This window comes from Crocuta crocuta, unplaced genomic scaffold (genome assembly GCF_008692635.1).
Source record: "Crocuta crocuta isolate KB4526 unplaced genomic scaffold, BGI_CrCroc_1.0 scaffold229, whole genome shotgun sequence".
NCBI classification, from domain to species: Eukaryota; Metazoa; Chordata; class Mammalia; order Carnivora; family Hyaenidae; genus Crocuta; species Crocuta crocuta.
The window spans coordinates 6,046,056-6,118,144 of record NW_027536464.1 but is presented as its reverse complement, the minus strand read 5'-3'; positions in this window follow the sequence as shown (position 1 = coordinate 6,118,144).

Here is a 72,089-nt window from a genome sequence, read left to right as displayed (position 1 = left end):
TATTACACTGATGGCATAGGATAGGACAGTTAACCATACTTTTGGGAAGTGTTATAGGACAAGGAAAAAAAATCACAATTTGTATACATTATAGGTTGGCCCCTGAAGAAGAAAACAGATTATAAAATGCATGCATAAAAGGAAGAGAACAGAGCTCAGTTCTTGGTCTTGGCAAATATTGGGGGCTTAGGGATAGACTATAAATTTAAGACCCAAAGAAACATCTGGAAGGAGCTGTTCTATACTCATCGGGTCAAATCTTGGCCCCCTTTCAAAGCTTTTGGCTCCTGTGGCAGCTGGATGGAGAGAACAGGGACTCTGGGAAATCTGGCCTGCTAGATTCTGGGGATGGCTGCCCTCACTATTGACTTTTCCTGGATGGTTCTGCCTGACTTTGTCACTTGATGAGCTGGTCCATGGCATTTTGGAATAGGAAAAAGGTAAAATTTGTTTCCTTGTCCCTTGTCTCCCCACGTTTTCACTATTATTTATTATATAAAAGATTTCCAAAACATTTTCTTCCAAGAACGTTTCAGCAGTGTCATTTCTATTTTTAAATGTATAACATTTTTTCTCTAAACTTTCATCTTTTCTTGTCTCCTATCCTATTATCCTCTTACTCTGTGGGATCTCAAACAGGACCTTACCCACAATGTCACATTTAGATCAATGGAAGCGACCCAGGAAAATGGCAGCTTTCCATTCGTAACAATGCATTGGCAGAAGGACACCTGGATGGTTCTGTTGGTTAAGCGTCCGACTCTTAATGTCGGCTCAAGTCATGATCTCACAGTTTGTGAGATCGAGCCTTGTATTGGGCTCTGTGCTGGCAATGCAGAGTCTGCTTGGGATTCTCCCTTCGTCTCTGCCCCTTGCTCACTTACATTCTCTCTTTGTCTCTCAAAAGCAAGCAAGCAAATAAACAACAACAACAAAAACAAAGTATTGGTTTCACAGGTGGACACACAGATACACAAACTCTAGTACATCCCTATATGCACCTAACCTATATATTAGCATAAAATGTCTATCAACTGCTTTATCTCTATTCCTCTTTGTTCCTTAATTTCTGATACTTTTACTAACACTTCCAAAATGAAGATACCTATAACTGTATTAGCAGCAATCTTAATATAATCCAGTGACGATACAATGGTCTAAAAGAATAAATCTACACCCCATCCTAGGCTTTCAGGCAATTAGAGGATAAGGGGTGTTTCTTTACTATATTCAAGTGTCCAAAACGGCTATGCATTTGACCATAGATTCGATGGCAACGTTTGGCAGCTCAGGATTTAGGCGTTCCCTAGACTGTGCAGCCTGGTTGTGGAGAGCAACCAGCTTGGAAGACCCACAAGCTACTCATCTTCCTCTCTTTTGTATGGCCTTAAAGTAAGCATATCTTACTGGAAGATTAAATTAAAAAGATACCATGGTTTTGCCAGCTAAATTACTGGGGAGAGAGGAGGAAGAGATGCAAAAGAAGACGTGGGGGTAGAGAAAGAGGGAAAAGAGGAGACAGAGAAAGGAACAAAGTCCCAGCATCCTATCCTCAGAAGGGTGCACAATTGTGCCTTTTTTGTTTTTGTTTTTGTTTTTGTAAAAAGGGAGACAATGGAGAAGGAAACAAAGGGGAAACAAATACCTTGAAGAAAAGAGTGACTTCGCAACCGTGTAAGTTACCTAACAGGATGTTGTATTTTTACCCTTTCTATTAAATATCACAGATGTGTGTATGTCTGCGTGGAATAACATACGGGATTCGTTTAGTGAAATCATTTGTTCTCCCTTTTAAAAAGTCTATAGTAATTCTATATTTCATCTGAAAGCCTAGCTGCCTATTGATTTCAAGACTAGCTTCTAGGGGAGCCCCCAGTGTGATTTGAGGGCTGATGAAGAATCCATATGTTATGACAGTTCAGACACCAGCGGGAAGAAAAGGAAAAGAAAGAGGCTGACTGTAATTCATTCTCTGCTATAATTATCGGTGAGTTTACAGTTAGCACCCTAGACCAAGTGATATAATTTGTAAACGCAGTGAGTTATGGTTCTGAACCCATGCCCTGGGGCCAACCCAGTTTGTATTACAAGTTGACATTTCCAAATCCTTTAGAATTTAGCCTTTGATTGCCCCATAGAAGTCAAAAAATTGTAAACCTTTTGGAATTCATCGATTGGTCACACTGAGATAAACACACAACTTTATGAAACAGAGGAAACTGTTTATTCAAAGGCACTTGATTATTTCCATTAGGAAGAATGGAGAACATTTACAATTTCAGAGCATTTAAAAAGAGTACACGGTACTGAGCGTTGCAGCGATTTGTTCGGCCTGCGTCAGATTCCTAGCTTTCAGACTCTTCTCTCCCACCCAAAGTGAGATAGCCTATTAGGGCTTCAAAGGGGACACAGCCCTGTGATGCTGTCCAAGAGGGGGACACACCCTTATCTAGTTACATATTGATTCCATGTTCTAGCTACATAGTGAAATGGAGCCCTAGCCCAGGCAAGGAAGTCTTGTCCTCAGAGGGCCCCGGCTAGAACAAATATGGGGAATAGGGTGTTGCTAAATCTAGAAGGTAGATTGCAAAAATCAACAGCTTGACTACTTTAATATGCATAAGGACCACCTAAGAGCTTGCTAAAATGTGGATTCTAAACCCAATTCCTGAGATTCTGATGCAGCAGGATTTGGATGGAGCCCATGGATACACATTTGTTACGAGCTTTGTTAGTGAATCTGAAGCTGGTGATTCATGAATCACACTTCGAAAAATACTCGGAAAGACCATTTTGTTATGCACTGTTCAAAAACACACATATATGGAAGTTTCTATATGAAGGTTTAATTTAATCATTTATTTATTTCTCACCTACTAGGAGCCTACTCATATGCAAATTCGACAAAAATCTTGTGCAAATGACAGGGAATCATCTTTTTCTTAAAATAAACTTTAAAATATTTTATAATGTTCAGATACAATTGAGCTAACCAAGCAAACAGAAACTAATACAGTTAAGAGAAATGTCACTATTACGTTAATAAAGTTTTGCCTGCCTAATTTTTTTTCATTTTATTTTTTCAGCTTGGTTTTTAAAAACATTTTTTTAGTTTATTTATGTTGTGAGAAAGAGAGAGTGGGTGAGCAGGGGAGGTGCAGAGAGAGAGAGGGAGAAAGAGAATCCCAAGCAGGCTCCATGCTGTCAGCCCAGAGCCTGATATGGGGCTTGATCTCACAAAGCATGAGATCATGAACTGAGTCAAAATCAAGAGTTGGACGCTTAACCAAATGAGCCACCCAAGTATCCCTAGCCTGATATATACTTTCAAATAAACTAGTAAATGATATTGGCTTAAACATAGATTCTTTACAGGCTCAAATCAAGTTTTTAAAAATTGTTTTGCATATGAGAACATCTCACACGCTAAGTTGCAGGTGAATAGATCTACTTGACTATTAGCTTATTCCTGTACATTGGGTATCAGTGCATATGTGTCCTTAGGTTTGTGGATAATATATGGCTGATAGTGATTACAGTGTCCGCATTTCTTAATGAGAAAGAAGGAAGAGGAAGAAGAGGAAAAGAAAATGTGTGCAAAAGTAATCTCCATACTTTGAATTCATCCTTCAAGTTTGCGGTGCCCAGCCTTCACGATGATACCCAACGATCCCCACCTCCTGACGCTCATGTTCCTGTTTCTTCCCAGGTCTTGTCAGGGTCAGTCTTGGTGACCAACAACATGGCAGAGGTGATGAGGTGGTACTTCTAAACTATGGCCTCCTCCTTGCTCTCTTTCTGAATCAGAGGGGAGAAGTCAGCTGCAATGTCTTGAGGATACTTTGGCTTCCTTATGGAGAAGGCTGTGGGACAAAAACAGAGGCCTCCAGACAGCTGCCATGTAAGTTAATCTTCTTGATAATAAGTGCCCCCGACCTGGTCAGCCCTTCAAATGACTAAGCCCTGGCTAACTTCACTGCAACGCTATGAGAAATCTCCAGCTAGAACCAACCAACTAAGCTGTATTCAGTTTTCTGAACTTTAACAACTGGGTCATGCACTAGATGTTTCCTATTTTAACCTGAATTGGGGAGGTAATTTTTATGTAGCAATAGAAAACTAACACAATTTCATCCACAGTTGCTCTCAAACTGTCTGCCACTTGACGTTGTGATGCTCTGTGTCTAGAAAAGAGAAATGAGAAGGAAACTTACCTTCACATAGTTGACCATATTCATTCATCGCTAGTAGTTAGTAGTCTTTGAAGTGCTAAGAACAGAGATAATTAATAAATAAATTCTCTTTTGTACCATATTACATAGAAAGGGTCAAGATTTTCCTATTAAATGAGTATACTTTGTTATTTGAAATTGGAGGCAAACCCATAATCTTTGAGGCTATTTTGTCTTAATCACAAATTTAACTATATGGAGTCTAAAAATCAATTATATATATATTGGTTCGAATTTCAGTCCTGGTCTTAATCATATAATATTAAATAAGGAGAAAAGAAAGCAAATAAAAGTTATCCCCTCACAATTCAGTCTTAGAATTATATGCAAATTAATCACCAATAAGTTCACTTTAAAAAACAGCTAACATATATATTTCTTAGAGAGACAGAGAGAGCTCATACCCAGCTGAAGAGAGGATCTTAAGCAGGCTCCATGCCCAGCACAGAGCCCAGTTCAGGGCTTGATCTCGTCAACCATGAGATCATGACCTGAGCGGAAATCAAGAGTCGGATGCTCAACGGACTGAGCATCCAGGTGCCCCAAGAAATAGCTAACACTTTTTATATTGTTTTAGAATCTAATTTGAAAATAAAGAAGAGGTTACATCCCAAAACAAAAAAGATTAGAAGCTTTTGTTCTAATAACTTTCAGTTTCCAAGCCCAAATACTGAATCATATCTCTAAATAAACTTAACTATTCTTACTATTATGTCTAAAAACATTTTTGATTTACAAAACAGATGGGAAAGTTTGCTATGATCTTGATTACTTTCACTGAATCTTCAAAATTAGTTTGAGGTGTCACCAACTGTAACTCATGAAAAAATATGGTTTTAATTTTGAAACAAGTAGTATGTTGCTGATGGATAGCCATGAAATGAGTGTAAATATGTTTTACAATATACTGAAAACATTGTTAGGAAATAATTGCACCTCATCAAGGCACTTGAATCCATAAAGGTACCTGGTAGCCAAAAAAATTAAATGACCTCTATATACTGTACAAAGCTTAGCCTAGATTTGGCCAAACTGTGAGGTAGGTAGAATCCCCACGTGCCTTCCCTCCTCTCTGATCCACATGTCTTGTGATCTTATTTTCCAAAAGTGTCTCTTGAAAACATAATTTTCCTATTATCTCAGGGTCTTGTGCTATACTAGAGAAGATATCTCAATAACTTAAGTAACCAGTTCTCTAGTCTCACAAATAAACTTTGAGGTGTGTGCTACCTCCCTGATTGGTCCAAATTAAGGTTATTTTGAGGAGCAAGATATCTTTGTGTCTTCACCATTCATAACATATAAGAAGTTGCTAATTCCATCTGAATAAGTATAGGACTTTTCAAATGGGTTTGCCCCATTATATTTTCTATGCTCGTAACATAAAATGAAGCATACAGCATAAGTCCATAAAGACTCACCATCTTATCTGAAATAACATTTAAACGCTTTGACATGGTTTACAATTATCTGCCCTATTTCCCTCATCAACCTCCTCTGGTACTATTCTCTCCCCCTTGCATTATGATCCAGCCACATTGTTCTTTATTTCTGCTCCTACAACACACCAGACACAGTCTCCCCTGAGGGTATTTTGTATTTTCTGTTCTTAACAAGGTGTCATTGCTGCCTTTATTTACTGAATTTGCAATACCTAACAGGGCTTTGCTCAGAACTCCAGGCACCAATCAAGTGGAGACTACTTAAAAAAAAAATTAAAAAAGAACAAAGCTGGTGCTTCTCAATATCTATTGGCAGAAAAGCAAATATCCAGCACAGTTTTGGATTTAAATGATAGTGTACTCTGCTAATGAGTTGCATTATGTATACACATACACACGTACACATACACATGCACATGCACACACAAGTATTCGGTTCCCAGCATAACCTGATATGAAACCAACAAGGATATTAAAACTATAGTAAACACTAACATCCCTCAAAAACAGAGATGCAAAAGGTATAAGATGTTAAAAGGGAGTTTGAAAATTTGAAAGGAGCTTGTGTTCCCCAAAGAGGCAAATGAAATAAATCTAAAATCTTAGGAGGTGGAAACTAAGTAAAATGCTATTCTCATAAAGCTCAGGGTCTAAAATATAGTTTCGACGAAGTTTGCACTACCTAAGTCCATTTCATGGGTGTTACCTTAATTTAATTATATATTTTTCAACATTTAAGTAAGGACTGTCTAAAGACATTATAATGCCTGTATTCAAGAGGGCTTTATATATATTTTTTCCTAAATCTCAAAGAAGATAATACTTTCCTATTTCATAAAGAAGAAAATGTAGGTTCAAAGATAATGAAGCATTTGCCTAAGGGCATTCAACTAGTAGGTTTCAAATTTGGGTCCATCTGACTCAAAACACACATTTTTCCCCCTTGAATGAATAAGTAGAAATTTCAGGAACTATGAAAGCCAAGTTGTGGAGAGATATTTGGGAGTGAATGGGGTACCTCCAAATATGGCAATAAACAACTGTATTATAAAAGATGCAGAGAGTAGTAAGAATGACTTCCAAAGAATAAGGTAAGGCTAATGTTAGATCATAGAAAAATGTTAGTATCACTGGATAATAGAATTAAGTTCCCAGATAAAGAAACTAAGGTCCTCTTTAGGTTTAGCTGTTCTATTTGATGAAACTGATAACTACCCCTTAATATCCAGTCTTCCCTTTTTCCTTTTAGTCAAAGAACCTCCTACTCCCAGCTGGGTATATGGCTGCTCTCCCAGAAACTACATTTCCCAGACTTCCTTGTAGCTTGTATTGCCATATGACTGAGTTCTGGCCAACGGATGAATAGAATTGATGTGTGAAATTTCTGGGTCATGTTTTTGAAAGAAAGATGTTTACTCTTTTCCTCTTTGCTCTGTTTAAATGTGGGTGCATGATGGGTATAGAAATGTGGTCAGAGTGAGCCAGTTTTGACCATTCTTATAAGGACCACACACTAGGAGATGGAAAAGCAAAACTCCAGAAGGAACCCGGGGCCCTGGTGGCTTTATAAAGTGGAGACGCTGAACCTCCATGACCTACCTACCAACTCAGACGTTACCTGAGAAGTAAATCTATTTTGTTCATGCTGCATTCAATTAATCTCTGTTAAAGCAGCCAAAACAATCCTGACATCAATACCTCCTCATTCCCAGTTTAGTGTTCCCACCCTTGTATATTTACTACACTTAAATATTTACTATGATCACAACCTCTATAAATATATTAATTCACTCTTTTTAGTGTGGCTGAATAGGATAAATATTTTGGATAAGTACCAATACAATTTAATTAGGCAATTTTGATTCCAGAATCATAAACTACATTTTATATATTACTATTCTCATAATCGAATTGAAGTATTGAACATTAATTAAAATTAAAGAGAGATTCAATACCAAATTTCTCAGGTAGAGTCTATATATGGAGTAGTACATCACTATGTCGGTTTCCGTTGTTGTTTCCTGTTACGTTGGGTAAGAATCAGTTGAATTTATGTTTGGCTTATTTCAATAGACTTTTCTTTACTCTTTGGATTTGCCAGAGACTGTGTCCATCAGTAAAAACAGTTTATCCAATCAAATCAGTTGAAAAATGTCTGTTAAGTTCCGAAATATCCTATGTCATTTTTCTTGGTACTTTAAAGATTTGCCAAGGCATCTGATGAAATGATTTTAAAAAAGAAAGAAAGAAAGAAAAAAGAAACCTCACTAAAACTGTAACAATTTTTAATTAAAAAAGGTTATGAAATATTCTGAACAGAGATTGGGGGTAAGAAAGAGGTAACAAAGGGGTTTGGAATGGGTTTATTGGACCCAAACTCATGCCATAGTGAGAATACTAGTCACAGCTGCAATTATTGGGTAACTTACTTGGTATAGCCTCGGAACCTGCTTCAAACAAAAGCTTTTCTGTTTTGTTTTGCTTTGCTTTGGTTTTTTTTTTTTTTAGTTTTTTTTTCTTTTTTTTTTGTTTTTCTGGTATTCTGCTAAATCTGACCAGAGCAGTTTATGTACTTCAGGGTCTCTCTATTTATCCCAGGCTGGAGATAAATGGTTTTGCATTTAATTCAAATGTTCCCAAATGGGACATTACTGAAGTTCAATAATGAATATGCTCCCCTTTCCCCAACATGGTTAATAACATTCACATTTATGTAAAGTTTTGATAAGTACTTATAATTCTTTTGAATCATGCACCAAATAGGTCACCAGACTGTAACTGAATTTTCCTCTCATTACTTAATGCACTTTTGAGTTATTTGCAGTCTTATTCCTAGTGTTCTGGTTAATATTAGATATTTCAATTAGGTAGGAGAGATTTTCATGCCGTATTCATGTAACCACTAAATGTGTTTTCTTCAAGTGAAAGAGACAGAGGTCGTTCAAAAAGGTGCATGAAGGTTCTCTAGTTTAGTCTCCTGCTAGTCTGTGAAATGTTTTAAATGTCTGAGAAGTCTGGACTCAGAAGTCAGTTAAAATATTTCATCTTGGATATTTCCCTTCATCTTCCCTATACCCACCCATCTAACCTTTTCTCTATCTAGAATCCCCAGGTCTGGCTCCTTGAAAAGTTTTTTGTGTTTGTTTGTTTGTTTGTTTGTTTGTTTTTGCCTTTTGCAATCCAATCAAATTATTTTCATTTGGTTCCTTCTTTAACTTCAGTTTCATAAGGATTAGATGTGTTCTTTCTGACTCTCAGCTTCCACTACACTAAAATTACTGCAGTGTTTTGATGTGGGGGCATATTGTAAAAACACCATATTTAAAATTCATTACCCTTTCTACATTAAAGTAACTACATTTATACACTTTTAAATTATAGGCATACCAAGATGCTTGTGAGAGGCATTACCATGTAGGGGAAACTGGAACCAGTATTCTGAGCCTCTCTGTGCCTTAGGTTTTGTTTTTAAAATATATTGGGTAGGAGCGTCTGGGTTGCTCAGTCAGTTAAGTGTAGGACTTTGGCTCAGGTCATGATCTCAAGGTTTGTGAGTTCCAGCCCTGCGTCGGGCTCTGTGCTGATAGCTCAGGGCCTGGAGCCTGCCTTGGATTCTATATCTCTCTCTCTGTCTCTTCTCTGCTCATACTCTGTCTCTGTCTCAAAATAAATAAGTAAACATTTAAAAAAATAAAATAGAAAATATTGGGTAGATACAAAATAATATTTATAATAATCAAAAGGCATGAGAATGATGTGACATCCATACATGAACCTTCTCCTGATCTAGAGCAAGAAACAAAAGAACATGATCTACGAAGGCCCTTAAGTCCTTGCCCCAATCCTTTCTTCTCCCTCCTCCAGGAAATTACTTTGTCCTTAATTTATTGAAATCATTACCTTAGTGTCTCAAGTTTTTTGCTTTTTTTTAAATGTGTGAAATGAATATAATAGCAGTGATCACCTAATAGGGTTGTTAATACTAATGAATTAGTAGATACAGACAAAACATGTAGAATACTGCTTGGCAGACAAATCAGTAAGCTTAACCATCTGATAATGATGAAGGTAATGATGGATACACTTAACAATGTCGTGCATACCATTGCTTTCATTCATTCTTCTGTTTAGAAAAACATTAGATTATTTCTTTGTGTCCTTTGAAGCAATATGAAAACACAATAAGCAATATGAAAACACATTACTTAGTCATTTTGTTTAAAGTAAAGAACTTCTATATACTAGATGAAAGATTCCCATAAGTATTGGCATATGGAATATCAAGAACCTTAGAATTTGGGGAAATAACTTCCAGTTAGTATCAGAATATTTGGAAACAACAACAGCAGTTAGATCCTGAAGAAAGTTTTCATTCAACACAAATTTGTTGCAAATATTTCAGAACTCATGAACCAAACTTTCTACCTAAGGCGTTATATAAAAAATTTTTTTAGATGTTTATTTACTTTTGAGAGAAAGAGAGAGAGAGTATGAGCAAGGGGAGGACAGAGAGGGAGGGAGTCACAGAATCCAAAGCAGGTTCCAGGCTCTGAGCTGTCAGCACAGACACAGGGCTTGAACTCACCATCCATGAGATCATGACCTGAGTTGAAGTGAGCCACGTAACCAACTGAGCCACCTAGGCACCCCTATAAGGTGTTATTTTAAATCTGTGAAAAATGTTGGTGTACTTGTGGCTGGGTTTTCCTTGTACTTACTTTTTCTCTGGGCTTAACCAGAAAATAATCCTTTTCAAGAATGAGGCCAAGTCTCATGAACAAGGCCACAGTCCAAATATTCACAATGACCACCTCGTGTATTAATGTGACAAGCTGGGTTGCTTGGGTGGCTCAGCTGGTTAAGCATCTGAATCTTGGTTTTGGCTCGGGTCATGATCTCATGGTTTGTGAGATTGAGCCCTGTGTCCAGTTCTCCATTGACAGCATGGAGTCTGCTTGGGATTCTCTCTTCCCCCTTCTCTCTCTGCCTCTCTCTCTCTCTTTCTCTGTCTCTCTCTCTCAATAAATAAATAAACTTAAAAACATATTTTTAATGTGACAAAGCTGAAGAAAATCATTTCAAGGGGCAATGTAGAGGAATGTAAGACAATCCAGATGAGAGCACAATTTTGTTCAATAACAAATCTTTGGGTTGGAAAAAGTCTATACTATGGGCATGAGTCAGAAAAATTACAGTAGAGGAGGCATCAAAATGGCCTTGTGATTAATTTTATTGCCTCTGGATAAAAATCACATAGACACATCTTAGAATATACTGATTAAAAAAATAAACAACTTGTTAAACATCTCAGCATAACATACACTCATAAAACCTGCACATCTCAGACGTATAAAGTGCAAGGAATTTTCAGAAGGTGAATATGCTCAAGATACCATCCACCCAGATCAAGAAACAGACATCTTCACCATTACACTGACTGCTTTTTAATATGTTTCTGATCGTGCGTCCCTCACTGAGGGAAGAGGTGAAAATAAAAACTGATGATGTCTGTAAAGCTGGGGCAAAGAAAGAAGATTTAGGCAACCAATCTCTTAGCCTACCAGTTGATCAAATTTATCAGTGGAATACGTTTTGTTGTAGGACCTTTTGCTAGACCACTTAACGTCAACATATCGAGCTGGATCTCATCATACACAGTAGTTTTTTTATTTTGCCTGATTTATGTCCACATGGGGCCGGCTGGCAAATGGCACAGAATACTATCCTCACCAGTGACTTTCCCTCTCTCTGTTCCTACCAATGAAAAGATTAGTTTTAATGAGCGAAGATATTTGAAGAATCATCACATCCTCTTTTTCATCAAATTTAGGTGCTAAAAAAGTGGTAATACCAACCCTACCAAGAATTTTAGTATTTTGAACGTGTTTACTCTTAGAGAGAACTTTCAAAAATTCATTTAAAATATTTTTTTAATGTGGCTTATGTTTTGTGTAGTATATGAAATCTTTGGAAAATCAACTTTGAGAAATTCTTTTGTTGTGCCATCTTGAGCAGATAAAGTATTTAGATGTGATGTAGTAGGCATGCATCAGCAGAAAAAGGAACTAGTTGAGAAGACACCCATGTGTAAATGAAAGTTGTATTTAAATTTCTATATATTCTAGGTCCACTTTTGGAAAGCATAGACAGTTCATCTAACTCTGCTCAAGAGAAGAATAATGATTAGTCCATTTTGACTGAGAATGGATTTCACATTCAGTAGTATCCATGGAAATACAACTTTTTCTGTGCCTATTGAATTCTAAAAAGACAGCAAAGGTAAGATCAGGAAACAAAAGGAAGCTTTTTAAAAAAAGAATTATTTAGAGTATTATATTGGGTAGGCAGGGATAGCATTACAGAGAGATAGAGAAATTTAAGACCAGTTAAAATGAATGTATTTCTTTGTAATCTGTCTCCAGTCTTATTAAACAGCAGACCATTTGTCTATTATTAAACACATAACGTGTGTTAATAAACTTTCCTTCCCCTGACAGACATTAAAAGCTCAACAATTAGTACAGAATTCAAGTTTGTTGTGTGGTAATTTAATGCAAACCTTTAAAAAAGAGATTAGCTATTTTAAACATTAAAATACTAATGTATATATATGTTTATGTCATGTGACATATAAGCATGAGTATTCTATGATATATAAACATTAGTATATGGAGGTCTTCATTCTCAGTTTTTTATTTAGCACTAACACATGTACTCAGTTTGACTAAATTGAACACTTCAAAAATTCTGCCAGTGAACAGTGAGCCCTACCCCACACTAGATCCCATGCCACTTCTCAGAGATAATTATTATCAAAAGTTTCAGACATGTTTTATAGAAACTTCACATCAAATTATACAGCACATACATATGAATCAACACGGTGGGTGTAGGTTTCAGTCCATAACTGACATAAGTAAAAAATAGTTTGTTTTTTTCCTGGAATGAACTAAATTTCAACTTGCTTCTAGCCTGCTATAAAATTCAGTTTCATTCTCAAGCACTAAGAACTGCCCTCCCCACCGACCAGCTACACACAAACCATTTTGGCTTTTAGTGGTGCCATGATCTTTCCCAGGCACTCAAGAGCATCCTCTTTCAGTAAGCCGTGGGTCTCCTCTGGCTACCACCAAAGTAACCATTGTTGCAGTTAGTAAGGCTGTCGGTCCAACTTCTCTGATATACTTTGAGGCACGCGTGTATTTGATAAGGTTAATCATGTTTCTGATAATTTTCCACCTCCCGACCTTCACTGTTTGGGATCACCGTATGGATGGCCCATACTTAAGGACCCATAAGCCTCTCCTCTTTCATAAGCATCTTTAAAAATTGTTTTCAGTGTTGGGTGATGGGCATGGAGGAGGGCACTTGTTGGGATGAGCACTGGGTGTTATATGGAATCCAACTTGACAATAAACTATGAAAGAAAAAAAATTTTTCAATGTTTATTTTAGTTTTGAGAGAGTGACAGAGTGGGGGAGGGGCAGAAAGAGAGGGAGACACAGACTCTGAAGCAGGCTCCAGGCTCCGATCTGTCAGCACAGAGCCTGACTTGGGGCTCGAATCCACAAACCATGAGGTCATGACCTGAACCGGTCAGTCGACGCTTAACCAACTGAGCCACCCAGGCGCCCTCATAGGAGTCTTTTTTAAAATGTATGCATATTTTCTTACTGTTCTTACATTTTATTAACAATTTTCAAGATCCGTTATAGCACTGAGAAAATATTCTGTAGCCTTAGAATTTACTCATTCTGCTGCTAATTGTCAACCTACTGTCTGGATACATTTCTGGAGTTTCACATTTTCTCTCTTTTTGAGAAACAATAACACACAGCACAAATTCAGTGTAAAAGCAGCCATTAGAGGGAAAAGTTATTTACCCGTTTTTTAGAGCATTCACATATACATGAAATGATTCTTTTTTTTTTTTTTTTTACGTTTTCTTAGTCTTGAAAATATGAGTAGTCTTACCCATCAATGCTATTTGTGGTGATGCTGTGGCTATTTACCCCCGTCCAGATAGTGCCATCCTCAGTGTCCTGATTCCCTCTGGAGACAGCTAATGAACACTTTTTGGCATGTCTCCAGAAGCCTGAGCACCATTATAATTTATTTCTATCTAAATTACTCCAGTTTGGGCAAGGATACTGAATTATGCTGATTTCCCATAAACTAGCTCATTTTGATGAATACTGGTTTATCTCTTGATGCAGGATATTAGAGTAACAGAAAATAAACATATATACACACAGATAAATTTCTCCAACCTTGTAGTTTGAATCAAACAATTGCTTTTATGTTCTTCTCATTGATTCAGTTAGTAATTAACACTATGCTGTACAATGAATGTCACTTGCATAATTTGAACATTCAACAATATTAATATTCCCTTTTTTAGATATAAAAATGAACCACAGAACCCTTTAGAAGTTGCCTGAAGCTAATTTTGTAATCAGATTGGGCATTTGTGCTTGTAAACAATGAAATGGTGAATTATTCTTTAAATCTGCAGCTCCAGTCAGTATTTCACAATCTGATCACTTATATTAGAAGAAAGCAAGCTACATCATAAACTGATTTCCTGAAGAATTTACCTTAATATAGAACTCCACCAAATATTTCTTTTCTCAAACTCTTCCCCTGTTAATTATTATTGTATCTGAAGTCTATAACTTAAGATAACTGTAAATAAGACTGATGGATGCCATTTGGAAAAATAACAACCTTCCAAGCAAATAGCCACCTAGACTTATTATTTGCCAGCTATGAATGTAAATAAAAATATTAAGTTGAATTTATTTATCACGGGAAAGTGGAGGAAATGTTGAAACTTTACTTACGCATTGAAAAACTATTTGGTGGGCATCTACTGAAAGGGGGCAAGATGTGGAGGAAATGCTGAGAGGCACAATACAAAAATCTGTCACATACTTTATGCTCTAGGTTGAATAATAAGACCTAAAAAATCAAACAGTTACAAAATAATTTTTAAAATACAAGAAGAATGCGATATAAATATGGAAACTCATCTAAGACAAAGATACTGTTAAATGTCAAATGAATGGCACAGATAATAAATTCTAAAAAGTTAGAGAAGCGTCAAGATGCTACAAATTAGAATAATTCATAAAGGGCTCATGAAGCATCTATTTTCAAGGATCATAACAGTGCAGCTATGGCTTGATGTGCTGGGGCCACACTGGCTTGGGAGAGCCCATAACCAGCCTTCTTTCTCACTCTGCATTCAGCGATGTTATATACATAACATGAAATTGTCCATGTTAAGAGTATTTGCACCAGATACAGAAATTGGTAGCCTCTACAAATTAGGACTTTTGTTTTCAGAAAAACAATCAATAAACATGAACCAGCATACCATGATATGTAAAAGACCTTATCAAAACCTAATTTATGAATCTATTTGATTTCTATTTAAACACTTTTTTTTTTTCCGGATGACGAACTTGAGGCTTAGCAGTTGAAATGACTTGAGCTTGAAGTCACATTGTAAGCAAAGGGCAGAGTCTGATCTTCCGGTTTGTATCAAATGATTCCTTCTACTTTGTAGAACTGTTCGAGCATTGGCAAAATTCACTTTTACTGATGATGAATCCCCTGAACTGACAAGAGTTGATTGAAAGTTGAATGGCCAAGGTATTGGAAGCCCATAGTCCAATAAAAATCCTTAATGATGGAAAAAGCCCAGTGAAATCTATTTCAGTTATCTATTCCTACATAACAAATACCTCAAGAGTTAGTGACATAACCATTTATTTGTTCCCAATTTTGTGGGTCAGGAATTTGGGAGGGTGAAGTGGGAAGTGGCCTCTCATATGACTCCAGTCAGACTTTAGCGTGGTGACAGCCATTGGGACTGTCGACTTTCTGGTTTTGCCTAGGAAGCTTAGCTTTCCTGGCAGTTGATGTTGGCTGTCTGCCAAGAGACTGCTGGCGATAGCCATCAAAGCTTCTGGTCATGGCTTTTTCAATGTAGTCGTTTCAGGTGAGTCAGACTTCCTCCATGGCTGGTGAGTACTCCACGAACAAGTGTTCCAGTGAACAAGGCAAAAGTTACGGTGGCCTTTCCTGACCTTGGCTTGTAAGTCACATAAGGCTACTTCTGCTGTCCTCTCTAGTGTTTGAAAGAGTTGTAAGCCCAGGCAGGTTCTCGGGAAAGGAAATCTGATATCACCTCTTGACTGAAGACATCTCAATGAACTTTGTGGCCTTTTTTTTTTTTTTTTTTTTTGTAAATCTGACTCAGAAGCCAAATTGATTTCCTCCCAAATACTCTAATAAATAAACCCTTGGTTTCTACAGAGTATTATTCTATTTTATTCCTCTACCCATTGGGAGAGAAAAAGGAGAACAAAAATTTTAAATCTTAGTACAACTTAATAAAAACTCTGGGTGTGATTCTGGTTTCCTCATTCTCTCATGCTCTATAAGAGCCATTTTGTTAATATTAAACAGTATTTAAGGAAAGCATTCAATGTAACATACCATTCTTGATCTTTAGAAACTTAAAATATTGTTGGGGAGATAAAATACTCATTCATACATTCGCTCTGTCATTCAGGAATCAGTTATTAAGCACCTCCCCTGAGCCACACTCAGACCAGGCACTTGAAAAACAAAGAAAACCAGATACTGCCCCTGGCTTTAGTAAGTTCACACAGGTGCATGATGCAGTGGGATAATCAATAGAATTATAAAGAAATCTCTATAAAGGCCAAGAGAAGAGAGCTATGAGTTCTTCATGATAACAGGGCATAGAATTTCTAAGCTGTTGGAAATTAAAAGTATGAATAATTAAGTAATATATTTCAAGGTGTCTTTCCCTAGGTTTTCATATTTGTATTTAATACACACATACCTGCAGCAGAGGCATTAACAGCACACAGAATAATCAAGTGTGTATCATTTGCCTGATTTAGGAGATGTAACTCTACAGCCTCTGAATTATATCTACTCAATCAACTTCGTTTTGATTTTGTGAGTTTTTCCTAGACCATGGGAAAGTCTAGAAATGCTTTTAGAACCAAGAAAGAATATAAATAGATGGTTTAAAAGCAATTCCTCCAAAGGCTGAAGCCAAATTTAAGAACAAAAACATTAAAAAGTAATTAAGACAAAGCGGATGTCAAAAAGAGAGGGAGAGTGAAAGGGGGGGAAATATTGCTATTTAGGAATGACTGATAGTTCTAATATGATAACTAGGATCTGAATAAAATGGATGTGTCTTAAGCATACGCCAGATCATCTTAATTAGCATTAAGATAAGACACACAACCAAAGAATATAGGTAATTCAATGACGATAAGAGTAACTACAGCAATAAAGCAGAGATTCAACACAAAGGTATGATTTTAGTGGGGTTTCTCCGTATTTGAGGCTACCAGGGTTAGGTTGGCTACTATCCAGGAAGTTTAACAGAAGTGACTTTGTGAAGAATTCACAGAACATGACCTTATAATTACACAGTCTGTCCAGGTGTGGTTCCTTTGTTCATGAAATTTGATTCTTTGCTGCTCTTATAGTTTTACTTTATAATAGATTCTCAACATGCAGAAATACGAACTTACTGAATTTTTAAACCTTGGAACTGATTTAGGAATCCTTACAATTCCCTTTATAAAACTGCTTGGTTCCTTCTAACATGTATTCCAGTAAACCTGACCCCTCCTTCCATTTAGTCTCTCACATTGAATGACTGGGTTTGATTGTCTTCCCCCACGGACCCCAGATCAATCTGTTTAATGTTAAGACTTGGGAGGGTCCACAAAGTGCTAGGAAAGAGTTTCCGTCACTAGAGAGATTCGCACTGGCCTGATCGTAAAGTACTGAGCCGAGGTTATGTTAAAGTTAAGTGATCTTCAATCCGATATTCTCTCCGGCTATGTTGCCACTATTAGTTTTGCATCATACAACTCTGCGACTGCCCAAATATCTGTCGGAAGGGGCTCTGAGATGCTGCAGTAACAGACAGTTCAAGAATCTGAGTGACTCACAAACAGCAAAAATGTATTTCTCCGTCTTGCTATATCAGTCTCTTGGCCTGGCAGTGGCTCTGTCCCATGCCCCTCTCACTCAGGGACTCAAGGTGTCAGACCTGCACATCTATCATGTCCCTGTGGCATGAAGGAAAGAACGTGACTGAGTGCATCCTGTCTCACCAGGGCTTTGTCCTGGAAGGGAACAGCATATCCCGCTCATTTTCTGCTTCAGGGTACAGTGGCCAAAGCAAGTCACTCTCCAGAAGGGAGAATCCCGTCAGGAGAATTGAAACGCTGGTAACAGCCTTAAAAATGGCCATACCTTGGGGTTGCCTGGGCGGCTCAGTTGGTTGAGCATCCAACTTCGGCTCAGGTCATAATCTCATGGTTTGTGGGTTGGAACCCCATGTCCAGCTCTGTGGTGACAGCTCAGATCCTGGAGCCTGCTTCAGATTCTGTGTCCTTCCCTCTCTCTGCCCCTCCCTTGCTCACGCTGTCTCTTTCAATCTCCCAAAAATAAATTAAAATGTTTATTTTATTTGCCATACCTTACATATTTACCTTTAATTGTCATATCTTACATTCCTATCATCAATAATTAAGGAACTCCTAACCCTAAGACAAAAAAAGGTTAGCTAAAATTTGCATCCTAAAAAGGATCCATAACTGATGTAATTATCACATGGCTTATATGTCTCCGTGAAATAGCATCCATATTTACCATAAAATTAGTACAAAAATATTTTTTTAAACATCAGGAATATGATCCTTTCAGAAGTGAGGTACATCTAAACTGTATCTCTAGGAGAAAGCTTATCCTCATTCATTTTACAGTTTAAATTATCTTTCAGGCTCACTTGATTGTTACTGAACCCAGGGTGATATGCAGCCCATCGCAAACCGAGCTGGCTAGGCGCTTTCTAAAGCTAATTTCTGCCTGGGGGCTTTGCGGTTTAATCATCTCACTTTCTCTCTTTTTGAGTTTCTATTCGTGTTGGATTCCTGGGGTATTGTACAGTAGTGACTCCAAGGTGGCCTACCCCGAGTTATTTTAATTTTTTTCCCCCTGTCTCAGAAACTGCTGGGGAAGGTCAACCTAATCTCAACCTTTCCTCAACATGACAGATTCTCTACAAATTGAGATGTGTAGACTTCAATGGATTACGTTCTCCATCTCCTTCCAACTGAAATGCATTCCCTTTAGTGTGGATCAAGTAAGAGCAGAGAAGGACCTAACTGGGGTGAGGGGAAATTAGAACCATAAGTCTAAGAAAAATGTCCATGTTGCCTGACTCCCAATACTCAGAGGTTTTCCTTTCATTGGCCCTGTTCAGCCACAACTTTTTTTCAGTTTTGTTTGTTTTCTGTTTTGCTTGTTTCTTGTTTGTTTGTTTGTCTGTCTAAGCTAGATGTTGTTGGGGTGACTAAGGCACATTCACAAACAAGTTACATGATGGTGCTGAGTCCGTCAAAAATCTCATGTTTTCCTAATGATAGAAATATGGACTATGCATTAATTCTATGTACATGCTGTTTGTAAGTATAATCATACAACTTGAAAATATGATTTTCCTGGGGCGCCTGGGTGGCTTAGTCGGTTAAGCGTCCGACTTTCGCTTGGGTCATGATCTCGCGGTTCGTGGGTTCGAGCCCCGCGTCGGGCTCTGTGCTGACTGCCAGCTCAGAGCCTGGAGCCTGTTTCAGTCTGTGACTCCCTCTCTCTCTGACCCTCCCCTGCTCATGCTGTCTCTCTCTCTCTCTCTCCTAGAAATAAATTAAAAAAAAAATTTTTTTTTAGAAAATATGATTTTCCTTATTATTTATATAGGAAATCATTTTAAAGATTTCTTTGGGGAAATGTTTTAATGGGTGGTGTCTTTTCTTACTTACATGTTAATTTTCTATTACTATTTAGATGTGTTTTCTTAATGTTTTTGGACTCAAAGAAGAGGCCCACATATTTTGAAAACTGAGAAACTGAGTTCAGTTCATTCTTTTATTTTACCACTGGGAACATTAAGGTTCTGAAAGGTTTTTTTATGCTAAGGGAAGAAGAATTTCTGAGAAATCTTTGTAAACTAAAAACATGCTTTCAATAGCCATAAAAAAGGAAAATCAAACCATTAATAACATGTAATATTAATCAGCTTTTAGTTCAGGTTTGAAATTTCATGTGTCTGCTATTTTCAAGATATATAGAATAGCTAAAGTATAGATTAGTTGAATGTGTTTTGTGTTTACATGCATGATTCCTGGTTAGTGACTACCTAGAGTCTGTGTTAAAGATTTTTCATTGGGGCACCTGAGTGGCTCCATTGGTTAAATGCCCAACTTTGGCTCAGGTCATGATCTCACGGTTCATGGCTTCAAGACCTGCATTGGGCTCTGAGCTGTCAGCTCAGAGCCTGGAGCCTGATTCAGATTCTGTGTCTCCCTCTCTGTCTGCTCCTCCCCCACTCACTCCCTGTCTCGTTCAAAAATAAATAAATGTTAAAAATTTTTTTAAAAATTCTCAGGCTTCACAGTGGGGTTCTATGATTGATTTTTAATGTCTTCCCTGGTTGGGAAAATGACAGAAATGGCACACAATGCGCTTCTTTGTGGAGCCTTATAGAACACAAAAGAAAAGCAAGCAAAAGTGACTGGTAATGAACATTGTAGTTTAATTTTGATCATGGCACTACATAAAGAATATAAAACACTTTGATTAGCTTTGTGGGCTCCATTTTTCCTGTCAATAGAGTGGATGGTTTGCTTTAAGGGTAATTTTGAAGTCAGAATAAAAGAAGTAAAATGTATGTGACCACTTTGTTTAGATGAGGGGAATATAGTGAAGTGGCTGTTATCTAATGATTTCCTGCAATCTTTGGGGCCTGCCAAAGAAATATATTGGTCAGTAACAGTTCTAAGCAGGTTTCTGAGAGGAGCTAGCCAGAGAAGACCTCTTTGCAGTTTGTTCTTGGAAGGTCTGCATTTCAAGTTACATACCAAATAAAATGAACATTGTAATTTACAATGGAAGGAGACCCAAGGGATGGTCTTTGACAATGGCTGTGAAGTGTGGTTATTTTTTTTGCCTACTCCGTAAGTCACGAGGGCACTGAAAATTATTGTAGAGGAAAAAAAAAAGAATTTACAAAGTATGTGTTGTAAAATTGCCCTGAACATAGAAACAGTGATAAGATAATGAATTCTTAACAATTAAGGACACAGAAATTAACAAAGAACTCAGCCAAAATTATCATAGAATGTACTGTAGGCAATTGCTACCAGAAACATTTTCTTCTACTCGGGAAAAATGAAAGAAATTTGAGTATATCATATATTTTAAACATCACTTATAGATAAACTTTAAAGCAACTATTTGTCTCAAAGCTTACATTTTCATGGCATGAAGATCAACCAAGTAGTTTAGACTTAGAATAGAAGTCAGGAATCCCAAGCCTGATTTCTAGATTTGTCGCTGACTAGATTGGTGATTTGGAACAAGTCATGTACTGTATTTGTACTTTCTGTCTTAAAATGTTGTTTTTGGATGGAATACTCTCTAAAATATATTTTGATTCTAAAATCCATTATGACACGATGTATGGAAGGTGAACACCACCTCAGTACCGACACAACCGGTCAGGGACAGCAGCAGGTGGGACAGGAGGCAACTTGATGACAAAACGAAGGCAGATGTAAGCTTGCTGCTCTCCACTTTCATGGATTGGAAGGTTGGAGAAGACAAGGAAATCGCTTAGTTTTTGTCTTGACCCAGCCTGACAGGTCTCAGGCATGCTCCTGGTTGGCATTGTGGAGAGGAGAGAACTGAATCAGGAAGAGCATGAGGAGCCAGGGAAGTAGACCCACAGGTTCTTTTTAAGTTCTTCCCATGCACAGTCAATTCTCTAGAAGAGACACACCAATATGGCATCTTAGACTTGGAATGTAAGTCCGGAATCCCTGCGCAAATAAGAGGTGCTGCTCTTCACTGTGAGGGAGTCACTAAAGTATGACTATTCCTTAGAGTCACCTGTGGGACTTCTAACCCTGACCTTTGTCTTCAGACCCTATTACTCAATCACTGGGGAAACTGTTAAAATTTCCAAGGTCGGGGGACAGGGGTTGCTGTATTGCATCCACCCAAGCTATTGGGGCAGAAAATAATTAAAAAGTCCTTTCATTGTTGTGAGAATCTTAACCTATGTGGGGAACCTGATAACTTACTATGGATTGCTCTCCACATGGGTGTCTCTACAGGGTGGTTTGGGTGCCCTCATAGCGGGCTCTCCAGGTTCCAGGAGCCAAGTGTTCCAAGGGGAAACAAAACAAGTGAAACCAGTATAACCTGTGTGTCCCAGCCATGGAGATCACACAGTGTCGCTACCACCATACTTATCAGTCTGGCCAGAGTCAAGGGTAGGCAATAGTGATCCTACCTCTCTGAGGAACATCAAAGCAACATTCCAAGAGCTTGTGGAAGGGGAGACATTGTTTTATATATATTTTTTGTAAAATACTATCTACCATGTCAACCTAAAATTCCACACTCAAAGGAACTATTAGTTAAGTCCAAGAGTTGAATGGAGACTGTTTGCCGACATGTTAGATGTCAGACAACTTACCTCCCACGTACTCATTCCTAGGATTCTATAGAAGAATGTGCTTTCCCAAGACATGAGAGAAATCCAACAAAGACACTAATGGAAATGTGAGAAAGGAGAGACCTGACACACTGGAGAGATGCAGAACTCACCAGGATGGTGAAGAATGATTTCAGAATGTCATCTGTGTACCACCCACAAAGTCCAACCTGCCTAGATCAGAGCAGGTCAGAAGGCTCTGCAAGTGATGTCTCCAAGACGAAACTTTACAATGTGTTTGATATATTTTAAGGGAGATTCAATCAATTAGGAGAGAATTTGAACCTAAAGTAGAGGAGCACACAGAAAACTAAGAAAACAAAAAATAGGACAGTTGACTTCAAGGGAAACAAAGAATTTTACAAGAAAAGAAAAGTTGTTAGAGTGTACTACGTGATGTATTTGAGAATAATATTTCTTATAATGTCATGAAATGTCAATGTTAAATAATTATATAATTCAAACTGTGCTGTAATTCTATTGGGAGAATGAGGCATGCAGTCAGTACACATAGATCCATCTGAGTAGGCAGCGGGTGGGGGTGTAGATTAAAGAGAACTAAATCTTTAACTTCTACAGTAGGAAATTAATAGGTATGTCTAAAATTTTAAAAAAAATCAAGAGGTTGTATGTATGCTTTTTAAAGATATTGATACATGATGCTCAGTCGGTTGAGCATCTGACTCTTGATTTGAGCTCAGGATATGATCTCATGGTTCATGAGATTGAGTCCCGCATTGGGCTCGGCACTGGCAGCATAAAGCCTGCCTGGGATTCTTGCTCTTCATCTCTCTCCATCCCTCCCCTTCTGCTTTCCTTCTCTCTCAAAATAAATAAGCTTAAAAAAAAGATATCGATACATAAATTTATAAAAAGAGCTTGAAGTGGTTACCTCTGGGAAATAGGAAGAGGCATGGAGAGGGGGGACAGGGGAGTGAAAAAGGACATTATTTTCACAAATCTTATAAACCTATTTAATTCATGAGAATAAATAATAGGGAAGCCCACTTTTTGCTTTGGGCAGCACAGTGTGAACTTTATTGCCTGTGATCACTTCGATCTATGTTTCCAAGGTCCTCTGCAAGGGAAGGGTGGAGAGACAGTGGCACCACTCTCTGTCTCCCAGTCAGCAGCCAGGGCCTCTCCCTGACATCGCAGGTGCTCTGTCCACCTTCTCTGTGCACCCAGGGCTCATAGAGGGGGGAGAGGCATATATCAAAGTATCCTCATTGGCTTCCTCCTGGCTCCAAGACCTTGGAGGAGAGACTTTCCTCTTTAAAAACAGCCTTTGATAAATGGGAGAGAAATAACTATCACATCCAGAAAACTAATCAAGCTTCCCAGGAAATATGAATGTAAATAAAATATTGATTAAAAGCTAAAAGGATTTTAATTAGGTTACTTAGTTTAATAGTTTAATTTGGCAGAAACAGACAACTTGGACAAGGTTCTTTGTGTAAGCACATTTTAAATCACTTATTAAAATTTCAGACGGCAATCTGAGATTAGCAAAAGGAGCTTCAAAGGCAAGCAAGATGCCCATTTATTTTATTTTAAAACTCAAAGCAATACTAAGACATTACTTTGAGTCCTCAATCTTAGAAAAACATGAAACCTTGAATATATTATAACCCACTTTGACCCATACACCGTCTGTAATTAACTTACATTGAACAAAAAAACACAATTTGATAGGAAAACATCACATACATTTTTATTGAAGATCATTTGTGTTTTTTAGAGAACAGATATTTCTTTCAGAGATACAATGTTATAATGTAGGAAAAATGGATCCCTGAAAATGTAAGGCAGAGTAAAGTATTATTTATTCAGTCCATTTCAGCTAGTATATAAACTATTTTGAAGTAAGAGACCAAGAGAAGCTCTATTTGAGTCCTTACTAGTAATTATATATATATCAATATACTAAATGGCACACTTCAAGGTCGAAGCTAACTCTGTGCTGATGTTCAAGGTGGTAAGGCATATGGACTATATAAATTGAAAATAATCACTGTAAGGACAGACTCTGAAGACACATTGCCTGAGGTCAAATTCTGGTTTGCCACTTGCTAATCACAAGACCTGGAGCAATTTAGATAGCATCCCTATGCCTCAGTTTCCACACTGATAACAGAAATTGTAATAATCATACCTACTTTTCAGGGTTGTTATGAGAATTATAAAAAGAATGAATTTCAAGCACTTAGCACATGAACCTATGGACTGTAGTCTGATAACAGTAAATACTGCTTTCTATAAATATAAAAAGCAGATGCATTTAAGGTGTTGGATTGCAGAAATTTAAAATCTGTATTTTTAAAGGGAGATGAAGAAGGATAAATATCGTGGGCTCTGCTTTAAGATAGATTTGGATTCAAATTCTAAATCTCACATTCACTAGCTGTGAATTAAGTTTCTTAACCTCTCTGTGCTTCATTTTCCCCTTGTATAAATGAGGAAAACCAAGGTCAGAGTGTTGTTGAAGAGTCAATGATAAGATGATACTAAAGCCATTTACAAAGCCTGACCCCTAAGAATTGTTCATATGTTAAGTCACTATCCCTTCTCTTCTGAAATAAATACAAAAGTAGAGGATACAAAGCTAATGGCATTCCCTGTAGAAATATATTGAAGCGATGACGTACAAGGTGGTTGTGTCCATGAATTTAAATTCTCTAAGAAGGACCTCAGTGGTGCATTGATGTTATAATAGCTACCCAAACACAGGCAGGCCTGAGTATGTCCTAATACAATATGAGTCCGTCTCTTACCCATTGCAGGAAAGAAGGCATTTCCACTCAGGCACAGACTAATCTTACATATCAAAGATGTTGCCATTTACATAAAAGGCACCACAGCTCTTTGTAAAAGTTATGAAGCAGTGAGTGTGACATTCCATCTCCCTTTGACAGCTTCACAAAAAGTGCTGAGGACACCATCCTCACTTCTTGGGTGCTCATGACCTCAGTCCAGACATTTGACTGGCACCACATTAAGATATCAGTTTCAAATTTTTATGGGATGCTGACTTCCAGACAAACTCTCCAGTGTATTTCATTGATATCAACAAGTAAATGGGGGTGAGAACATAGGTTCCAGAAGACCAGTTAACATATTTTCTATGACTAATGAAAGTAAATGAGGCAAACATACACCATCATTAATTTTTTATATAAATCTTTATAGATAGGCCAACAATGATGGTGATTGAAAACACCATCAGAGCAAGGGGGGAAATGTGTCTATAAATGTTTCAAACAACTGAATCTGGTCCTACATTATCTTGATCCATAATAGGTTGAATATGGTTCAAAGACTGTATCTATTTTCGTATAGCTAAAGATTTCTCTCTTTCATTCAAAACTATCCATTTCTGCTTTGAAGCTCCTGATTCAACAGTGTTGGGGCAAGCTACATTCTCAGACTTTTATTTTTCCCTTCCATTAAGTCACTTTCTAAGCACGTCACCATTTAATCCTTTGAAAGTTCAGTTTCTGTTGGAATCTTGTGATCTTTCTTCCAATCATTTCCTGCATCCACTCTCTTTGCCACTCTCTCAATCAACATGTATTTTTGAACCTATGATATGTGCCCAGTTTTCTGTTAGAGTCAACACAGAGGAAGAGAAGTATTAGACAGACCTATGATCTCATGGACTAGATATTATAGCTGTGGAGGCAGGACCAATGTATCATAAATAGTGAGAGAAAAATACTAGGCATAACATCTTAATATATATGTTAACATACACTAGCTTTCCTTCCATACAACATGGAAAGCTTAATTGTGTGATTCAGGACATATGTGAACAAGATGTCCCATTAAAATACACTTATATGAATCCAGGTGGGGTTTCAGACTCCCTTTACTGGAATATGATTCAGGGTCACTGCATTCTGCCTCCTACATGTACAATACATTCTACAGGAATGAAACAGAAATCACTCATCCATACACACAAATCTTTGTCATTATTGCATAAACATGTACATACTTCAAATTCCAGCTTCTTTTTTTGAGATTAAAAAAATATATATCTGATTATTATTTTTTCCATGGTTTGGTAAAGTAGATCCTGTGGGGCGAAACAATTGGTGGCCAGGCCTAATGACTCAAGGCAATCATTGGCCACAAAGGCTTCTCAGACAAAGCTGTGTCCTATTAGTATTCAGTAAATCCTTGAAAAAGGCACCAGGCAGCTCTTTATCTGTCATTATCGGCTGTTCTTTGATGAAACCACTATCTTGGAAAATGCATCTATCTTCCTTGGGAGATTGTTAAGCACTGGAGAGTAAACGAACCTGCATTTTTTGGGCTTTGTGGTTTTGCTCTGAACAGCAACCGATGTTGAAAGGTATGTATACCATCCCTGTTCAGCCCGTTCCCAAAATAAGAAGGTTATATAACCAATATCAAAGCCAGTTTTTGTTCACTGGTAAAAATGTACTAGATCCCATATATTTTCCAATGGATGCTACTCATTTTTCAAATTTTCTATAAAACTACAAAAAAATAATCCAAAAGAAACCCTTAATTTCAGATGATAATGGAATGTTAACTCATGCTTCATTTTAGATCAACTAATTGTAATAGTCTCGATGATAAAATGGTGGTTTAGCGGTCCCTGGAAACTAAAGTTATTTTTCAGTGCTCTAGTACACATTTTTTAATATCATCGTTTCCATCCACTCTAAACTTCTTTTCTGGGGTTTCCTCTTGCTAGTGTTCCATGGTGTTGTTTTATAGATCTATGTTTCCCCTATAAGCTTCTGTGAAATTATCGAAGTCTTATCGAAAAGAACAAATAGCCCTTTCCCATCTCCCCCAACCACACCTTTACTTAATTTTAACCCATCATAGAATCTGACATATGAACAATCTCAGGACTACCATTTCCATGCCTGGATGGAAACATGACTGATGTCCCTTACATGGTGTGCACTTCAATGGTAATGTCAGATCAAGAAAACAAGATTGACTCAAACATTGTTGAGAACTGCACAAGAAAACTCCTTCTTCCAAGAGCCACCTACTCTAATAACAGTCACAGATACTCACTGAGCACCTACTATGTGCCAGCAATTCCTCCAAGGACTTTGCTTTTAGTGAATTCAGTTAACCTCTAGACACCTTTACGACATGGGTGTCATTGCTCCCATCGTATGAGAGATGAAAAAAATCAAAGCAAAAAAAAAAAAATTAAGTAATTTACCCAAGGTTACACTACTCGTAAATGACGGCAGAAGGATTGGCAGTGAGGTGTGTGGCACTGAAATTTATTAACCGCTGCTCAGCTCTCAGAGACTCCAACTCTCTAGGGTCATGGCAGGACATAGAAATGAGCCAAAGGGACAATCCCAGCTTATTGTTGCCGTGGAAGAAATGGACCAGGTGTTGTCGTATCTTCTCATATTGCAAGAGAAGCATGAAACCTGACTTATTTATGGGAAATCTCTTGCTTTTCAAATGTTGAGTATTAATTTTAAAATGTTTTTAAACACTATTTTGGAAAACGCATGTCACAAATTTTGCCACCTCTGCTTTAAACATGTAGGTGGCCTATTGGAGTACAATATCAATTGCTGGAAAATCTGTTCATTTAAGGACAAAATCGCAGAATTGCTGAGCTGAGGCCCACGTAGCTCATTTTGGCCAGGGGCCCATCCCAAGTGAGAATTTCCTGTAGTATAGCAGCTCATCATTGCATAACCACTAAAATTGTCTTTAAAAAAATCTTCCTTCTATTTTATCAAAATAGCGTTTTTTGATACTTTGGTGTTTGATTCCAGGGATCTTAGTTTTGCGCTCTGGAAATATGCTGCTAAGACAAATCTTTCTTCTGCAAAATACTCTTAGATTTTTGAGGACAGCTCACATAATTCCATTATCTTCTGTTTCGATTCCTGTGATCAGATCCTTCAATAATTTCTGTGACATGGTTTCAAAAACTTGAACCAATCTTTAAATAAAGGGAAACAATATCCTTTATCAAGCCTCCATTATGTGCTATTCTGACGGTGTCCAAAGTCTTTTTTTATTCACAATCCATTATCATAGAAGTATTTTGAGGATATACTGCCATCATATATATTACTATGTATACATATGTAACATAATGTTACTTTATATATATTACAGATGTAGCTCTATTATTTGCTAATGTCTTAAATAAAACACATTTAATCAGGGTTTCTCAACGTAAGGCACTATGGACATCTGGGACCAGAGAATTCTATGTTGTAGGGGGCTGTCCTATACACGGTAGGTTTTAAAGCATCATCCCTGACCTCTGCCCATTAGAGGCTGATGGTATCTTCCATTTTTGACAAACACAAATGTCTCCAGACATTCCAAATTTTCCCTCAGGGATAAAGTTGCCCCATGTTAAGAACTGCTGATTTAGGGCAAGGTTTATCATCCAACGTTGTAGATATCCAATGTTCAGATATTCTTGACAATTGTGAATTTGTTGGCCAGCTTCTTGAGGATTTATTTAGATCATTATTGCTCTTATATTTTAATGGGGCTAATGAGGAATTTGTGCCAGGAACATAAGTACATGCTCTTCCATTTGGGTATGCTTGTTCCATCATTATTACTGCTACTTCTTGGAGTTTTTTTTAGTTATTTACTTATTTGGTTTTAAATTTTTTTAATCTTAATTAATTTTTGAGAGAGACAGAGACAGAGTGTGGGTGGGTTAGGGGCAGGGAGAGAAGGAGACACAGAATCCAAAGAAGGTGCCAGGCTCTGAGCTGCCATCACAGAGCCTGACGTGGGGCTTGAACTCACAAACCATGAGATCATGAAGTGAGCTGAATTCGGATGCTAAACTGACTGAGCCACCCAGGTGCCCCTTAAGTATTTTATTTTTATTTTTGAGAGAGACAGAGAGAGAGAGAGAAGAGCATGATCGGAGGTGGGGCAGAGAGACAGGGAGCCACAGAATCTGAAGCAGGCTCCAGGCTCTGAGCTGTCGGCACAGAGCCTGATGTGAGGATCAAACCCACAAACCGTAAGATCATGACCTGAGCCCAAGTCGGACACTTAACCGGTTGAGCCACTCACATGCCCCTATTAGTGCTACTTCTAATCTGGCACTCCATTGAGAAAACCTTCTCATGTTGCTTCCCAAACCCATCGAACCGGATCCATTTAAATTGAAGTAGGAGCCTATCAAAAGGATGTGAGACTGTGGGCACCAGAATAGAATTCGTGCTCTAACCCCACGCACGGTGCCTGGTGTGTGACACACGACCACCTAAACTCTGATCTTGAGAGCACACCAGTGGCAGTGCAAATTGTAGAATAAATACCACTTAAGTTTAGTGAACTTACTTCTCTATGTGAAATGTAAATAATAGCAGCTTAAATAGTTTACCTTCACCCAAAACTGTCATTTTGCTGCTTCCTGGTATGCACAGATTCCATTTTGGAGATCGTGGGACAGTTATGGGACTTCTAGGAACCTGCCTTACTTATTCCAGACTGGAAAGTCCCACTACAATAAAGAACCACACTGGAACACATAGGCCTTTTAGCCAAGTGCTGACATCAGGAGAAGCTTTACCCGCGGATGTCCCCTCCAGCCTCCCCATATTGTGGTATTTAGGCAGCTCATGGCAAATTGGATCACATTATGCTTGCAGCTAGTTAGAACCTCTTTGCTTATTATTTATTCCTTTATAAGGCAAACTTAACCTTGAAGCCAGACTTGATATCATTAGAATTCTTCCCTAGATTATTAAGATCTTTCCAAGACTGTGTTTATGGCCACATTGGATTTCTGTCCCCTGCCCAGCGTCTATGCCCCTTTCTTGTCGTTATAGCTTCCTTCCTGCTCTCTGCTCACGTGCTGGCATCCAGGGGGACCACATCACTCAGGGTGGACTAATGACTTGTTCATACTCCTTGTTCCAAGGAGCCTTGGAGGGGCCCAGAGATGAAAACGACTGTAGGCTACACATCCCTGAGCTGCAAGCCACTTGGACTCGCCATTCTTTCCTGCCACCTCGATCCCGAAAGTTCCCCTGACCCCATCCTTTCCAAGGCCCATTATTCTGTGTTTCCTTTGATTTTGTAACCTTCTCCAAAGCTACAGTTGGTGTCTTTTACCCAGTGGATAAAAGCTGTAAATATATCGGCTCTCTCCTNACCCCATCCTTTCCAAGGCCCATTATTCTGTGTTTCCTTTGATTTTGTAACCTTCTCCAAAGCTACAGTTGGTGTCTTTTCCCTTAAAGAAACCCAGTGGATAAAAGCTGTAAATATATCGGCTCTCTCCCGGGCTCTATTCCCAAACCTGGTACTTACATCTTCTAAATGTTCACTCAAGAGATATTTCTTGAATCAGGGTTAGTCTGCCTATATTAGAACCCTTACCTTTCTACATAGAGACTATAAAGAAACAAAATTTTATAACATTATAATAGCTCACATTTACTATTTATTTCACAATGAGGCTTACAAGAGTGATTTTTTTCAAATACGCTTTATTTCAGAATAATGTTAGATTGATTGGAAAGGGACAAAGATAGGATTTCATACATCCTTCACCTAGATCCCCCTAATGTTAAGTCCTATGTAACCATGTGCATTTGTCAAGCTCAGAAAATAACATTCAGGCATTGCTATTAACTGAACTATAGACTTTATTTGAAATTCACTAGTTTTCCACCAATGTCCTTTTTCTGTTCCAGACCAGTTTCTATACTGCGTTTAGAAGTGCCTGAGTGGGGCGCCTGGGTGGCTCAGTTAGTTAAGCGTCCAACTCTTGATTTCTGCTCCAGTCATGATCTCAAGGTTCATGGGATCGAGCCCCACTTTGGACTCTGTACTGACAGCGCAGAGCCTACTTGAGACTCTCTCTCTCTCCCCTTCTCTCTTTTCTCTCTGCCCCTCCCCCCAGTGTACTCTCTCCCTTTCCCTCCCTCAAAAATAAATAAAAAGATAATAATAAATTCAGAAGTACTTGACTGAAGTACTATATACTGAAGGAGTGCCTATGAAACAGACACTATCATTTTCCCCGTTTTACAGATGAGGAACTGGGACACAGAGAAGTTAAGCAATCAGTTAAAGGCACACAGTAAGTGGCAAAACTAGGATCTGAAACCGGTATCCAGGCACCAGAAACTTTGTTCTTAACCCGTATACTGCACTGTTGCTTACCTAAACAAAACAAACAAACAAACAAACCAAAAAAAAGAGAGAGAGAGAGAGAAAGTACACATCTTTGTCTGCTATTCCACCCCAGATTTAGGTCTTAAATGGGTTAAGTTATCCTGCTTCGTTCTTAAGGGATGCCTGCCAGTCCTAGAGTTTCCTATAAGCCTTGCAGTGCCTGCATCAACCGTCTCTTGAAGAATCCCTTCTCCAGTTCTGCTGAGATTAGTGTCAAAACTCACAACATTTTAGTTTACAGAACTGACATGTGTTGATATGTGCCCATCTTCATTTTTCTAGAACTGGGCTTTCAAACATTAATCTGTATGGAGATCGCAGGAAATCTGGTTAAAATGCAGCTTCCACACGTTGGAGGTGGAGCCTGTGAATCTGTATTCCCATCAAGGTCCCAGGTGCTGTCCAGGCCGTAGGTCTGTAGAGCAGACTTCGGACAGTGAAGCCCCTAAACCTCTTCTCTTCTACCTTTCCTCGGACTGGCCATGTCTCTCTTCCCATGTAGGTTTCTGCCTGGGCTCAGGGAAGGAACCAAGTTCTGGCTCATCTGTCAGACACTTTTTATCTAGCTCAGACACCAATTTCATTTAAATACGATTCGTTAGCTCTTTAACTTTTGGATGCCTTTTTCCTTATAGGAATTCTTGAGGCAACACATCTGTTTATTAATCCTGTCATTTTGTTCTCTGTCATTTGCTAATGATCCTTCTTAATGGGTCTTCCCTAACCTTCATGATCCAGATTCATTCAAAGGCATTTTAATTGTTCCGAGCATTTCTGCAAGCCCGAATTTACACAAAAACATTAACTTCCTTGCCACTATACTTGCTCAGTGGTTTTTTTTTTTGTTTGGTTGGTTGGTTTAGCACACACTCTCTTCCTCCTGTCTTCCATGTGTGGTGTTTGCAGATCCGAGTGGGTCCAGAGTTTCATGCAGCTACATGAATTTCTTACTCTCCCACCTTCCACTCCAGGTCCCCCCAGATTTCTTCCTCTTTGGAAACATTTGCCGTTGCTGTTATGTGTCCTTTTCTGTTCCTTTGTTCTCAGCTTGGTTCTTTTAAGAATTTTCATCTGCCGTTACTTTAGACTCTCTAGCCAAGTGAGATGTATATATAATCAAAATATTAAATACATTTTCTTGGAAACTTTTGAAATCTGCTTTTGTAGAGCCCGGGTTTGAATCTGATATGCTCATTATATTCTTATTCAGTAATTAACAACTCTAAGATAAGGTCATTTCTTTCTTCTAAGTTTCCTGTTATCGGAGTCCCCGACACCCTAACCCGCACACTGTCCTTCCGTATAGGTTAGAATTAAATCCTGACTAGCAGCTCTTACCACTGTTTCCTTTAAGTTCCAGAAGATGAAAGTGCCTGCTCTTCCTCTGGGCTAAGCATTTGCATACTTTAGATTTTTTTTTTTTCATGGAAATGTCTCAGGCCACATTCTGCAGAGCTGACCGGAGCACAAATCAGTGTGTTACAAAGCACTGTCGCCCTACAGGTGGGACTGAAGGGGACCAGGGCCAGTGCTCTGGGAGTGTAAGGCTCTCAGCAAATCCCACAGCGCCCCTGGCCAGCCGCTGTCACCTTCCCATTGTTGCAGAGCCTACCTGCTGTGTTATCTGTTCCCGTTACACTGCTCGGTTAACAGTTGTTCACATGAATCTGCCACCGGGAGTTTTGGGTCCAAGAATATACTGTTCATAAATAACCAAGCAACTTCTGAGGATGGAGCTTTCTGGAAAGGAGTGGGTTTCAAACCAGGATGATAATGTGAAAAGAAGTGACAGATGAATGGTTTGGGGGGAGCAGCTAATATCATTAACTCTTACTCTCCTGCTGTACATACAGACTNGGGGGTGCTGTGGGCAAGTGAGCAGATGTCTGGGTCCCAGCATCACCTGCTACCTGGAAGAGGAGCGTCTATCTGTAGAAGAAGCTGGAAGACAAAGGGCAATTGGGGAAAAAATAATCAGAAGTAGAGTCATGCATTGGTTGTGCTCTTTGGTTTCCACCTGATACTCAAGTGAGGGTGATCGATCTGCTCGCTGACGGCATGGTGGTGAAGAGTCAGGATATAGTGTGGAGAGGGAGATGGAGAAGTAAAGAAAGAAAGGTGACAAAGAGAGGTAGATGAGGGGTACCTGGGTGGCTCAGTCGGTTGGGCCTCCGACTTCGGCTCGGGTCATGATCTCAGGGTTCGTGGGTTCGAGCCCCGAGTTGGGCTCTGTGCTGACAGCTAGCTCAGAGCCTGGAGCCTGTTTCAGATTCTGTGTCTACCTCTCTTTCTGACCCTCCCCTCCTCACGCTGTCTCTCTCTCTCTCAGACATAAATAAAACATTAAAAAAAGAGAGAGAGATCGAGAGGTAGATGAAAGGAAGAAGCAAGCCACAAATGCACTGCTCTGTGTGCTGTGGGCAGATAGCTGGGAGTCTCGGGCACCTGAGCCCTGCATCCTTCTGTCGAACTTCTTGCCCGTGTCTTCCACAAACACAGATAAATCCAGTCTTTTCCCCTTCCCATTTCCATCACCGTTTCCACCCATCAATTTGGCCATACGTATGCAAATAATCTAATTTCTTCCCAATGCATAAAGAAACACATCCTAAAGTAGTCTCAGACTCCGTCTGTCATTCGTGTTAATTTACATTAATTATATTAGCACCGTTTAAAATGATTTAGTGCAAGGGCGTCTGAGTGGCTCAGTCGGTTAAGCATCTGACTTTGGCTCAGGTCATGATCTCACGGTTCGTGGGTTTGAGCCCCGCATCAGGCTCTGTGCTGACAGCTAGCTCAGAGCCTGGAACCTGTCTTCGGATCCTGTGTGTGTGTGTGTCTCTCTCTCTCTGACCCTCCCCTGCTCATATTGTCTCTTTCTCTCTCTCAAGAATAAATAAAACATTTAAAAAAAGAGAAGATTTAGCTGTAAATACATATACCTAATTCTAAATAGCCTGTTTTGGTTATCTCATGGTGCAATTAAAATACCCCAAAACATTATGGTTTAAAGCAACAACCATTTATTTTGTCATGATTTTGGGTGTCAGGAACTAAGGTAGAGCCACAATGGGCCAGTACCTCTGCTCCATGTGGATAACAGCTGAGGTCATCTTCACTCAGCTGGAGGCTAAGCCAGTCTGGAGAGTCCAAAAAGACTTTACTTGCATAGCTGCCTTTTTGTGTTTCTGCACATGGGCGCTTTCTCGCTCTACGTGGTTAGCTTGGGTTTCCTCATTGCATGAAAGTCTCAGAGTAGTGAAACTTGATTCCAGCTTTCCTTTGCTGTGAAAAAGGACAATAATTTATTATTATTTCTCATGGTATTGGGGTCTGTCATGGAGTAGACATCAAATATCAGATTGGGGTAGTGATCCTTAAATTTGACTGGGCTGGATGCCCAAAAACTCAGGCCTGTGACTGGCAGTTGGTGCTGGTTGCTGCTAGAGGCTTGGCTGTGACTGTCCACCAGAGTGAGCGCTCTGTGTGCCCTTACCACATGACCTTAGTTTCTCACAACTTGGCAGCTAGGTTTTCACAAGGGTCATTCCAGGAGTGGGAGTTTCGCTAGGCTACTTATGACCGTACCTCAAAGTTTTTTTTTTTAATGTCTTATTTATTTCTAGGAGAGAGAGAGAGAGAGAGAGACAGCGTGAGCAGGGGAGGGTCAGAGAGAGAGGGAGTCATAGACTCCGAAACAGCCTCCAGGCTATGAGCTGGCAGTCAGCACAGAGCCCGACGCGGGGCTCGAACCCACGAACCGCGAGATTATGACCTAAGCGAAAGTCGGACACTTAACCGTCTAAGCCACCCAGGCGCCCCGGCCGTACCTCAAAGTTATAGAGCAGTATTTTGGCCACTTTCCATTGGTCAAGAGCAAATCGTTGGGCCAGCCCAAATTCTAGCAAAGGGCACTCCATTAGGGCATGCATGTTGAAAGTCAAGGCCCGTAGCATAAAGGAACACCGTCGGTGACCACACCACACACTTCTGACACGGTTGGTCACATTCGAGAACAGCATTCTGAGAAGAGTGAAAGCAGAAGCTGCAGATGCCACAAGGTCGAGTTCCAAGGTTACAGAGCATACAGCCACTTTGATAGCCCATATTTGAGACAGGGAACATAGAGCTCCCCACACCATGGGAGGAGCAGCAAAGCCTTTACTCCCCCACACTCTGCTAAAAGCCATTAGATACAGGGTTAGGCAAAGTCATAAAAATCTTATATTAGTTCTTTAACTGAAATAAAAATGGATATGTTATAAAAGTATGTAATTTTTATATCCCAAAACCCAAGTATTGACCTAAGCCCCTGGACTTTCTTTGTCAAAGATTCAAGAATACTAGACATTTTCTGAACTTGAGGATTTGATGACAGTTTCATACCCTATGATAAGCATAATTTTGTTGCCTATTCAACATTAAGTGAATTTTCCAAGTTTTGATTTTGAGGCATTTTTAAGTCTTTGCTAATGGAATCATTTTATCTACCAAATGCCCCAAATTGTCAGGTAAAAAGTAACTCTAAAAAACTTAGAGCACCAAAAGGTAAATCAAGTGTATCATTTTCATAAAGATAAACATGAGGGGGAGTGGCCATTAGGCCAACTATGAAAATCATTAAAAGGATTAAGGGGTGTCAGATTAAAAGTCTCACTAAGAATGTGGTATTCATTAAATCCATTAAGTTGATGAAAATGGCTCCGAAAAAAGACACAAAGTTTGGTTTTCTTCTACCAAAGCTTGATGGGCTCAAGGCAGCTAAAATCAAATACGGAAAGGCATGGGGATGAGCAAGTCAAGACATATGAGCACACAAGAAAATTTAGCTTCAAAAGATTTGTCGGTATGGCTCTTAGAAAATAGAACTCACACAGAAGTGGATAAAAAAAAACCAGCTAATTTTACAAGGAAGTAGTACTGTCCAAAGGACCATCAAACTGGATTGAAAGGGAGAGACTATTTAAAACTTTCAATGGCCTGTGGACCCTCTGGTTGTCTGGGGAAGGACATGAGCTGAAGAAGGCTGCTCAGTCATTAGGGAGAACATATTCTTTGGATGCCTACTTCACATGTGAAGAATGGTGGAAGAGGACGAATCTTCCAGAGGTATGAACCTGAGGCCACAGAGGAAAAAAAGACAGGAAGCTGCTCCCAGGAAGTGAAACCAGTGCCTAATCAAAGTGAGCCCTCAAAATAGTTGAGTAGTAAGACTTTAGAACTGCTATAACCAACCACCCCCACATCTGCTGGGTGTCTCCCATTCTTCTGTCTGAATGCAGCTGTTCACTGGACTTGTCTTTGAGTTACCCTTGGGTCCTGGGTGTGTGTGGAGCACAAGATGCTCAGGCACACAGACTCTTGGGTATCATCTCCTCTTGTGAAGACTTTTGCTCTGGCTTGTCACCCAGAGATCCAACACTTTGAACGTGATGCCATGACTGAAAGACAGTTTGGGGCTATCTCATGTGGAAAGGGATTGAGCATATTTTACACATGGAATAGATATTTAAGGACGAGCTGAGCTCTTAGTGCTCTTCCCTGTTACATCCAGGTTCCCTACATCCAGGCAACATACCTCCCCACTTCTTTGAGGTCAGGCTTGTTCTTGGCTCTTAGGATGTGAACAAAAGTGATTGTCACTTAGGGTAGGAGCCTTTAAGGACTAGCGTGTTCTCCCTTTGTCACCACTGTCTATAGTATGTCAGAGTGTCCAGTCTTGGGCAGGATGAGTCCCTAAGTGAGGACAATGAAGAACAAGGCCTCCTCAGGATGGACGTGTAGTGAGAGGGAGAAATAAACATTTGTCATTTTGAGTCCCCGTGACCTGAGAGTTGTTAGTTACTACATGTTAATAATGATCCATCCTGACTAAAATATGCACTAACATTCACTGCAGTGGGTATTGGCACTAGGCATTAAAAGTTGCATTAATAAAAGGGAGTAAATAACAAAAAGGGAATACTGAATTTATAGATATAATTATCCATAATCATTCCTAGGGTGGGGTCTACCTTTGAACTATTCAGATAATGCAAGTAGATATTATTAGAATAATGACATACTTATATGGTAATAACTTTCTGAAGTCTCAAATATTTGCAAACTTAGACATTTTAGGATATATGAGGTTCTTTAGAATTTCTTTCTAATAAAAGAATATCGTTAAGATAACAAGAATATTTCAATTGCTTCCCTAAAGAAAATTAATAAAGTTCAAAAGCTTTAGATCTAGTTAATCTGTTTAAACATGGTTAAATACATACACAAGAAAAAAATGTCAACTTCATCTGCAATATTATACAATTATTTTAACTCTTCAGAGATCTTTAGTAATGTGCTTGCTGATAGTGATCTAAAACATAATGTGGGTTCTGAGGACAAACCAAAACACTACTTTGGCAAGATCACATATTACAGAGTTGATGTCCTGTTGCTCAGGAGATCCTCTGAATTGCTGAAAATAGGCTGTCGTGTCTAAGATTCGGCACTTATCTGTGAAAAAGGTAAAAGATTGTTGAATTTGGGGAAGAAGTATCCCAATCAGAGCCTGGAGAATTGGCTGTTTAAACTGAGTGCTTTTTTATGAAGTCATGGGTATTTAGCAGAATATATCATATACAGATAGCTTTTTATATTCGTTTTTATTATACAGAAATTCTTTCTCCATGGGGGAATTGAAAATGGGATATTGATAAATTGTGGAAATAGTAATGAAGAATCCCTTACAGCATTTGGGGGGGTAGTGAGGGCTAAGGAACAATCTCTGGCTTGTTATCTTGAAAAGTGGGTCAAAGCACAGGTTGAATCTATGATTCTTTTCACATTCTTTAGATCCCATGCCTTCTAGGAGGTTTAAGAAATTTTTCTTTACATTCCAACTTTCCTATTTTAAGAGAGAAATGCTGAAGAAAAATGCTTATTTATATAACATTGCTCAAAAGCTTCATTCTCTGCTTCATAAGATCTCATGTGCCTTTGTGTTTTATTGTGAATCCACTTTTTAAACTCCCAATTTACCTGGAATATGTGGAGGACTGGCCTCTAACTTCCTCTGTGGTGCTGTGGTATTGTGTTCAGAGCTAAAATTTTATTTATTTTGAGAGGAGGGGGCACACGTATGAGCAGGGGAGGAATAGAGGAAGAGGGAGACAGAGGATCCCAAGTAGGCTCCGTTCTTTCAGCTCAGCGCCCGAAGAGGGGCTCAATCTCAGGAACCATGAGGTCATGACGAGCCAAAACCAAGTGTTGGAAGCCTAATGGACTGAGCCACCCAGGTAACCCCCACCCCCGAGCTAAAATTTTTAAGTGTAAAACACATGTGCTTGGCACATTGGAAGTGTCCAGTAAAATATTATCTGTTTATAGCAATTACTATTCTAGCACAGAGTTCATGTATGTTAATATTCAATGTGATAATGAGGCTTTGAAACATGGCTACTAAAACGCTCCATCCCCAAATCCTGCTCAGTCACATACACTTCAGGGAACTTAATGGATGGAATAATTAGGACCAAATGCTTGATTAGTTAATGAGTTCAGTCCATAATGCTCTGGACATGCAAGTAAAACAGGGGACAGTTTTCAAATATGAAGCAGCAGCTTACCAGGTAGAAAGAAGAATACATGGGGCTTTGGTCTAGGAGAAGACGAGGACTCTATCTCAAGCAATTAAAAGCATGACACCACATGGAAGAGTTCAAGGTGAGAAGAGGTCACCACTAAGGCCAGGGTCAGGTTACTTTTGAGCTAATATGGGCATCAGACACACAAGCAGCACATAATAAAAGACGCCAGAGACTGGTCAGATCTGTTTGGAACCCTGGATTTTTCTAAGCTATTGGAGAAAGCGGCAACTGCAAAGTCGGTATAAATTCAAGGAGATAAATTATTGGATTCATATAAGAAAGTCGTTTCCATTCCAGGAGGATTCTCTCAGCCTGGGAAGAAGAATTAACTCAAATCTAACAGCTGGTACCCCACAGACGTCTATAACATAGCCACAAATGTTTTTTGTTTGTTTTTTAATTTTGGTTTTCCCTTCAATTTCCATGACTTTTGGTGAGGCAGGCTTCTAAGATTTCAGAATAATGATATAATATTTATGTCAGGAGAAACCAAAGCCTTTCCACACCCCTTGCTAGTCGCTTCTGGTCCCTTGCTCTGCCTCCTTCTGACTTTCCACTCTACTTTTATTTTGGAAGAGACAATACATCCGGTTCTAGTTGACTCACCATTCCCTTCAAATCGAGATGTCATTGAACACGTGGTGTCCTTCAGGGAGCCAGGACTATTGACGCTAATATGCTCATGGGATAATTCCTGGACACATGCTCGTGTTTTAAAGACAATGTCAGTGGACAATGCATTCCCCAATGAGAAGAATCTGATGGTAGGTGTTAGATACCTTGGGCCATTTATTTCTTTTAATGTGCCTTAAATTTAAATGCGCAGCCATCTACCTGCTCTATCCACATGTAGGACCACAGAGATATGCTTTATGGCTTTGTCCTACAATTCCAGAATCGATCCTCCAGCCCTGCTCTGGACATTGACCTGTTTGGAGACCTAATAGCCAGTGCTTAGTGCGGGTCTCTTGGAAGCTACCACTCAGAGTAACCTCGTGAATCTGCATTATAGTCTTGTGTTCAGACTGTTCTCCACAACTGTGCAATTCTGGTGTTCTAGCAGCTCTTAGGTATGTAGGTGATGTAAGTGAAGCCAACCGAAATGTTGATTTTAACTGACAGGTGCAAAGACAGGAAACACTCTTACAGGTCTAAATTAGTATTTTAATACCATGTAACATTTCATTTTATTGGGATAAAATCCAAATGCCTTGGCATAGCCTATGAAAAGCTCATTCAAATACTGCCCACCTATTTCCCCCTGCATCATTCACAACTGGCCTCTCCAGTGCAGGTGTTCTCAACTTTGCACCATTTCTTAGACATGAATGTCTCTTCACAAGCCACTCAGTGCATTAGTCATGCTATTCCCTGAGCCTAAAGTAGACTTTTCTCTCTTATTTTCTGGACAATTCCTATTTCTTCTCTAAATTCAAGGCTAATGTCTCCTTCTCTTTAGAGACTTTTCTTCCTCTATTGCGAGTTGCCTGATTACCTGAGTTTGCACCTTTTTTCCTAACTCAATTACATTATTTATAAAAATGTAACACAGGTATCTACCTCCATGAATGTGTATCCCCCCACACCATATGCTCCCGGTGGGGAGGAGCAATGTTTCATTCAGATCTGTATCCTTAGCACCCAACACAGGCTTGGCTACCCTAGAAAAGAAGCACAATAAATGTTTGTGGAATGAATGACTAGAGAAAGATCATAAAAAACTAAAGTAGTCTTGATGATAGGAAACATTTGTCTTGACATGTGGCATAGGATACAAGACAGGGAACGAGATATGGTTCTGTCATAAAATCTCCCTGTTAAAAAAGTTACAGGGTATTAAAAACCATGAAACATCGGGAACATTTCATTTGAAAAATCACCTTTGCTACAAACTACTGCTCACCTCTTGAATAAGAGACACAATCTCTAAAAGATGATTATCAGTTATTGAGCAATCAGAATTTCAAATTACACTCAGCCCACAAGTCGGGAGATGCCTAAGTAGGTGGAAACTGTTGGGCTCTGAATAAAATTGGCATTTCCTTCTTTTCTGACATTAAGGTGCTGAAATATGCTGTCAGGCATTAACATGTTTGCTGATGGTAACTTGGCTTTGGCAGAACAGAAACTCCGGTGTGAGTTACACTTTTACGATTACATTTTCATTACTAAACACAGATCTCTATCTAAGGCAGTTTATTGCTTGGAGTTATTAGTCATATGCTGGTACGATGCATGAGTGCTGTTACCCTTGTTCAGTTCTAACAGTGAAGTTTTGCTTGAAAATCCTTTGGTAAACAGTGTAGTCTATGTCCACAATCCCAAAATGATGAGTGAACACATGTAACAGAGTTAGTGAAACCAGATGTTGAGTATTGTAGAATTAAAAAGCCATTTAAATACAGTACACTTTTTTGAAAGTGTTTTAAGAGTATACATGATATATATATACTAACTACAACATACAATATAGTATATATCCAAGTAAAAAGTATGATTTTGTTAGCCTTTATATATTCAATTTACTAATCTTGTTCTTGCTAATGTCTTACAAAACTTTTTTTTAATCAATTATAATAAAAACTTAGGTCAATCCTGCAAATTTTGTGTAATAATTTTGGCTAAAAGAGTATTTCAGTCACCTTGAACTTAATGAAAATACTTTGATCAGTAATAAAAAGGTTGGAAAAGGTGATAAGTTCTCTCCTTACCCCAACCCCCTGAAAAAATTTAAGAAACAGAATGACCCTTGAATCACATTTGCAAATTATGGCAATGAAGTTTTAAAAACTGTAGTAGAGGGGTGTCTGGGTGGCTCAGTAGGTTCAGCATCTGAACTTCATTTCGGCTCACGACACGATCTCAAGGTTTGTGAGTTCCAGCCCTGTGTCATACTCTGAGATGCCAGCACAGAGACTGCTTGGGATTCTCTGTCTCCTTCTCTCTCTGCCCATACCCTGCTCATGCTTTCTCTCTCTCTCTCTCTCTCTCTCAAAAACAAGCATTAAAAACATACAAATTGTAGTAGATTTCTTAAAATCTTTTAGTGTCACTAACAAATGCCTACACATATTCCTACCAACTGGCTTTTGAAGTGGTTTATCAGGAATACCACTCTTCCATTTCTTGGAATGCATTTTAACAAAAGGATGCATTCATCTTTCTCTGCTGGGATCAATGCACTATTTTCTGCTTGACGTCCAACGAGATCATGAAGCCCATTGGATTTTTACATCAAAACTGTGACATCAGAATGGCTCAGAAGATTGGCATGAATAATTTCCCATCCAGATTATTTTCCTTCAAAGAGCAAAAATGTACTTCTGTAAAAAAAAAAAAAAGATAAGTTCAATCAAACAGTTTCTAATATAGAATTTCTCCTTACTGTCTTGCTCTTCAATTTGAAAAGAATCACTACATAGACCAAGGTTATCTGTTTATAGAAAGGAGAGGGAGAAGAAGAGAAAAAAGAAGTCCCTTCTTTTAGGCCAAAATTGAGTTGTAACCACCAATTAGGGGCCAAGTACATAGAGCAGTCCTCTGGGTCTGTTCGTGTCTCCCGACCACTGTTTGTTGCAATAGATTGTAATAATTAGTGCCGTAAGCATAAATAAGAAAATGAGGGGGTTGCACTCGATGATCTCTAAGGTCTCTTCCAGCATTAGAATTCCAGAAGTTGGTGAGCCTGAAATTGCTAATTTGTTTCTGAATGTACTAAATTTGTGCCTAGGGACAATTTGTTCACTTGAAAGATTGGTGCGTTTTTTGTTAATTCGGATCAGAAATATAAACTTAAATGAAAAGTAAGCACTAGTGAAACATTGATAATAATATGTGATTTTACAGCATTTGACTTTTTACAAAAAGCTGGTGCCTAGACATTGTCACATGAAATATGCAATAACCTTGTGAAAAAGTTTTGTGACAAGATTGTTTCACGCCTTGGGCAAATTTGTAGAAAACTTAGTCTTACTGCATCAACCTTGGTTTTCTCAGTTTGTCAAAGATGTGAAGAACTGTCTACTGGGAGAACTAAATTCACGGAGTCCGGCAGCCCCCCCCGAGGCAAGGACCGTGTCTCTATTTACTGGTGTATCCTTAACACCTGACCCGGTGTCTTATTAAGGTTATGCTCCAGTGAAGGAAAATGAACTATACACAGGTAAGTAATATGGCAGGCAGGGGTGAGCACTCTGAAGAGAAATCAAGAAGATTAAGAGAGACGCAGTGGCCGGATATTTTAGGTAAAGAAGGAATCGTCGAGGAGGTACCATTTGGGAGAGCAAAGTTGGGAGGGGTATTAAGGAAGAGTTTTCCAGATGCAAAGAAAAGATGGCACAGGGGCCCTGAGGTGAGCGTGTTGTGTATATTGGAAGGACAGCAGGGACTCCGGTGATTGGAGTAGAGAGAGAGGCCAAGGGCCTTGAGTGGCAGTTGCACAGCAGGCATGTTTGCAAGGGTAGATATAGTACTCAGGGCATTGGTTCAGCAACACAGCGTCGTTAAATCCACCTTCACATCTAACTGCAAAGAAGTGAAAATGGAGAAAGCAGGTATGATCGGATGTCTTGCCACTAGGTCAGCTCAGGAACTCTGCTCTAAATCTTTCTGCATTTTTCCCCCTGCTATGAACTTGAGCTCAACCCATTTCCTAGTTCTCTAAAAAAAAACAACCCATCTTTTTCCAAAACCCATATTACTTACTCAGAGGATGAGATTTCAAAATCTCACAACCCAAGTTTCTGCTTTCTTCCTTTTTTCTCATAAATGGCTTTCTAACTTCCCTTTAAATGTGCACCAAAGTCCCTTGGATGTAAGCTAGCATTTTCCAAAGCATGTTTCACTGAATGCCTTTTTCAGAAAAGATACTAGGTGTTCCCTAATTGACTGATATACATAGTCAAATGATATACATTCTATTCTTCCCCAAAATTTCACAATGCACATACACAAAGTATGGGCTCTGAGCCCTTCAGTTTATAAAAAACACAACTGCAAATCCCCTAAACATAGTTTGTTCTGGAGCTATTTATTTATTTATTCACTGAAATCTCTTAATAATCTACGCTACAGGTACCTCTGGATCCAAGCTAATAGTGCCTTTAACCTCTTCTACATGCACTCTCTTAGTGTCCCATCTCCACCCACTCATCTATCTGACTCCATTCATTCATTCATTTTTTTGAGTTTATTTATTTATTTTGCAAGAGACAGAGACAGTGGGAGAAGGGCAAAAAGAGAAAGAGACAGAGAATCCCAAGCAGGCTCCCTGCTGTCATCACAGAACCCAATGTGGGGCTTGAACTCACAAAATTGCAAGATCATGACTTCAGCTGAAACCAAGAGTCTGATGCTAAACCAACAGCGCCACCCAGGTGCCCCTCATTCATTCGTTTTTATAGTTGGGCTAGATATTGGGAATAAAAATAATATAGTAATATTAGCCCTTAGTTCATGGTTCTACACTCTAATGGAGGAGATAGTCACATAAAGAGATGATTCAAATTCAACGTGATAAATGCAATGACAGATAGATGTATGATTATAGAAACTCAAATAAGAAGGTACTTAATAATGCACATGATTATCTAAATGGCCCTTTATTTTGGAATTATATAACCAGATAAAGATTTAAAAGTGTTCTAAAACAAAATACAGCAACAGGTTTTTCTATAATCATATTGGACTTTTACTTTAAAAAGAATTAACTCTAGAAAAATGGAGTTTTAGTACTTTCTAGGAATTGCCTTTCATTGGTAATTCTACTCAAAGTCAAAAGGAAAAATATAGTGCCAGTGTACCCTTATAGAAATTCCAAAGTGACATTTAAAAGTAGTTTTAAATACAACTTAGATAAAGGAGCTCTGGGGGCTTCTGGGTGGCTCAGTCGTTTAAGCAACCAACTTCAGCTCAGGTCATGATCTCACAGTTCATGAGTTTGAGCTTCATGTCAAGCTCTGTGCTGACAGCAAGGAGCCTGGAGCCTGCTTCGAGTTCTGTGTCTCCCTCTCTCTCTGCCCCTCCCCAACTTGTGCACACTCCTTCTCTCTCTAACTCTCAAAACTTAATAACACAGTAAAAGATAAGTTTTAAAAAAAGGAAAAGAATTTCTGGTCAATATCCTGATTGCAACACGACATACATCTGTAGGTTGCCTATGGTGACTGATTGGTCTCCATGTTAATTCCAAGAAGTTGGCTTATTTCAGTGTAAAATTCCAAGAAGTTGGCCTAACTCAGAGAATCCCTTTTTTAACCATTTGTTTAAATTATTGAATTCATAAATATGCTTAAATATCTGACTTGTTTACGTATGTTTTGTCAATGATAAACACAGTGTTTTGTTTGAATTTTGCTTTTGAACATCATAAATAATAACTGGAAAAAAATGAAAGTCAGAATGAGACAAAAATGAAGTGCAGTTTTGCTAAGAAGATAGATCATCTTTCTATATAAACTGAGTACATTTTTAGTTAATTCTGAGATGTGTGAATTGTCTCCTACCTTATAAAGGCATAGATCTGTTGCCTTCTGCCAGAATTTGTTCTTTCCCAAAAATATCTTAGAGGAGAGAGTTGTAACATACAATCTTTTCCTCAGCAAATAAAAGGGAGTGAAGAGAATATTTTGGGGAGGAGCTGTTGAATAGGGCTATTTCTCAAGGTAGTCAGTGTCCTATACTTGCTGCCTACATCTCAATGGACAAGGATAAAAGTTCGTACATTTGCTTTTTGGATTCTATTCCAACAGAGAATATTTATCCTTTGTTATTCATCAGAGCTTGAATATATAGTCAAAAATTTCACAGGTCGCTTGAAAATATTTTTGGTTGAAATCTGATAAGATGACCTACCTGCATATTTTCATTTTTGTTTTATCTATCCATGGCCCAAGATGCAACTACAGTGATTTTAGCTCATATAGGCATGTTTTGAACTGTTTAAAAAAATTAGGGTAGTGCTTCATAATTGAGTAAAAATTCTTTTAGACTTTTGAACAATTTATTCAGTTTTCCATTTCGCTTTATAGTAGATGCATACATGGCTGGAAATAGATAACCCGAAAAGTACACTTTTATAATAGGTAGTCAGAAAAAGCAACAACAACAACCTTCTCCTTAAGAAAATAATACCCCAATCCTGTAAGCAGAATTTCCCCCTGCCATACTACTAACTTCTGGAGACAGATAATTCTTTCTTTTAGACACTGTCAAATGTCCCCCAAGTGGAAGAAACTGGCCTTGGGTGAGAACCAGTGTCTTAGGTACAGGTCATCTGTTTGAAACCATGATGAGAGAAGGAAGGAGAGTGTAGCATCCTACATTTCTGCTGTGAGGAATGGGGAAAGAGAGAATCTATCTCTGCTATGTGCTGTAGGACTCCAGGCGGTGCCAGTCATGGGGCCCAGATATAAGTGCATCCCTGGAGCTGAGGAAAGCTCTGGCTCTCAAACCACAATCCTTTCTCAAGACTAGAGGTGGGGCCCTGCGGAAGTAGAAAATAGAAACATTGTCCTGTCAAAGGCTAAGGATGATCATATAAAGTCACTACAGTTTGTAGCCACCTTCTGAGCTCACTCAGACAAGCAGTTGGTTGCTCACGCTGGTGGCTATTTTAGGAACACCAGGATCCTGCCAAAAAGGAACATTCTATCAAAGACAGATAACAAAATCACTGAGTGCAGTCATGGGTTTGGTGCCCACTTCGCATATCCTCTTGAAGGTTCTCGTTCTCTCTGGCCAGGATTTCACCAGCCTCTTGACTGATCTCCCTTCATAGGCTGGCTCTCATCCAATCTTTTTCTACACAGCTGCCAGAATGTTCTTTCTAAAACACAACCTTGAAATTATCTCTGTCCTGCCTAAAGTGCTTTGATGTCGCCTTTGAGATAAAGTTCAAGCTCCTTAGCATGCCTTGGATGCTGACTGCATCTTTTGACACCTTCTTTCACACACATCAAGTCCCAAATCCAAATATGATTGTGTTCCTTGTAGTCTCTCTCTCCTTGCTCATGCAGCCCTTTTCTGTCATTGTCACTTCAACATATGCAACCAGACTGCATTTTTCATCGAAAAAAGTCAACAAAGAAGAAAGTCTGTTTTTGCTGTTTCCTCTCTCTCTCTCTGACTTTTCTTTCTCTCTTTCCATTTAAGGTTTCCCCTGTGTCATTACAACTCAGATTTAACAATTTTAGAGCTTCCAAACTCATTTCTGACTCTTTTATAATTCCCTTCTCTTTCCCCAATTTAATTTTCCTTCCATATCACGTACTATTCCTTCTCCATTTCTTCTGGCGATAATTCTCTTCCCCCCTTAAATGTCTGCATTTGACACTGTTCCAACATTGGCCCTCTTCACTTTTCACCCTTCAAATGCTTGCTGGGTAACAACTTTCATGCAATAACTTGACACTTTGGTGCTGGTAATGTCCACATTTGTGTCTCTGGTCTAAGCCCATCTCCTGAGCACCAGATCCCTGTAATCAAGTGTTTACAAAACAATTCCTTGGGACATCTCACTCATACCCTTAATTCAACATGCCCTCAGCTTAGCTCATGTTTTCCCACGAAATTGATCATCTTGTTGTGTTCCCTGTCTCACTGAAAGCCAACCATCCTCATCAGAAACCTGGAAATTCCCCTGGACTGCTTCTCCATCCTCCACATTCAATTGGTGACAAAATCGGTAAATTTTATTTATTTAATATCTCACATAGCTTTCTTGTTACTGACTATATTCAGCCTGTGTTGGACAGGATGTTTTAAGCATTTAAAATCGATGCTCTGTGCCTTCAGTCTCACTCTATCCAATCTATTGTCCACCTTGCTGTTGATAAAGAAATTTTGGTTACATCCCTTCTCTGTTTAAAGTCCTACGAGGGATTCCCATGCATTGCCCATGAGAAGCTCAAACTCTTTGCCCTGGTAGGCCAGGAAAACAAGAACATCATTATATCTTACCAACCAAAAACATACCCAGCAGAACAACCATCATCAAATGGACATAGCTAGGGTTGAGCAACAGCCATAGATAAATCCAGAGAAAACAACACCCATGTATCATATATGGTCACTAACTTCTTTCCAGCTACATCAGTTGCCATAAGCCTTTTCTGTGAGCCTCATATTCCAAGTATGTGAATTCCTTGAAGATCCTTGAGTGTCCAATACTGTCCCATGCTGCTGTGGCTTTTCTACACCTAGAACATCCTTTACTCCCTCATCCTTCCAACGCCTTTTGCCGTGAATGTTCCCTCCCTCGCTTCTCTGGTACACACATATACTTCCTTTAACATTTTGCTTAAATACAACTTCCTTCATAAAGCCTTGCTGACTTGTTTCATCAGGTACACTAGATTCCTCTCTCTCTTTTTCTTCTGCACTGAATCCTGTAAAGACAGTACCATTGCATTATAATTCTTTACTGCCATTACATTATTTAATTTACTTCCTTATTCACTAGATTGTTAGGGTAAATCACTTCCGGGAAGAACTAGATCTTATTGATTCCTAACACCTATGATAGCACGCAGAGCATACGGACATTCAAGTGTATTTTTTAAAAGAATGAAAACAAATGAATAAATGAATTATAAGAATGTACCAGACATTTTTAAGATTTGTTATAGTTCTTCATTTGCTGATTTGAAATCGGTATTCAAAGCCTCTCTCTTAGTATTTATAGGTAAGGAACAAAATTCAAGTCTCCCAAGAGAGGTGATACATTAACGTTGATTTAAAATAAACTCAGTGGAAAAAGAGAGAGCTCCAGTTTGAGGAGCATCTTAAGAACAAACTTTCATAGGGTTGTAGTACATAATGAATATGGCATTACCAAGGGGCAAAGGGGAACAAATGTAGAAGAAAAGGGACACAATGTGGAAAAACACTGGGGTCACGTACTGTTCAACTACTGCATAATTTTGTCAAGGGAGGGCTAAATGTGGTTGTGGTTCACTTCTCCATCTCTCCATAATTACAGTCAATGGAATAAGGAACCTGTACATCTTACCCAGACTTGCTGTCCAAAATGACAGACTTAAGTGGGAAATGTCAAACGACCACTTTTCTTTAAGTTTTGTGCTTTGAGCTTTTGCAAAGGAGCAAAGTGATGAAATTAACAAAAGAAAAACACAGGCTAATTCTTGCTGCCAGGACAGTGCCACTAAAACAATATAAATTAAAGTTTCTACTCATACCTCCATTGCAAGGATCACCATAAAGTTTGCTTCCATGAACTGCCGTGCCTTGATTATAGGTAGGAAGGTGTCAACAGCTGAAATTAAGACAGAGACTTTATTTGAAGCAAATCAATGTTTAGGGCTGATAATAGGAGTTTTATCATGCCCCTAAAATTTCAGCTCTTAGAATGATTGGCATCACAGGAGTCAACCACTCAGATGAATCAATGAATTTTTATACAGCTTAATAATTACCTATCATGCAGACATAAAAGAAAATTCTCAGATCATCAATTGGCAAAAATGATCAGTGAGCAGAATTTTAGACTACCATTCTGGAAAAAAAAAAATCTTTAAGCCATAATATTGAGGTGCTGGCAGGGACTTCTGCTCTGACTTGTAGAGGAACAATGCCATGGTGGTTCATCCCAGGCCTGGATTCTGCAATTTGGGCCACGCACACATGCCTGTATTGGCAGAGTGTAAGTGACAGCATGGTGACTGAGACAGGCATGGTTCCCACGCAGAAGGCGGGGAAAAGATGGCGAAACAGAAGGACAGGGTCCAACTTTATTTGGGGCCAAATATTGCAAGGCTTTGGCAGAGTAGTGTCTGCTTCGTTCTGCTTTTTGAGAACATGGGAGGCGAGGTCTCCCACCCTTCTGTACCACCATCTGCCTCCACTCTGCTATGGGAGCCATACGTGACAGTAATCTCTAAAAACTGTAGTATTTTGACTTCTGATATCTGCTATGTAATGGTATGGGGAAAATATTGCCAAAAATGTAACTGTTTGTATATTATTTTTTAAAGCCAGCTGGGGAATGAGCTTATAATGGGAATGTCATTAGTATAAATTGCAAGATTAAAAACAAAACACCACAAGAATCCATCCATTAACTGGAAAGAGTTGAAATGGGTAGAGTTAAGTGGGGATGAGCAGTATCTACCAGATAAACCATATTCCTGTATTGCTTCATAGAAAACAATATGCCCCAACTAATAGTTGCTGATTGCTTCTCTATCGTAAGCCATGTTCAGGAGCTGACTAAGTGATTGGTTTTTAACCATTCCTTCAAACAAAAATGCTCACGGAATTCAGATGACCTTTTAGGCATTAACTGCTATTGTATGCTTTTGTGTATACGTAGTGTCATCCTACTGCAATGATTTAACCCTCAGGCCTTTTAAGATGATCATGGTGTCTGTTGTTAAGCAAAAAATGTATGGCTCGTATTAGTGCTCAGGACCAGGAAATCCTGGCTGTAGGGTTTGGAATAATAAGGACACTGCTATTACAAGGTTAGCATTTATTAGTGCTGAATATTCTAACCGTATGTTTGTAACCTTCACATTCTGGTTGTCAGAAGAATGCACCTGTGTTTCATTACCTGACCCCAGAAACCCCACGGTAAGGTTTGGAAATCAGGCTACGTGAGGAATACAGAAAGTCTTTGGGTCTTTTCTATAGAAATCTTAAGTCTTTGATGGAAGATACAAAAAATAAAGAATCCTTGCCCAGTCCTACAAGGTTCCATAAATGACTGCCTCTGGACACAGACACTCAGTGGTGGTAAATTGGGATTTGAAGACCCAACCCCATAAAGGTCAGGAACAGGGTATTGCTCTTCCTGTTACTACCGCAGGTACCTCAACAGCACAAATTCTTAGGTTTAGAAGAAAAAAATCCTACCTCTTTCTTCCTGGAAAAGTTGGATAGATACAAAACACAAGTTTTTACATTTTTGAATTTAATTAAATGTGGGTTCAAGTTTTATTCCTTCCACTTATAGGTTATATGCTCTCCATGTCTCAGAATCTTTGAAGCCTGATCTCAAATGAAAGTAGTGATATGTCCCACTTTGGTACTGTGAGAATTTATGTGATGACATAAATTAAAAATATTTACTTGTGGGTAAAAATATCTATCTATCGATCAATCGATCGATCGATCGATCGATCTATCCATCCAGTTTAAATGCTAGTTTTCATCAGTATCCACTCTACCGTTAAGATGAAGTCCAGACACCAGTAGGCTTCATAATGATTAGTAAATGAGTATCTTACCTTACAGTCCCAGTCAACATAACTGATTTCCACCATCAAGATAACTGAGTAATCTATAGGGTAAGTGGTAGAATCAGGGGACACCTAGCCCAAATGGAGCACTTTTTTTTTTTTTTTGGTGGTACACCCTTATAGGCAAAATCAGATGGTCAAGCTTACCCTCTACAACCACTATACTCCAAGCTCTGTTCCCAGGAAAGGAACATCTACATCCATGATACTACACTGTAATGACTCTGTTGTATTATCTGAATTTCTCTTCTCCCGGGGAGGATAGGAAGAGAATGGAGGACAAGCAATAGGAGAGGGAGAGAGGGCACTAAAAGAGCTCATTTTAGTCACAAACACTCCTTATAAGAGCTAGGCACGAGATGAGCTTTTGAATGGCTTCATTTAGACACTATTCAAAATGTTGGCAGACACAGGAACAACAGCTCCGACCTCAGTTCCTCTCCTGGAGCCCGGATACCTTTCCCAGACATTGAACCACTAATGGGAAATTAAAGGCAATAAAACAACAGCTGGAATCCTGTAACTGACAAGGTTCATATTGTACTCGGAGCAATTCACACTTCAAGAATTTCCTTTCCAATCATCAGGCATGTTTCTTTCTCTTCAGCGTTCAAGTTGATGGACCTTCTCCTGACCTAGTTTTCTCTTTGTGTGACTGAACAAAGCTGATTTCATCATAACCTCCATACATAGTTCTGCCTCGGGAAGTCTGAAGAGCTCTGCCCTCTCTGTGACCCCTGGCTGGCAGGTTTGGCCGGGGGAAGAGAGGGAGTATTTGAGTGCCTACTGTATGAAGTGTATGTGTTTGATGCTCCAAGTAATGCTACTTTTCTGTATTGCCTACTGTCATGGGCATAATTTTTCCTATTTCATGAGTATGCAAAGTTCAGAGAAGTCTCGGGAATAATTATTTCTGCCTCTTCACAAAAGCAGTCATGTGAAGCCAGAGTCTGGACTAGGAACACAAGAGTTAGTGTGGTCTACTAAAGGAGTAATTGATCAACTCATATCAAATGGTAATAATAATAGTAACAATAATAATAATAACAACTAAGATTTACTGGGAACGCTTCATGGACCCACTACCATACATGAATTAGTTCATTTAACTTGTCTTTTTTTTTTTTTAATCTATTCATGTCATTTATGCTGTTATAATCATTGCTTCACAGAGAAAGAAACTGGGGCTTATCAAGGTTAAATAATTCATTTTGGGTTTTGGGCAGTAAGTGAAGAAACCGGGATTTCAATCTGGGCAGTCTGACTCCAGAGTGAGAGCTCTAAATGACTTTTGAAACATAAATAAATTCATATGTATGTGTTCACGGACAGATCCAAGGTCATTATCGTCTTTTACTCTCACTCCTATTATAATATGCTTTCCTGAGTGGGAGGAAGAAAAAAAAATGATGGAGTTATAGCCACCTCATGGGGAATACCGGTGGAAATGTGTTGCACTATTGAATGTCATCTCTGAAATGTGTCACATCTGAAAAAAATGGTAAGATCGCTGCCTAATGGGAAAAACGGGTGGGTAAACAGATGGTCACAATGCCGTCTGTCTGGTAAATGCTATGATAGGAGCATGTGCACAAGATCATGAGACAGCCAAGATAAGAGTTACCCACAGGAAAGTTTTCTTAGAAGAGGAAGTATTGAGTTGTGTTTTAGAGGAAGAAAGAGAATTCGTGAGGCAGCGAATGGGGGGATAAAGCAAAATGACAGAAAGAGAAATGCAAGGCAAGAAATGTGCTGTAGCAGCGGTCGGGAGGGGTGGGAGGTAGTAATGTGTATATAAGATGGGCTTGAGGGAAATTAGAGATGTGAGGCTGTTGTTTGTCTTTGCCCAGCTGAGCAGTTGGTTTGGAATTTAACCTACAGAGTGACTGGGAACCATTTAAACATTTAAATCTGGGAGTGATGTGATTCTAATTGCATTTCTGTGAAACCGCTGTGGACCAAAGGATGAATGGAGGCAGGGAAAGGCAGAAGACAGAAAAATCGTGAAGGACGCAGTGATGCTGAGTGAGCTGCAGAAATTAGTGCAGGTGAGAGAAAACACAAGTCTGAGCTAAAATGCTGGCAGGGAAATAAAGAGGAGATCTATTTAGGGAGAAAGCCTTAGAATGTGAAGTTGACAGAACTTGGTGGCCACTTTGGTCTGATGGGTGGAAGAGAATGAGGCATCAAAGATGAACACAAGTTGCTTACTTAGGCAGCTATGTAGAGGATAGAGCTATTTCTGCTGGGAAATGAATAAGAAAGGGAAGAATCTGGCTCGAGAAAATATTTTCTCTTTAAGAAGACAATGAAGTGCCCATGTAGGGAATCTGAGAGGGGGGAAGAAGAATGGGACAGAAGAGAGCAGAGGAGGAGGTAGGGGCAAAAAATGAGAGTTCACTGTGTCACTGCTCTGTGACCCATGACTCACACTTAGGAAGAGCTAAATTCTAAGACAGCCTGTGGGCTGACGGTGGAAGACAGCTGATAAGGAATCCAGGATGCATGAAAACATATGGGCTGGTGTGAGGGAAAGAAGCCAATGAGAGACTAGAAATGAGTAGTTTGAGAAAGCCACCAAAGAAAACCAGAGAATGAGGAATAACCTCTGGTCGGGGAAGAGAAGAGAAATTTTCATGTTGAAATGGTCAGTTGTGCCAGAGTCTTGAAAAGCCAACTGACACAGAGAGTAGAAGGGACATATTGGAACTGAGCAGAGGGGAGGTCCATATACCTCTGAGGAAAATAACTTCACCGAGGTCTATGGAGATAATGGGAAATGGTGGCAACTTAGCACTGAGGGAAGGGAAGGAATGGGGAGGGTAAATACATGGAGAAAACTGAAAATAGTCTCATATGCCTCCATTCACACAAGCTTTGCATTTCAAAGATTTCTTATGTGTCTGTCATAGGTAAGTGGACTACATTATTTATGTTGTGTTTCAATAATTTCATCTTGTTAGGGGCGCCTGGGTGGCTTAGTCGGTTGAGCGTCCGACTTTCGCTTAGGTCATGATCTCGCGGTTCGTGGGTTCGAGCCCCGCGTCAGGCTCTGTGCTGACTGCCAGCTCAGAGCCTGGAGCCTGTTTCAGTCTGTGACTCCCTCTCTCTCTGACCCTCCCCTGCTCACGCTGTCTCTCTCTCTCTCTCCTAGAAATAAATAAAACATTAAAAAATTTTTTTAAATAATTTCATCTTGTTAATAGATCTTCACTGCAATCAATTAACTTCTATTCAACTTTCAGTGCATCTGCTTTGAAATTACCAACCTCCAAAACTAAATATATAGGTAACTTAGGCAACACTTAAATTTACTCTTTCAGTTCTCTCACGGTAATCAATCTCTGGATATTTATGTGACCTTGGTAGCCAGTTCTCTGTATTTAAGACTCTAAAAACTTTTAGGGTTCTAACTGGTTTGTGAAATGGTATCGTTGCCATTGTCCAATCTTGCTTGATGCCCCTGACCCCTGGGCTTGTTCTGGGCCCCAGTTTTAAAACAATCCACAGAACAATCCATCCGAGACTTTGGATAACTTCTAATCAGGATTTCCTGTTTCTGAACATTTTTTTTTAGGACACTATAATACACTAGTACATTATATATAATCAGCTTATTTATGTCACTTGGGAAAAATAATGTCTCCAAAATAAAAAAAGAAAACCACTTATGTGTTGACATGTAGAAACAGACAGCATTTTATTATTGTAAGTTTTCAATTTTAACCATGAACAGGATAGGCGTGAAATGGCCTGTATTGGGACTAGTCAGTTGCCCTTACCCGGTCAGGGTACTGGCAGAGCAAGACAATATTATTTGCACCTATCTGCTTCAGACTCCATTCTCATAATAACTTTGGAGTTCATTATCTTGAAACCTCATCAGAACAATCAAAGTATTATTTGAAAAGAATAGCTTCACACTATGTCGTAAGCTGTGCACATACAACTAAGTCAACCTAAACATAAATGGGTTTAGTAGCTTACACAGAATAGTCACAAGTGAACGTGCCTGACAGCACCGTTTACATTAGTGATTTAAGGTTGTTGTGAAAACTCATAAGCAAGAGGGTTTGGGGTACCTTCTGGAGCTGCCCCTAGACTTTGCTTTCTTGATATACCTGATCTCCAGTGTCCCAGGCAAGTGCAAGCCATACTAATTGCATTTGGCATTTAATGTGATATTCTCATCATAGAGAGATCTCATGATTTCCATATGCAAGCTTCCGAATTTAAGTCTTGTTATATCAGCTACACAGAGGCCTTCATACATATAATTAAAGAATTTGCTCTAATTCTTTTCCAAATCACTAGTTCATGAATCCACCCAGAATATCTACTACTGCCTGACATCCTTTAAATCCCTGTAAATGTCTTCTGCATTTCCGCTATGGAAACGGTTTTTATATCTCTATGATTTCAAGTTAGAAAGAAAATGTTCTGAGCTTATCAGTGCGGAGATTGTTTTCTATTACTCAAAAGTCCTTTTCTCTGTGGCTATTTCCTGCCTCATACTTCAAACGCATCCTATGACAAGTTAAACAATTTGCTCATTCATTCTTTCAACAAACATTTACTAAGAAAGATTTGGGGGCATGGAGTCAAGTAAAATAACTTTCCCTTCCTTTAAGGAGCTACCTTCTAGCTGGGGAGAAAGACAAGGAGATCAATAATTACAGGACAAGTGTAAATGTTACTAATCAGGATTGTACAAGTTGAAATGCAAGCCCGCAGATGCACCTTTATTTTAGAGAGGGGTTTCTCAGAGCAGCCAGTGCTCTATTTGAGTATGGGAGAATGAGATGGAGTTTTCGAGAAGATATGGAAGGACAGCCTCAGACGGAGAGAAGAGAGTATGTGCAGATGCAGTGGCAGTGGGAAAAGGCGATGGAATAGAAAGGTATAAGATTTTGCATATCGTGCTTTGTACAGTTTAGGATGCTTGGATCTTGTATGATGAGAATGCATTCATATGTAAGTTGTGTAAGTAAGACAAGGAAAAATAAAACACAATCACACAAACATCAATTGCATGACACATTTGAGGAAGTTTGTTATTACTGGGGTGACAAACATCTGTCAGGGAGGTGTGGGGCTGAGTCTGGAACACCAGGCCAGGGCCACCTCATGCGAGGAGATCTTACATGCCAACAAAGGAGCCTAAATTGTCCCTGAAAGAATAAACAAGACAGTAAAAGACTTTAAAGAGGAAGTGGCATGGCTTAATGTAATTTTTAGCAAAATCACTTTGAAGTAAACATGGGAAGAGCAGGAGGGGTTGATGTTGGAAGTAGAGAGACCAAAAAACAATAATCCAGGAGAATACTGCTAGGACCGGAGTTATTATGGTGGAAGGGGAGCTAGAGACAAGGGAGGAGACAAAAGAGGTAAAGATGCTGGGGTCATAGAACTGAGTGATGGGTTCAATATGTCCCCCAGAGGTAAAACTGGGTGGGGTGCAAGAGAGAGAGAACTTTGTTTAACTGACTGTTTTTGGTCACCAGGTAGGGGAAAACAGGGGATAGAACAAGTTTGGGGGAAAAAAGAGCTTGCTTTTGATGGATTGAATTTTTATGTCCTGTGGAATATCCAAAGGGAAGATGCCCAGTCTGGAGAGGAGTCTCGTGCTAAGGACAGAGAGCTGAGTTCCCCTCTCACCATTCATCAGCCTCACAATTCATTAGATTATATTTCTTAGAAGTCAGATTGGATTCCAGAATTAAGAGGTATAGGAAAGGGTATCCAAATTTAACAAATTCATGTTATTATCCTAAGTATTCCTCTTCTAGCTAACACGATGTATAAAAATCAGTTGCATTCAGAGCGAGTTCCCTCCTACAACAAACAAAAAACTGTCAATATTTCTACAGCAGCCAAACCAATTGCCTTGGTATCATATAGTCAGAACAACCGACTGATTGAAGTGTTTACTCAGTCAATAGTTCTTTTGGCACTGAGTGCGTGACCAATCACAGAGTCCCTACCCAGAAACTTCTAGGTGAAGATAACAGATAACAGTGGTTTGCTGAAGGACATGATCACAAACTGGCTAACGTCAAGCCAATCTGTATGTTAGGTAAATATTACTAGTATTTACAGTGAATAAGAAGAGCTAAGTGCATTGGGTCCAATGGAGATTAAACTGGTCCTTAAAGGCAAAGACACAGAGAAGTAACATCTGCTCTCAATCATGAGTCAGCGGTGAGCTGAACTCCATGGGGCACAAAGCCTGTCAACAATTCCTCTATTTGCAGAATTTCATGTTAAGGAAACAATGACCAAGAAAACAGGAAAAATCAGGCAATGGCCACATGGCAGAGTTCAGTTAAAATACATGTAGAAACCTATAAACTATTTGTAAAAAAAAACAAAACAAAACATGTAGAGGCCTCTAAAACAGGCTTGTGTATTATGCATATTTTATTCACTTACCCATGAGTCTTACAATGGCTTGCTATATGACTGAAAAGTCTACTAGAAAGGCTTTTTCTTTAGATAGGGAAGATTAAAGGTGAAATTGCCAACTATTATTAACTTTCATTTACTTATGCAGTAAAGGGGGGGAGGGCTTTTTATGCATGCCCGTCTTGGCAGCCACAACAGTGAGTGAATCCGATTCACCGCCTGATATCTCATGCACACATCCATCCCACTTACTAGGTCTGGTTCTGCTTGTTTTAAAATCAAGTGAATTCAGAGAGTTACTCCAATTTTACAGAAAATAAAATTGAGACAGAGTTGTGAAGTAAATTGCCAATGTTATAAAGCTAATAACTGTCAGAGCCAGGGCTGGACTCCAAGTCCAAGACTTTTTTTGCAATATAACTGCTTATTATAGCCAGAGTAGGTTTCGTGGAACAATTTAAGGTATTAAAATAATGAAACTTCATTCGTAATAGCTCCAAACTGGAAACAGCCCAAATTTCCATCAACAAGATAGATTAAAACCTTTTGATATCTTCACAAAATGGGATACTATGCATCAATGAAAACAAACGAACTATAATCACATGCAAGTAGAAGGCAGACAACAAAGGAGTAGAACTGTACATTTCCATTTACATAAAGTTAAAGAACAAACAAAACTAACTGCTCGTGATAAAAGTCAGAATAGCAACTATGTTTGGGGAGTGGTATTGACTAGGAGGGGGGCTGAGGAGTCCTCTGATGTGCTGGAAATGTACTTCTCATGATCAGTGTGATAGAGCTGTATAAATATATAAAATTCATTGAATTGTGTGTTTAAGATCAATGCTGTTTATGTATGTAATATCCCAATTTAAATTCATAAACGATAGGTGGGAAAGAATTTGGTGAAATAGTGAGGTATACATCAGGCAGTGTCTTTAAAGCAGATTCAGAAAATAATGGTTGAAAGTCCTTGATAATCTAACCTCTAGTGGTTCCTCATGCTCCCTGCCCTGTGTCAGCTTAGAGCTGAAAAAATTCACACCAGGGCAACTGCATTAGGCATCAGCCAACTGGGCCTGTCTGTTTTCTGGTCTACCCACACAAGACTGACTTGCCCCATTCACTTCTTTATGTCAACAGCTTTAGTGGTTCTCCATTTCCTGTGAAATCAAGTTCATGATCATTAGCATGGATATGGGGTCTTTTGTAATATTTTCCCAGCCAACCTTGCTAGTGTCATCTCTTGTCTATCACCCATGTTCCTTCCTTCCTTCCAGAAATATTTGTTAAATGTCTTTGTCTTACCTATTTAGGTAAGACACTCTGCCAGGTGGTGGGAGAAATACAAATGAATAAGAAAGAATCTTATCATTATGTTGCAGACCAGAGAAGCAGCAGAGATACCCACACAGAATTGTCAAGGTAATGAAGGGCATAGGGACAAAAGGAGAGAGACAAAGANTTTAAGATCAATGCTGTTTATGTATGTAATATCCCAATTTAAATTAATAAACGATAGGTGGGAAAGAATTTGGTGAAATAGTGAGGTATACATCAGGCAGTGTCTTTAAAGCAGATTCAGAAAATAATGGTTGAAAGTCCTTGATAATCTAACCTCTAGTGGTTCCTCATGCTCCCTGCCCTGTGTCAGCTTAGAGCTGAAAAAATTCACACCAGGGCAACTGCATTAGGCATCAGCCAACTGGGTCTGTCTGTTTTCTGACTGACTTGCCCCATTCACTTCTTTATGTCAACAGCTTTAGTGGTTCTCCATTTCCTGTGAAATCAAGTTCATGATCATTAGCATGGATATGGGGTCTTTTGTAATATTTTCCCAGCCAACCTTGCTAGTGTCATCTCTTGTCTATCACCCATGTTCCTTCCTTCCTTCCAGAAATATTTGTTAAATGTCTTTGTCTTACCTATTTAGGTAAGACACTCTGCCAGGTGGTGGGAGAAATACAAATGAATAAGAAAGAATCTTATCATTATGTTGCAGACCAGAGAAGCAGCAGAGATACCCACACAGAATTGTCAAGGTAATGAAGGGCATAGGGACAAAAGGAGAGAGACAAAGAGCATAACATACTCCAAAGGAAGAGTGTTAGATGGGTCCTGAGAGGTTCCTTGCAGAACTGATGGAAGACGTCAACCTTGAAAGAGACAGCAATAGACCTAGTTGATAGAGTTAGGTGTGTGGTGGATGATGGCTTTCCAGGCTGAAAGAACTGCCTGAACAAAGGCACGTAGGTGTGAAAGAGCACGGGATACCTGGAACATAAAACCTTTTTAGAAAGTGCAGAAAGATTGAATCTTATGGTTCAAGGGTGGAGATGAGGTTTGGCCAAAAATGAAGGTAGGCAACCAGCTCGTCAAGGACCTTGTTTGTCATGTTAAGGAATTTGGATCTCATCCAATAGACAGCTCCCGACACACCCTACGCCACAGCAAACCAAGCTCTGCGTGACTCCACAGCCACTTCATGTACTTTCACAACCGTGTGCTATTGTTCATCCTGTTTCTGCAATTCCAAATGCCAGCCCCACCTGGCTAAACTGCATTCATTGTTCCCCCATTGAACGCATGACAACATAGAATTGCTTTAACTGCACTTGGCATAGTCGTTATGCCTTCAGCCCCCATTAAGGGCTGTTATGACAATAAACCTGAGAACCTTGCTGTTCTGTGGACTGGAGTGAAGTTGTTCAAAAGTATTGTTTGTCATGTTTTACAGGGGCTCTCTTTACGAGGGCAGCGAGGAAATGTCGCTTAGAACCGGGACTAGCTGAGTCTTCTGAGAGCTGGTTTATGTTTATCTTACGCACATTCTTAATTCATTTCAGATGTTTCTTTGCTTTAGCTCAGATCTGTGATCCCCGTCCAGTAAGTCGAAGGATCTTACTCCATTCCTTCTGTGGACCAATCTCACCTTGCCTTTGTTTTACTTTCTTCTTCTAGTTGTCTCAATGACCTGATTTTCTCACTTTGATATGGATTGCCTGTAATTTTGAGATCTATTCTGAACTCATTTTTGGAACCACTTGGAGTTCATATGACTAGATGAATAAATGAACAATTATTCTTTAAAATTATTGAATGGTGTACACTCTGCCTCTGTGAGTTCTGCTGTATTAAAGTGGGCTCTTTGACAGTTCAGGGACTGTCTGTTTAGGAAGTGTTCTTGGAATGGTGTCTCTTGGTTTCTCTTGTTGAGTGTTTGGTTATTTTGTTTCCCTACTTGTAGCCGTATTTGGGACTCTCCACCATCTATAGTTTGGGTTGTTTCTTGAGGTAGCCAGTGTAATGGCGCTACTGCCTTTCTGATAATTTTCCTATATTCTCAAAGTCTTTGGAAATTCCATGTGGTGCAGAAGGGCTCCCCGGCTCCTATTCCCTGAATCCTTCTCTTTCTCCTCCTCCCCTCCTCTTTCTCTCTCTCTCCCTCAGTGTCTGCCAGGGTCTCCAAAGAGGACATCCAGATGGCCAAGAGACACATGAAACGATGCTCAGCATCCCTCCTCACCAGGGAAATACAGATCAAAACCACACTGAGATACTACCTCACACCAGTCAGAATGGCTAAAATGAGCAAATCAGAGGACTCTAGATGCTGGCAAGGATATGGAGAAACGGGCACCCTCCTACACTGTTGGTGGGAATGTAAACTGGTGCAGCCCCTCTGGAAAACAGTGTGGAGGTTCCTCAAAAAATTAACACTAGAACTCCCCTATGACCCAGCAATAGCACTGCTAGGAATTTACCCAAGGGATACAGGAGTGCTGATGCATAGGGGCACATGGACCCCAATGTTCATAGCAGCACTCTCCACAATAGCTAAAACATGGAAAGAGCCTAAGTGTCCATCAAATGACGAATGGATCAAGAAGATGTGGTTTATCTATATGATGGAATACTACATGGCAATGAGAAAGAATGAAATCTGGCCATGTGTAGCAACATGGATGGAACTTGAGGATGTTATGCTGAGTGAAATAAGTCAGGCAGAGAAGGAGAAATACCATATGATTGCATGTATAGGAGGATTAGGAGGAACTTAACGGAGGACCATGGGGGAAGGGAAGGGACAAAAATAGTTGGGGAGAGGGCGGAAGGCAAACCATGAGAGACTCTTGAATGCTGAGAACAAACTGAGGGCAGATGAGGTGGAGGGGAGGTGAAGGGGGTGATGGGCATGGAGGAGGGCACTTGTGGGGATGAGCACTGGGTGTTATATGGAAACCAACTTGACAATAAACTATTAAAAAATAAAATAAATTTTAAAAAACTTGTTTATGTTGTCTAGCAAAAAAAAAAAAATTTCTTGAATGGTGCCCCTTCTATGAAGTCTGCCCAGGTGCTTCCAGGAAGAGCTACTCAGTGCCTGCTTGGAATTCCCAGAACTCTTTGTTCATATACCCTTATTCTAGTTACTTTACAAGTAAGCTCCTACATGGTTGTTTATCTTATCCTTTCACCAACTCATTGAAATCAAGGACAAAAGCTGTAATTTCTTTGATATTTTCCCAGAGTCTAGTGCTGTATAGATGTGTAGATGTGTAAGGACACATTTAACCCTTGGTGTCTGGACAAACGAATGAATAATGATAAAATGCAAGAAACTCAGGTTAACTTAGCTGTTGAAAGATCAGGGGTGAAAAAACACTAAGAGAATAGTGGTCAGGAACCCTCAAGAGGAATGGCTCTGTGGAAATATCTGAATATCTAGATTGTCTCCAAATCAAAGAGTGGACATTGTGCGGGATCAAAGTACCATTTCAGGACACGGATTTGAGAAATAACAAGAAAAAAGAGAGAAGGAGGTCACACTTGTTTGGACGGGATAAACAAGGATACACAAGGAGCACATGGCCACTAGAACAGAGATATGAGCACTGTTCATTGAGCTCCTACTGAACTACTACACTGGGCGCTGTGCTTACATTTATAAAAACACAGAAAAACAACCTTGATGGGACATGAACCCTTGGCTAAGGGCTGCTATGTAAGTTTTTTTTTAAAGCGGATTGGTAAATTCACTTATAAAAAAATATGAAAGTATTTATTGACTGCTTTTATTCCTTAGTCGAGGTGACATAGTAATAAGTGTTTTGTGCATTATTCAGTGCTTTATTCATCCGGGGCTTTCATGGGCCTGGTCCTCCTTGGGGCACACAATGGTCTTGTGGAGGCAAAAGGGTAAATGGCTTTCTCACTCTCTGGTAAGGTAGAGAGTCTCGGGCAAGCCAAGGCACTTGCCCAAGCTCACGCACGCAGTCAGTGGTTAGTGGAACCGGAAAGAAGGTCTTCTGACTCACAGACCATAACACAATATCCAATTTATTTTGCTGTCTCAGCAAGCTTTAAACAATGCCTGATATCACCTGTAAAGAAGAGTAAAACCATTCTGGCAGTTTTACTGCATTGATTCACTATTGGTGACTTCCTGGGGCCTCTGGGATCAAGTCCAGCTTCACCTGCATAGCATTCAAGGCCCTTCCCAGGCCTGCTCCACCTGCCTAAACAATGTCATTCCTCACAAGCTTCTTCAGAATCATAGAATGTCATTCAGCTTCTTTCTTGACTCTTAAACATCTTGAAATCTACACAAATTTTGTCTCCATTCCATAAAATATCTATATTTGTTTTATACACACAATGTTTAAATAAAGTATAAATGGATTTTCCCAAGAGCTTAGCCTTTGAGTGAATTTGAATCCCCAAAAAGATGCTGTGTTTATCTTCTGGCTTTGGGGACTGCCCTACCTGAACCATGGGAGTGAACCCTAAACTGAGAGATAGAGCATTTTATTACACTATGAAATCACTCTGGGCTGGAAATGTCTTGTTCTTCTTTATAAACCTAGCACAGGTCTCAGATACATTATATATCAGCCAAAGGAGTAGAAGGATGGACTGATAGATGGAGGGATGGGTGGAGGAATTATATAAAAGCTATGGAGCAAAAGATACAAAAAAAAGAAAAAATCTGCATTTGTCAATCACTTATCACTTCTAAAAATACATCCTATATTTAACCTTATGCTCCTTTTTTCTTTTTGTACAATGCCACAACCTCTGTTGACATAGATAGGGAAATGTCCTATATAATGTGAAAATAAAGAGTGCATCCAATTTGACCCTTTCTGGCAAAGACCCAATAAAAAACTTCTAAATCTAAGTTATCTCATTAATATCTTTCTGTGAGTATTAAAAGGAGACTTTCTTTTTTTCTTTTAACATGCATAATGTAGAAAATATTTTTGTTCTCAAAATCTCTGGGGGCTATATTTACTGTTTATTGATTATACTTATACTAAACTATTCCTTTGCTAAAATTCAAATTTCTTCCATTATCAAGTAGACAGTAGATGGATTCCAGCAAAGGTGAGCATAAAATAGATTACCATTGACTTTTGGTTTGGAGAAAAGAACAAAGGAGGAGAAGAAGTGCATTTTCATTTAATAAATTGAAAACCATTGCTGAAAAGTAGAGAACACTCAGTGAGCAAGGAGTTAATGGGTGTCAAGGGATGGTAAAAAAGGAGGGAGACTAAGAAGCTGAGGAGTTGGAGAGTGGGGGCCCCTGGGGAGCAAAGCAGAGCTGTTATGTTACGGATCCCTAAGGAATCTTGGGAAACATTTCAAGTGATAGTCTCTTTTCCTTTCTACAACAATTGTATAGAAAATTACCTAAATGAACTAATTCCTTGATTATTAAGGTTTCCCTTATTAAAATGTATATATTATATTAAATGTATATAATATTTAAAGGAGAGAAATTAGGGAAGAAGGCAATGGACTTGTCTGGTACCACTCTCTGCAAATTGCCATTAATAGCTCACAGCCTCGGTGAAATGAGTACATTCCTCCCCTGCCATATCTTTTAGTCTAAAGGACAGCAGAATATTTGAAACTGAAACTAGATGGGAAGAATAAAGATATAATATTAGAATTTAGACATTTTAAAATCTTGATGTTTTCTCTTTTTAATGAGAATGTTACTGAAATCAAAGGCACCTAGAGTAACTACAAATCAAGTCATGTGGTTTGCCTGAGAAAATTAGAGCATCTAATATATATTATAGATTACCATAAAGAGGAATATTTAGTGCATATAGAAATATTTTTAAGTACATTGTTTGCCCATAAGGAGGAATATACAGTGCATATAAATATATTTTAAAATACATTGTTTTTAATTTATTTGTGTTTGCTTTTATTTGTATTTAACTTGTATTTAAAATGGTAAAAAAAAAAGGAAAAGAAATATTTTCAGGGACTATGAAATGTTTTACCTCTGTTTTCTTTTCTCTTTCCTTTCCCTCCTCTCTTCCTTCTCCCCCCAAACTCTTCTCTCCCTTTCTTTCCTTCTTTCATTTCCCCTGAAGAATGTTGGACTAGAAGTCAAGATAGAGTCCTATGCTTTCAATTAACCTGCTGTGGAAATGTAGATGAATTACTGACACTTTATATAAGTTAGAAGACTGGCATTTGTTCAGGTCTCTCATTATATGATCATTCTTTGTATATGATATTTCTCTTCTTTCCAGATGCCCTTCTGTGTGGGCGTCCCCTGGTGGATGTGGTAGATCTATAAACACAGATCTATATTAAGAGAGGAATTAAGAAACATCGTCCAGAAGATATGAGATCTGATCTACTCTGCAATAGACATGTGTAGCAGTTTCTGAGCAAACAAAAGGATGAAGAGCCCCAGACCTGGAAGCCAATGGAGACCACGTCCCATGTTGCTTCTTAGAAAAAAGATAGATATCTCTCATTCTTTCTGTCTCCTCTTTCTGGTATTTTCCTCTCCCTACCTTCAACTATCATAGTCCATTTTCTCTCCTTTACCACCCACCGAAATCCTCTCTTGTTTTGTCTAAACTTGGTGGACTTTCAAGTCTTCCTCCTTCATCTCAACCTTCAGCATGACCCCAGTCAAGCTTTCTGATGCTTCCATCTTGTTTTCCACCTTCAATCATCCTCTGCCCCCAGGCAGTAGGAGTGAGTCTACTCTTTTTTACCACACAAGTTGAACATTATAATCATTTTGCATTGAGCACTGCCCTCCCCCATGGTATCAATTCCTGAATTACTTAAGTAGGAAGCATCCTCGAGTTGAACCATCTCTCGTTCCGTGTATATGGCAGATGGAGAACTGCTGTATATAATTATCTTTGTTTCCAATTCAAGAATTCGTGTGCAGCGGATTACTCTAGCATCTCTCATTTGAAATTCCTTGTCTCACTTCTTTGTCACACCCTAACACTGCCTGTGCCTTATTCAACCATCTTCTACCAATTACGGCTATGTCATTACACACTGAAGAGCAACATAATAATTTGCAGACAGGAGTCAGTATCTCGATTTCTTTGTTACATATTTAATGCTCGTCATTTTAGCAAACCAATTGTCTAATGAAAGGATAACTTTTAGCTCATTCTAAGCTCAAGTCCTCACGTATACTATTAGGTTTCAATAGCATATATGAACAAAATTGTCCTACATCTGCTTGGTGGTATAAAAACAAAATCCACTAGCAATTCTCATATTTTAAGCATGACTTGGTACCAAGTTAATACCAATGTGTTGCTGACTCTAAAGAGTGTCACATAAATCTGATGGCAAACAATTCCCTCTTGCTACTGAGAGGGGAAAAAAAGGCATATTGATTCAAATTCCAGCAGGACTAGAACAGTGGTCTATAAAATGACCCTGTGTGGTGTTTCAAAACTTATTTTTCTTCATATCTTTGTTCCTGGAAAATAATTTCCTCTACCTTTATTTGCCTCTGCAAAATTGCTCTTTCAAAGTTGGTCGGGAGAAATGCATCCATTTTCTTCATCAAAACCATTACAGCAGGCTGAAGTATTTAGGGAACAGTACTGCAATTCACTTTGAAATGCATCACAAAAATAAGATGGATTGATGCACAGATAGAAGAATGGATAGAGGGATAGATATGGGAGAAAGAAAATGTAGTAAAATGTTCGTGGTAAAATCTGGGAGGATGATATTTAGGTGTTCGCTGAAAAATTCAGACTTTGTTGTATTCTTGAAAATTTTCATAATAAAATGGGGGAAAATGTTAAAAAGAAAAGAGTCAATTCCCCAGTCTCCTACTTCATTAGATAGCACCAACCCTCCAGCATGCCTCGGTATTTGCTCTCCACTGATGTGCAAATGGACAAGCCTTCATGTTGCAAGGGTATAATTAGGGCACCAGTTTAGAAATTTGCCAGCCAGTGTTTAAAGGGAACATTTTCTACTTTGTGCTGTGCTCATCAAAAGACAAGATGAAACGCACTCTTTGTCATGATATTTTTGCATTGTAACCTGATGAAGTTCAAATTCAGCTTGCTCCAGCAAGCTTTTGCAGGCTGAATCTGCTCTGAGTACCAGCAAAGCTCACCTTTGCAATGAGGAGAAACCAAAAAGGATACAAATGCCTAGTATCTTTTTCTATAGGTGTCTATATATATAGCATATAAATCCTTGATAATAGAAGTGTAGATAGAAACAAATAAATTACAGCGATCCCGTAAGAAATCATAATAACCGAGAATGAAAGAAGAATGTTAAGGAATAAGAGATCAAACTGAGTGTGAATACTGTTTAGTCCATATAGATTCATATAATGGATTGAAAGAGGTCATTATCAAAGTTCACATAGTATCTAACATAATAATGAATATGAGACATATTCATATGATCTGTAACAATGCATCACCTTCATTAAAGCCAGAATTATTCTTCTTCCCCTGAATTTCATGTCTGAAAGAGCATCTGCTATCTAGTTTGATGCCTAAGCCAGTTAGGGAGGGGTAAAAACATGTCTACTTTTAATTTTAGGGTCAATTATTGGTAATATAAGAACACATTACTTATCTTGTTACCTTTTGGAAAGGGATCGGCTTTCCCTGGCTCTCTGAAAATGCTTATTGTTATCAAAGACAGTGTCTAGACAAGAAATTGACCTTCTTATTATGACCTAGACTTGTCATTGCCACTTCTCTAACTGTACCTAGGGCAGAAATGTATATATAAAAAGCATGTCACATTAAAAAACTTTTTTTTTGAGGAGGATGTAGACCATTATTCCTTCTTTTCTCTCTCACTCCTAAAAACTATTTGAGATCAATTCATTTTTATTCTTCCAACATAGAATAGTTTGTATTTTCCTTTTCCGCAAATAAATACCATTAAAAAAAAACTTGGACAAAGATTCCAGAAACATCCTGCAAAACAAGAAGACAAATATGAAAAAGAAAATTCAAACTTGGCCAGCTTCATGGTCATATGTTAAAATGTCAAAGACATTGTGTTTGATGGACAAAATTTTGGCCTAATTTTATTCCTCTGATAAACTTTAATGATTTGTCAGCCACAAGTGCCAGAATTGCTTTAGGATTTGGTCTGTGTAGTTTTAAAGAAGAATCTAAATTTCTTCTGTGTCGTAGGATTTGTCTGTTTTAAATTAAAATTTTAATACGTTCTTGAAGGTGATTTTAATAAATAGATTTTTTCTTAGACTTGTATTCTATGTATTACATTTATTTATTATCGTTTTAGATATTTATTTGATTTTCTGTCCTAAGCAATTTTTAAAACCTTAATCTCCAATTTATTACATCTTACATGGAATATTTAACATCTTCATCCAAGGTATTTTAACCTCAGTTAGCTCTGTTCTTTTTATGAAATCCCTTTGTGTTTTCTTCCCCTCTATGTTATGTTCCAAAGACAGACTAAATTCTAAATGGTGAATTAATTTCCTAGGTGTTCATTTGTCATGAGCAAAGCCTTCACAAGGAGTATATTTCTGATAATAATATTAATAAAACAGTGTCAAATCCCTATAGTTTCTTCGGTGGTTTCTCAAAGGAGAACCAAAAATGGCAACACATTTTTGTTATAATTATTCTTTGTAACATGTTCCTGAGTCTCTCTTGCTCTCTCTCTCTCTCCCGCTCTCTCCTTCTTTTCTTCTTCTTTCTCTCTGGTTTTTGTCTCTTTCCTCTCTCTCCCTGTCTTTATCTCACTCTCTCACTTTCTCTCAATAATTTTAGAACCATCTAAGAGAATTCATAATTGAAATATAAGCCAGGATTGTTCTCTCATGATGAAACGATGCATGCAAGCATCCATTATTATCCAGTAGTTATGTTATATTCTATATATGTATTTTCTCCAGTTACTCAGAAAAATCAGACAGAGGCTTGAATCATCTGAGCAATTGTGTAAAATGTCCACCTTGGTGCTAGTGAAGACATGCAAAGAATATAACCTAAAATTTGACAGAGACAGAGATTCTGGCTATACCTGGTATCTGAACAGTCAAATATTTATTTTCTTTTCTCTAAAATGTCTAACTTTTGGGGGGGCTGGAGGGAAGTAGGTTGCAAAGGATGGTGTTGTTTTGCTTCTCCACGATTCTTCCAAAATATGCTCCTATTGTCTCAAGAAGAAAGAGGAAGAGGACAGAGAAGAGGGGGAGGGGGAGGAGGAGAAATGGGACAAGGAGACAGAGGAGAGCAAGTATGATCGTTAAGATAATGAGTATTCAGAAAACTCTTGATTGTATTTGAAGGGCTTTCAAACAGTATACCTTATGGACCCTCCAAGAAAATTTTGAGATTTACATGTTATGTAAAGGGGTAAAAGAAAAGTGATAGGAGAACTGATAACTCATTCAGAGAACCTACAGATATAACACTAGCCTAGAAACATAACAGCCCCTTTTATACATTTCAGTTGAATTCAGCTTTGACATCATCTTAACAGATTTTTCTATAGTATTAAGCTAGGATAGACATCGATAATGATTGCAGCCTTGAATTTTTGATAAACAGGTATTTGCTGTTGTGATAATTTCAGTACTTTATTTTTTGCCACATGTACAGGATAGCCCCACTCTTGATGATATAGCCTGAGTCATAATTTAGAAATGGGGTTGGCATAATCAGGAGTTGCCCACCCCCTTGCACCATTGTATCCATGGCAATAGAACGTTGGCTGTTAAATGTGAGTGAACTGTGAACAGAAAGTCTCCATGGGTCCCTCCTCTTCTAAATGAGCTATTAGGAGACCATGACCAAGGCCACTGGCAGAGTAAATAAGGACTGAGGAACTGGCTGTAGGTGGCACCATCTGTGACAATCCAAAACCACCCTTTAACAATCTGCTAGGCAATTATGGAGCTGGATGAGGTACACTTGTAACAGTTCAAGTCATGAAAAATAGGATAGAGAAAAGTATTAATTTAATCTGCTTGGCAGTGGTTTAAAGTAAATCTTTATTCCAAATAATTTTGGTGCTATCATAAGTTTGGATTGTCCTTTCAGAGCCCGAGACATGATGGTATATATCACTTAGTACAATTTAAGCTGTTGTAAATTGAAAGAGGTTCAGAGCATATCAGCCCCATTCACGTTTGCATTTTCTTGCACTAACAACATAAAGAGATGCCAAAATATTGTTAATTTCTTGAGGGTCTAGAGAGCTCAAGAGAGCTAAGACTTCTCCAGTTCCATTCACTCTGTCTTCCACTACCCAACTGTGACTTCTCTTTTATAGACAGGAGAGGCTGTCATCTTAAAACTTCTGAAGAATTTGTAACTCTGAGAGTGGATCATAAAATGTATGCCTTTTTTCTAAACCCAAGGAGAGGAAATTTGTCACATACATCTTGGACTTATCTGTATGAACAGGAAGGATTTGTCATGTGTTGATGTGTCTTTTTACATAATAGTAGTGATATAATTTCTAAATACCTTATAAGTTTTAATAAAGTTGGACTAGTGATATGAGATCATAATAGGAAGCAACAGAAATTGTCCCAGGTCCATTGTAATAATGACTAACTATAGCTTAATCAGGCACATTTGCAGATTAAATAAATAAATAAATAAATAAATAAATAAATAAAATTATACACCAACAATGGGACAAGAAAAAGGCAGGGCTGTCCCAGGAGGTTCAAAACTACCTCAGGGAGCGATGGGCTGCTCCCGCTGAACACATCTTTCATGAAGTACTTCAGGGCAAATGGGTAGTTCATGCTACTGTAGAAATACTCTCCCTGGAGTCCTTACTGCTATGAAGTAATAATGCATATTTTGTCTCTCAACTTTGAAATCTTAACCAAAAGAGTAGAAAGTCTCTGAGTTTCTGAGCTTTTCTGGGGAGAGGTGAATCCAGAGGCATCCACCAACAGGAGATGTGAGAGTGGCCTCAAGTCCTGGTCTGGTTAATGTAAGTAAGGTGGGAGGTGCGGAGCAAGAGTTGGCCCAGAGCTCAAATCTTAGCTTTCCTTTCCACTGAAGTGTAAGCTCCTGGAGAACAGGACTGAATCTGTTTTCATAAACACTTCTTTCTTTCTTTCTTTCTTTCTTTCTTTCTTTCTTTCTTTCTTTCGTTCGTTCGTTCGTTCGTTCGTTTGTTCATTTTTTCCCTCATTTGTTCATTCTACAAACATAATTTTTTGTATGTCATAGGTACTTAAAAATACATGATTAATGAACAAATTGAATGGTGAATGAATTGCCCAAACACTGAATGTGTAGCCTTCAAGAACTCAATGTTCCTTGGTTACCTCACCTGATGAATCATGGATTGTGCTTCTCAAATCTCTGAGGATCCTAAAAATTGCGTATTCTGTGATTCTGTTTCCCTCATAGGCACTTATAGGCAAGAAAGGATGATGGAGTGCACAGGGGCGAAGGGCTGTGAAATAAAGAGAAAAGGAAGGAGAAAGATGAGCAGATTTTTCCCGGAAGACCACAAGCTCTCAACTACAAGACAGGGTGATTATATTTAGAAGGAAATTCTCACATTCTCTTCTCTGTTGTCACTGCAGGGATGCGGCTCCTCCAATGTTACACTATTTACTGCAAAGCTGGTTTCCAGGGCTTCACTTCAACAACCCCACTATGCAAGAGGGAAAAGCCATGTCCTTTTCTTTAAGACATGAGCTAAGTCTTATCTCTCTTACAAATTTTTCTGAGATTGACCCAGTTCTTTCTTGTCATCTTCCTTAAACACGAAGAAGTGTCTACCATGTCCATCCCATTTAAGATCTACTTATTGTACTACTACTCAGGCTTTTCTTTTCTTTTTTTTTTTTTTTCAGTCTCTGATGCCCTTTAGAGCCCCTCCCAGCACCGAGGCAACAGTGCCCCATCTGCTTTATTTTGGTTGATGACAAAGCTATAAAAATAAAATGTAATTAAGTGGTAGTGTTACTTAAAGGATCCCAATATTGTTAGTATCAATTAAACATTTACTGGATTTTTTTTTCTGAT